Source organism: Temnothorax nylanderi, unplaced genomic scaffold, assembly GCF_030848795.1.
Source record: "Temnothorax nylanderi isolate EJ_2023f unplaced genomic scaffold, tnyl_v1.0 TNYL_tig0505_pilon, whole genome shotgun sequence".
NCBI lineage: Eukaryota > Metazoa > Arthropoda > Insecta > Hymenoptera > Formicidae > Temnothorax > Temnothorax nylanderi.
Window position 1 is genome coordinate 1 of NW_027249567.1, and position 54,446 is coordinate 54,446.

General features: G+C 37.6%; 2 pseudogenes; one reads left to right on the plus strand and one right to left on the minus strand.

Annotated features, from left to right (window-relative positions):
• Positions 1-4,831: 4,831 nt before the first annotated feature.
• Positions 4,832-6,177, minus strand: LOC139783487 (uncharacterized; annotated as a pseudogene).
• Positions 6,178-9,854: 3,677 nt separating this feature from the next.
• Positions 9,855-15,694, plus strand: LOC139783484 (general vesicular transport factor p115-like; annotated as a pseudogene).
• The last annotated feature ends 38,752 nt before the right edge of the window (positions 15,695-54,446 follow it).

Below are 54,446 nucleotides of genomic sequence, written 5' to 3' on the forward strand. Positions count from 1 at the left end.
GGGCGAAGCCCGGGTAACCAGCTAGTTATTTAATATTTTGCAAATATAAATGGTACAAATTCCGGTGTTTTATTGTTATTTAAAGATCGTCTCTCAATTTGGTAAGAATGCTATGTATGTAAATGTATTTATTGTTCCCACAGATATTTGTATCATTTATATTTTATCTTTTCCATTTATTTACAAAACTATAATTATTTTCTAAAAAGGTAGAACAAGTCAATTTTTTAATTAAAAAAAAAACATTTTATATGGATTGTTATAACGAACTTAAAGCTTGTAATTCCCAACACGTGTGTGCACACGTGTATATACAATCCTCTATTTTTAGAATCTAACTTAAAAAATTCGATATTCCAAATCTGATAATTTTCATCACGATAACGCGACCGCTGCATACAGTTTTTACATAAGACATTCAGAAAAACAGTATACACTCATTGAATATCGCGCGTCACATTATTGCATATGTTAAGCCTTGTGTACACGATACTAGAAATCGGTCCGAGTTTCGGTTTAAGCCAATCAACTTGCAGCTCTTACAGAAAAGCAGCAGTTTCATTGGCTTAAACCGAAACTCGGGCCGATTTCTAGTATCGTGTACACAAGGCTTAAAGGCCATTGCACGTAACAAAGTTTTAGTCATCAATCAACGTGTTGTTTTTCCGTAAGAACCAAAAGTTGATTGGCTACCGCGTCGCTTCTTACCGCGCGGCAAGCGTTTCCGCGTCCTGTGTGCAGAAGCCATTAAGCCTTGTGTACACGATACTAGAAATCGGTCCAAGTTTCGGTTTAAGCCAATCAACTTGCAGCTCTTACAGAAAAGCAGCAGTTTCATTGGCTTAAACCGAAACTCGGACCGATTTCTAGTATCGTGTACACAAGGCTTTAAGGCCATTGCACGTAACAAAGTTTTAGTCATAATCGTAAGGCCGTAAGAAAATAGACCAATCACAGTCGATTATTCTCCTTGAGCTCGAAGAATAATCGAGTGTAATCAATACTATGAAATTTTAATATTATATAAATATAATATTGATATTATTCTGGTATTTTATATTGGAATTTGTCAGTTTACTATTGAATGCACTATGTTACACTTAAAGTACTTAAAAATTTTTATATATTTGAAAGATGAAAAAGAAAAAGTAGGAAAAGGTAAAATTCAGAAATAAAAAAGGTACAAATACTGTTTGTATTTAAAGTACATGTGTTTTAACACTTCTTGCAAGAGATAAATAAAGAAAACGATTAAATGAGAAAGAGTAACTATAAAAATAGTACAGACCGCAAATATAGACATATACCGCAGATAGGTATGATGGATTTTTTAAATTAAAGAAATCACACTTCTTAAACATTTCTTCTCATACAAAGTATTAAAGATATAAAGTCAAAAACTTATTCAAAATAATTTTATTCAAAATAATCTTATACAAATATTCAAAATAATCTAATACAAAAAATATTCCATTCGTCTGCGTGTATGTGTGTGTGTGTGTGGGTGTGTGTGTGTGCGTGTGTATGTATGTACGTATGTGTGTGTGTGCGTGTGTGTGTGGGCCAGTTGTTCCAACCTATTGATAAGCTAACTAATAGTTAAATCATATGTATATCTTTGTCTAATGTGAAAGATAAACAAAGACATATATATGATTTAACTATTAGTTAGTTTACCAACAAGTTGGACACCTGGCTCTGTGTGTGCGCGCGTGTGTGCTAACATTTTATTATATAAATATAATTTGAAAAGTTAAGGTTGTTTGACATGTGTTAAGTAGACTGATTATATCATACAATACGAGAACGAAATATCTATCCGTACAATAAAATTTATATAATAAAACACAATATAATATTTAATACAATGTAATTGAATTAAATTTATATGACCAGTAATTGAAAATACTATGTGGAAATACTATGTACTAATTCCTTATTGTATAATTCAAAAAATTAACTTGTACTGTATATGTTTGTACTTCCAATAACGTAATTCATAAAAAAAAATAATTCTATGCATGCGATATAATTCTAACTGTAGTATCACTTTGCCAATGCAATGTTGGATCATTGCTAACACTTTCTATAGTAAATGTCTTTCAAGTCCGTTCGTGAATCCCTTGACCGTCTGTTTGAGTCGATCAACCAGATCGTACTTCTTCAGCGACTCGAGCAGCATCGCGGGAATGACTTTGCGCGGCTCGTGATAAACCAAACTTCACCGTCCGCGGCGTTTTCCTCAGTTACTGGATTAATCAGAATTGTGTAATGCTGAAAAAAATTAAAAGATTTAAAGACACAAACTATCAAAAGGCAAAACATTTTATGTATCCTTTAAATATTGTAACCTTAACACATTTGTTTTGGGAGACGAGATATATTTGTCTATATCTTCTTATTTGTATTTGTATATATTTGTATATAAGTTCTGTCAGACTTTTTATTTTAATTGAAAAATGTTCAAATTTTAGTATTTTTTGAGTGATAATCATCCAAAGCGAATATATTAAAGAAAAAATTAATTTTAAAAGTTTTGTAACTATTAACATATATGTATATCTAAAATATATTTGTAATATTAACAGAAATAAATACCTACTTAATTTTCGTACAGCTTTTTGTTTGTTATGGAGCCATGTCTTAATTTGTGGCGATGAACGTTTACTTAAACATTTATATTTTTCTCTTATTTCTTCTATATCTCTCAGTGATGGTAATTTTCCTTCTTCCATATATTCGGCAAATCCCTGAAGTACTGCTTCTTGCTCTTCCTTAGTCCAGCGGATTGGCGGATCTACAAAGAAAGCAATGTGTTATTAATATGGAGGTTTAAGGTGATCCTAAAGCCGTGATCCTAACCGGTTTTTTTCTTAGCACTAATCTTTTAATTGGCTTTATAGAAATGCAAAATTCTTGTCTAGAATTAAAGTACGCATCAAAATCTAGGTCATGGTGATCGAATTTATATCGAAAACGAAAAAAAATTAATATTTTTTGTCGAGCAAAATCCTTTTCTTCAACCAAACTGGCAGTCTTTATTTAAAAAGCATGTGCTTTTTAAATAAAGACTGCCAGTTTGGTTGAAGAAAAGGATTTTGCTCGATTTATTACTCACTGGCGAAGAAAAAGTATCCTATCTGTTTTAATATTTTTTGTTATACGTGACGACAATATTTGCTTTGTACAAAAATTTCACAATAAATATCCACAAAATTAGACCGGCATGATCTAGGGACAACATGTAAGAACAATATCGTGCAATTGGAACTAAGAATATAAGCTTACAAAAAAAGATTAATTGTAATGAATGCAATATAACCTATAACCATGTCTATCCTTGTCTATCATCATTGTCTATACAAGGACAGATATAGAATTCGGTCAGACGGCTTTAGGATCCCCTTAAAGTATCTCAATCAGAAATGATTAGTCGAGTACTCATGCTTATGGCGGACAAAGACTGCAGACTGCAGCTAATGGTCAGGCTTCTTCTTCTTCTTCTTAAGAGTATGACCTTAATTCGAGCAGTACCGCTCCCCAAATATGGCCAGGACGATCCTTTTGTCGTAAGTAAATGAACAGGCGCGAGCTGCGTGAACGTTACAATAGGAACCCTAACGTTACATGGACTGCGTGAAGAAAGAAGAAAGGGAAGCGGTTTCACTATTGTTTCTTGACATTTGCGCGAAATTCTCGCCGCGCAGCAAGAAGCGACGTGGTAGCCAATCAGTATGACACTTTTCGTAAGACGAAGAGTTTATTGGCTACCGCGTCGCTTCTTGCTGCGCGGCAAGCATTTGCTTGGGAGAAAAACATTTTAATAAAGGTCAACGGTGTTTATTTGCTATGAAATTAATCATTTACTTTGATAGAAGCAGGAGTTTAATTTCAGGATAGATAATTATCAGTTTCTGTTACCAATCAATTCGAACTCATATTTTATAATACATTAAGGCTGCGTTCACTTTGAACACTTTCGTATTAAAAATATTATTCTATTTTTCTTCAACATATAATGAGCAATAAAGATAAATTAATGCTTTCAGCACGAAAGCGTCCAAAGTGAACGCAACCTAAAAAATGAAAAATAAATTTATAGAAAAACTTCTTAAACAATAAATTAAGTTATAAGCCTACATCAAACTTCATAAATATTTTAATACTTATCAATTTCTTATTAACATTTTCAATAAGATGCATCTTATATTCGTATCGAACATTAAGGGGGGATCCTGGTGTAGACCACTGAAAATAAAGGTATTTTCGGGAATTTTTTTAAAAGAAACTATTTAATAAATCGCTTTGACAACTTTTGGGCTATTTTATTACATAATTAAAGTATATAAAAAAATTTTTTTTAGTTAAAAAAAATATAATAAATTAGGTTTATAAGAGCGTAAGTACGAGCGTCAATTTTAAAACATGGAAAACGGTGGGCGTTCTAGCTCCTTTTGTACTCGTCTGAAACAAAAAAACAAAAAGATTTCTTATTGTTTATAAACATGGTTTGGAGATGAACCTAAGAAAATGCAAAAAAGTTGAAAATTGACAAAATGGCGGCACTTAAAAAAAATGCAATTTTTACTCAAAAATTTGAACTTTATTTATGCAATAAAAATTGTTTAAATTAATTATTTTATTAATTTGAGAGGTTCATCTCCTAGTAAATGTAATAAACTATATGTACGTACAAGAGCCAACTTGATTGGTCAAATAGTTTTTGAGTTATCGTGCCCACCAATTTCAAAAACGTGGTTTCGAGAAAAACGCGTTTAAAGTTTTCGGTACAGAGAAACAAATATTTTTAGAAACTTACCGCTCTCTGACGTTAATCTGCTATTCCAGGTCCGTATAATATACCTTCTGCCTCCTCGAAGAGCTCGTTTTGCTCGATTTGTCGTTGTTTTCGAGCCAATCGAGCTTCTCTGCTGCTACTGAAACTGCGGCGTTCTTGCCTCTTCGTCCGCTCGACCTTGTAATTGTCCGCGAATAATTTACATTGAGGCCCGATCTTTATTTGTAAGATTTCCATAATCTTGAGAACAGCAAAATATCCTTCATTAAATATGCCTGCGGTTATATAGGCGGCGATTTCAATAATTTTTACGCCAGAGTGCAGGTGTTTCGGAGCTAGCCGCCAAATGGTGGAATTGAAACTTTCATTGGCATTTGCGTGTGCCCGCCTAAGCACCTTTCTAACAGATCTTTCTTAGAAAGGTTTTCATAAATAGGCAGTATATTCTTCGCAATATCTGGATGAAGCGGAGGCGGATGGTTGAAATGTGTACCTAAGGCTTGAGCGACACGATACTTGCACCAGCTGTCTGCGCCTTCTGGACAATTTTCGTGCCTTGGATTTTCATTTGTTGAACACAAGTGCAAATATGTGGCCATTATAGCTTTCTCCATTCCATCGACGGATTCAATATTTCTTCTAATTGCTAATCCGTAATATTTTGTAAGCTTTTTTATAAGAACGTCAGTCAACTTCCCTTTTCCGCCAAGCTTTTTTTCTTTTTTGATGTTTCGAAGCCGACTGCCTATTCGTTTCTCAACGTGTCCAATGCATTCATTTTTTGATACTGGAAAATCATCTCCGTACGGGTTTAAATCTAAAATAGCTTTGAACGTCTTAGAGTCACCGTCTCCGATATAGTTTCCGTACTTCACTCCATATTTATTTTCAGATGTAGAAAACATTTCTTTAACGGCATCGACTTCCATTTTGCCCGCAGAACCATCATGATTTGATGCGCACTCTTCTTGGTGATTTTCGTACCAATTAGCATACTCTTCAGTACCTTCTCTTTTGCGCCAAACCGTACACGCTTGACAGTAACTACTTTTTATGACAAGATCTATTACTTTTCCGCTATAATAAGCAATCAGAGTTGTCACACCAAATAACGAAGTGAAGCCGCGTTTCTTCCATGACCCATCGCCGGATACTTTCAAATTTGTAGATGGTCTTCCTCTTTTTTCATTTTCTTCTTTTTCCTCTTTTACGGCTTTTTGGCACAAAACATCGAACACTGCTTTCGCGGCATTACGAATATGCCCCACTATAAGGTCGTACGTACTTTTACTTAGGCCTTGCCCGATGTCCATAAGGCCACAAAATAAGTTTATGCCATCTCTACCGACGCCTAAAAGCCGCATTACGAGAACTATTCGTCGGTTAATTTCATAACCATTGCTTATGAAAGGCCCTGAATTAATTTCTCGACGATTACAGCGGCACAAAACAACAAGTTTAAATCCGAGGCCCCGATGTCCACTTTCTTGGAATTCCACTTTTTGCTTGCAATCTTTACAAATAAGTATTTCTGAAAGTGCGCCAAAAACACTAACAAATTCAATAAGTCTATAAAATAGAGTAAGAGTATAAGTCACATTTTCATTACTAGCAGTTGCTAATTTTCTCGCGGTCGCACTTTGTCCTACAGCTTCACTTTGTTCAGAAAACTGGTTGCCGTTAAACTTTCGCTTCCGAGGCCTCGCGCTACGAGCATTATCGGCTCTACTTCTTTTCCGAGAGGGCATCGTTTTGCCGTTAGATACGTTCAGGAAATTCAGAGCAGAACTGACGTTCCAAAATAAATGCTCCAAAACAAACGTTCCAAAACAACAGCGCATCTTAGCTGATAGTAGATAGCGCACGAGAAAGGTCATAATAGCCGTCGCGCCGATCGCGGCTCGCGCGCTCATGTCGCGCGCTCGTATACCTGCGCGCAAGAAATGGCTGTAAGGCCTTTAAAATTTCGAATTTCTTACTGTAACTTTAGGAATACATTCCACGAATAGTGTACTATTGATTTAAAAAAAAAAATTCGATTTTTTTGACCCTCTACACCAGGATCCCCCCTTAAATATTAGTTGCTTTCCATTTCCATCAAAACTCAGATAATTATTCTCACTTATGTGATGTCATTCTGTCTTTATTATTCATTAATTGCCAAAAAGGATAGAACGACGTCACAAGTGAGAATTATTTGAGTTTTGATGTAAATGGAAAGTACCTATTATCGTCAAAAATTTATTCAAAATAACTAATTCTAAATTTTTCCTCTATATTTATTATGTAACACTTTTCAGTATATAAAAATATTACTTGAAAAGTTGAGAAGGTCGTCCAGCATATTGAAAAGCGTGATTATATATGGACTACGTTTTTACACAGCTGCTTATAACCCGGTTGAATAATTACTGTTAAAATACTATTTAATCCAAAATTTGTCTTCTTTTGATTATAACGATCATTTAAATATGAACCTATTTTGATATTCTAAACATTTGAATAAATTTTTGATTAAATTTATATACTATACTAAAAATTAAAGTTGTAGTTTAAGTATCAAAAAAGGCTCACATCTAAATGATCATTATGATCAAAAAAGAAAAATTTTGGATCGGATATGATATACGATAGTTATTAAACTGGGCTATAAGCCACCGTGTAAACGTAGTCATATTATAAACTTTACAAGGTAGAAATCAGTCAAGCTCTGCTTTGCAAGAATATCAGGATGTATCATTTATATATAATATGTAATCACTCTTTATGTAACATAATGTTAGACGACCCATCTCAACTTTTTAAATCATATTTCTGACCTGAAAAATGTCACATAATTATATAAAAAATGTTTAGAATTAGTTATTTTAAATAAGCTTTTGATGACACTTTATGCTCATCTTTTACACTTTGATATGAGAAATTTTTTTAAATTATCAATTTTTAATATAAATTTTATTTTTACAGGAGCTCAGAGCAAACTATCTTGTGCATCCATGGTAATTGACAAAGGATTTTAGATATCTTTATCTGTCGTCAAGTATCCAGAGAAAATCCATTTACGAAGCATGAGATTCGTTAAGCGAGAGTTTACTATTATTGTCTCCGCTTTTAAAATCTTGTGAAATGTTATGGTATCATCATCAGTGCTGTGACTAATCTAGTTGCTTTGTGTATTGAAAAATCAATGTACGTCTAAGTCTCAATACATGTTTGCAGAATGCATAAAACATTTATATTTCTAGCTAGCTAATTTGTGTATGTATTTTAAAATAATCTTTGTAAATTTACTACAGAATGCATCGTAATATATTATTTACATCGCGTTATGTAAATAATGTATGTGTAATTTAAACCAAAAATCCATAGTCTGCTTTATATACAAATTAATATATTTGTAAAGATGATACAGATGATAGGAATTTTATACATATATTATTAAACTGAATAGCAACATATAGATTTAATCAATTTTCTAACATACACGTTGACAGTACACAATCATTGTTTTTTCAATAAAAACAAAAATTTATTAAATAAACGTTGATAATTATATCACATCATAGATTTCAATAACGGAGAACATTATAGATTTCAATAACGTTGAACATTATGTGATGGATCTATCAACGCTTATTTATTAAATTTTTGTTTAATGAGAAAACAACAATACTATACTGTCAACGTATATGTTAGAAAATTGAATAAATATTTACGTTACTATTCAGTTAATGTATGTATAGAAAATAATACGTTAACATTAATAAGAAAAAAAAAAAGTGGGTAAAGGAAAAATTTACATTGAGATAAAAAAAGTAACATTGTTTGTATTTAAAGTATATATGTATTTTAACACTTGACACAAGAAAATTGAGAAAAAATTTGATAAGAAACATAGCAAATAATAAAGAAGGTGCAGTTAGAAAGAATACACAGATATACGGCAAGTACGATAGATTTTCAAAACCAAAGTCACACTAATCTCTATACAATCAAATAAATACCGACTATTGTATGCAGACGTCCTAATAAAAATATAAGTTATGTATGTTGAATCATCTAATCTAAAAAGTGTGAAACAAAACTATTGCATTTTTTGTAGCAAATTGCAAACTCAATTAGTACAACATTTGAAAATGGTACATAAAAATGAACCGGAGGTAAAAAAAATTTGCTATCTTATCCAAGAAAAATCAAGAAAGAAGGAAAATTATCGATATTTTGCGGAAAAATGGCAATTTCAAATTTAATACAAACTCTGAAGTAAAAAACGGACAACTTATTGTGTGCAGACGTCTTAATGAAAAATATAACAGGTTCGCTACAGATTATACTGCTTGTGCAAAATGCAAAGCTCACTTTGCAAAATCAACAATACAATTTAGATTAGATGATTCAAATTCATTTTGTATTAATATCCGTATTAATATCTGACATAAGTAAAAAGTATATATTATTATTTCATACATACGATAAAATAACTATTAGGGTTCGTTTATAATAGCCGTAACCGTTGATTTAAGCTGTAATCTATAAGAAATTGACCAATCACAGTCGATTATTCTTCTCACATTCGACTGTGATTGGTCAATTTCTTAAAGATTACGGCTTAAATCAACGGTTACGGCCTCTATGAATCAGCCTTAAAGGTGAAATTTCATGGGTAGTGAAAAGTAACAGCAGATCGTACTGATTGGCTATAAAATAGAGAGAAGTTCTAGAAACTCGAGATTGGCTATAAAATAGAGAGAAGTTCTAGAAACTCGAGAACTTCTCTATTTTATAGCCAATCGGTACGATCTGCTGCTGCTTTTCACTGCCCATGAAATTTCATCTTGAGGAACAAACTTATGGCTTCTGCACACAGGACGCGGAAACGCTTGGCGCGCGGCAAGAAGCGACGCGGTAGCCAATCAACGTGTTGTTTTTCCGTAAGAACCAAAAGTTGATTGGCTACCGCGTCGCTTTTTGCCGCGCGACAAGCGTTTCCGCGTCCTGTGTGCAGAAGCCATTATCGACGGCCAATCACACACTTCGTTCGAGACGTCGAGTCAACATGGCGAAGCCAATCAGGTTCATCGCTTCGTTCTTTCCGCTTCAGCTACATCGTGCCTTTTTCCTCGTCACCCCGCAACCGGGTCCAACGTGTACCGAGGTGTTTGGTTTGAGAGGAAGCGCGGAAGCGACATCGAGAGTCGAGACCACCGACAGGCGGTGGGAAGAAATCTCGCCGAGAAAGAAATGGAGTTTTAAAAACAGCCTGAAATCCGTCTTGGAAACCGCTCCCGCCGGTACGCAGCCGACGGGTGCCGATACGGTGAGTGGAAACCGATAAATATTTCATGTTTTCACGCGCCGGAAGAAGGTTACTACTCTATGTTTTGGACGAACGTCGTGAGCGCCTTCGCTGCTAATTATCCGATAAAGCTTCCTGGCCGACGGACTTAATTACAGGTAGCTCACGCTGCCGTTTCTCTTACAATATTTTTGTAACACAGGTGGAGAGACTAGTGGACAGACTGCAGTCTTCTACTCTGCTGTACGACGGAAGAGATGCCTGCCGTGCGCTCAAGGCGTTATCATGCACGTATCGCGTGGAGTTGGGTGCTCAGGAAATAGACGCGCTCAGGCAGGTGCTGGAGATAAACAGGACAGATTGCGAGATAATCGGCCTGGCTTTGGATACTCTGTGCAATATAACGAATCCTGAAACATTCGACGAAGAAGGTATAAGACTGCGTTATTTCTTTGGCGCAATCAATTTTATGTCTGATCACCTCGCGTTATTTCAGTCGATAAACACGGCTCCAAGAACCAAATAGGAGAACAGTTTACAGAAATATTCATTAAGCACTCGGACAGTGTTGGTTTGTTGCTGACATTTCTCGAGGAGTTTGACTTCCGTGTCAGGTGGCTAGTTCTGAAGCTACTGACGCATTTGCTGGCGAATAGATCTAAGGATATTCAGGAAATAATTATGGTCAGCCCTATGGGTGTCTCTAAACTGATGGATTTGCTGAGTGACAGCAGAGAAGTTACACGCAATGATGTATGTTAAATTTATTATTTTTGAACAAACGCTCCTGGAATAGTAAGAGCTTTGCTTGTAATATGTTATTTATATTTGCTATATAGGTCTTGTTGCTGCTCATTCCATTGACAAAAGGCAATGCTAACATACAAAAGATAGTGGCGTTTGAAAGTGCGTTTGATCGCATATTTGATGTTACTGAGCAAGAGGGCAACGCGGATGGTGGTATTGTTGAGGAAGTTGCCTGCTGATATTAAATCTTCTCAGGGGAAACGTCAGTGACCAAGACTTTTTTAAGGAAGGTAATATACTTGTCATTGGATTTCTCTACCAACTTGTATAATTTTTGCCGTTCTGTAATAATTTTTATATTTCAACGGTACAGGTAGCTATATTCAGAAATTGACGTCGATATTCCAAATTCTCAATGAAACGGAGGATAACAATCTTGGTGGATGGAGCCCACAGAAGGTGCCCAATGTTCACTGCATGGTGCGAGTTGTACGAGCGCTAGTAGCACCGAGTCCTGCTCAGGTAGCTCAAAAATATTAGCGCTGTATGGAATTTACATTATTTGTCTGTTGTTACCTTTAGTTAATAACAATTGTTTCGTGTGAAGGTAGTCGCAGCTTGTCAACGAACTATGAGAACGTGCGGATTATTGCAAGCACTGTGCGATATATTGATGGCTAGCGGAGTTGTAAACTGCCAACTCCCGATTTTACCCCCTCCATGGCAAAAACATGAAGAATACTTGGTCTATTTATATATGTCGTTGCTATTTCCGATATAATTTATAACGTTAGCTAAACTTACCACAAGATGTATTTAATGTCGTTAGTCGTCTTCTCATTATTACAGTCTTTGGTTTGCATCACGGATTCTGTGTCGTTCTCATTGTTGTTCGTATCTATAGTTTAGCGTATTAATATTTGGTATAAGGAAAGATTCTTGGATGATTGGATGAGACTGATTGGATGAAAATCTTCGATAAGAATGCGTTCAATTTCTCCTGCCCGTCGTCTGTTAAACATTTGTATAGAGATCAGTGTTACTTTTGCCAAAGAAAGCCAAGTGCAATACGAAAAAGATTGTTGTAATGCATTAAAAGCTTTAACCCGTTTTCTTTAAATAACTATATAATTTTTTTATGTCTTCCACTGAATTGACTTTTTTGTGTCTCCTTTGAATTGATTGCGTTTCAATGACGGTTCTATTAACACTTGTTGTTATATCAACAGTTAATAATTTTAAGAAATCTTTACCTTGTTTCTTTTTTTCCATGTCTTCCTTCTTTATACACTTGTCACTTAAACACAAGTGTTTAACAGACGACGGGCAGGAGAAATTGAACGCATTCTTATCGACAATTTTCATCCAATCATTCAAGAGTTTTTCCTTATACCAGATATTAATACGCTAAACTATAGATACGAACAACAACGAGAAGTAATAAGCAGATTTCCGATATATTTAATTAAAATTGATAAGTTTGCCGCAACTGCATTGGATGATAGATCGATGTAAAGTTTTTTACATTTTTGTTTATTTCTCTTAATGCCAAGAAAGGATACGTAATTTGGCACAAATCATGTCGTGTTGGTGTTGCGATTTGTATTTCATGCACAGTTTATTTGCATACAAAATGAGTAGTTCGTCAAATCTGATAGCACGTGTAACATCGTCTTCCCTCATAACAGGAAATACTACTGTTCTTAATACATCATTTGCCTCATTATTAGAGTCTTTGGTTAGCATCACAGATTCACTGTTCTCGTTGTTCTTATCTATATACCTTATCGTATTAATATCTGTCATAAGTAAAAAGTATATTATTACCTTTGCATTTTGCACAAGCAGTATAATCTGTACCGATCCTGTTATATTTTTATTAGGACGTCCGCCGATGGGTGTAATCGACACGTAACTCGTCTATCCATAATCATAACGCAACGATTCTTTGTAAATTTTTTTTTTCAAAACGTCGAGAGTGGTGACGTTGATTTTCAAAACTTAAGAAGTCACACTAATCTCTATACAATCAAATAAAATACCGACTATTGTATGCGGACGTCCTAATAAAAATATAACAGGATCGCTACAGATTATACTGCTTGTGCAAAATGCAAAGCTAATAATATACTTTTTACTTATGACAGATATTAATACGATAAACTATATAGATAAGAACAACGAGAACAACAGTAAATCTGTGATGCTAACCAAAGACTCTAATAATGAGGAGACGACTGATGACGCATTAAATACATGTTATGATAAGTTTAGCTAATATTATGAACCATATCTGTAATAGTTATTTTATCGTATGTATGAAATAATAATATACTTTTTACTTACGTCAGATATTAATACGGATATTATAGAAAATGAATTTGAATCATCTAATCTAAATTTATTGTTGATTTTGCAAAGTGAGCTTTGATAATCTGTAGCGAATCTGTTATATTTTTCATTAAGACGTCTGCACACAATAAGTTGTCCGTTATTTACTTCAGAGTTCGTATTAAATTTGAAATTGCCATTTTTCTGCAAAATATCGATAATTTTCCTTCTTTCTTGATTCTTCTTGGGTAAGATAGCAAATTTTTTTACATCCGGTTCATTTTTATGTACCATTTCCAAATGTCGTACTAATTGAGTTTGCAATTTGCTACAGAAAATGCAATAGTTTCGTTTCACACTTTTTAGATTAGATAATTCAATATACATAACTTCGTCGTTGCATACTGGTACATTGTTGTTAATTTGCGAGGCATCTAAACTTGATGCTGACGATGCAGTTATATTTAACGCTGATTTGTGTTTTATTCGCAATTTATTATTCAATACATTTTGTTCATCTTTTGATCCACTTTCTTCATGTGGTAATTCATTATCTGATATACTCTGTTCATCTTCTGAAGGAAGATATTCTGAATCGCTACTGTCTTTAGCGTTGTCAACGTCTAAAAAGACGGTAGAATATAAAATTACAGGAATTAGGACGTCTGCATAGTCGGTATTTATTTGATTGTATAGAGATTAGTGTGACTTCTTAAGTTTTGAAAATCTATCGTACTGGCCGTATATCTGTGTATTCTTTCTAACTGCACCTTCTTTATTATTTGCTATGTTTCTTATCAAATTTTTTCTCAACTTTTCTTGTGTCAAGTGTTAAAATACATATATACTTTAAATCCTTTAAACGCAAACAATGTTACTTTCTTTATCTCAATGTAAATTTTTCCTTTACCCACTTTTTCTTTTTGTCTTATTAATGTTAAAGTATTATTTTCTATACATACATTAACTGAATAGCAACGTAAATATTTATTCAATTTTCTAACATACACGTTGACAGTATAGTATTGTTGTTTAATCGTTAAACAAAAATTTAATAAATGAGCGTTGATAGATCCATCACATAATGTTCAACGTTATTGAAATCTATAATGTTCTCCGTTATTGAAATCTATGATGTGATATAATTATCAACGTTTATTTAATTAATCTTCGTTTTTATTGAAAAAACAATGATTGTGTACTGTCAACGTGTATGTTAGAAGATTGATTAAATCTGTAACGTTACCGTGCTCAAGCATTCTCACTTGCGAATCCGTTGTATAAGAAACGCAGACTCAATTGAGATTTGCTGTCATTTTTTCCTCGACATTTCTGCGTTGTAGATTGTAGAGTACATCTCGAGTGCATCTCTACAGCCTCCGGCGGCGGCGGCGGTTCGGCTGGAATTCTACATGTATGCTACAAATCTTCCCGAGTTGACAAAATGTTTTCGAAGATGTTGCGAAAGTCGAAACGTGTACAAATGTTATCGCAGTCACCTTTTTTTAATCGTTACGATTAAGAAAAGGTGACTGCGATAACTTGTATAACTTTCATCTTATTTCTTCTAAAGGAGGAGAAAGGAAAGGAATTTAATACATTTTACACGTCGTTGTTTTTTTAATCTTTCAGTTCCCGCTTGCAATGTTTCAATACCTGGAAAAAGTGTAACCTCCCAGAGGATACCCCCTGTTTTGAAGGAGAATCAGAAGAAGACCGTTACATCATTTCCACCGCTGTCAGAACCCATTCCGAATTTGCTGAAAGTTGTTTATTCGACTGCGAAAGAGGAGCATGAAACGACGCAGATCACAGTCTTACCAAATGGCTTGAAAGTCGCGTCTGAAAATAGCTTACGCAGACACTGGTTTATTTTGTATTCACGCCTCATGCACACCATCCCATGTTAAGGAAATGGTAGAAGTAATTGTGCACGAGATGGTCGCCATGACGAGCGGATTTTCGGATAACGAATTAGCGGTATGATTTTTACCTTTCTGAACCAGTTATTACAGAGTGTTTATATATATATATATACAATTATTATATACAATTTAAAATCTGATTTTTACTAAATCATTGTCTTAATTGATGATTACATCTTGGAAAATCTTATTTTTTGTATAGAGAGCAAAGAAGCAATTGCTGTCGATGCTGCTTATGAATCTGGAACAACGACTCGTTGTATTCGAAGACATTGGTAGACAGGTCCTGGCGACTGGCACCAGAAAACGGCCTGAATACTTCATGCAAGCTATTAGTAAGCTGCAAAGCTCTTTGCAATTTAATAACACAAAAATTCGGTTCTTCCGTAACATTCATAAAAAAACACAATGCTTGCAGATGGAATATCTAAAGATGACATCAACCAAGTAGCGCAACGTTTATTAAAATCACCACCTTGCTTGGCAGCACGTAGGCGAAGTAACACCGAACGTTCGATCTCAAATTCAGTTGAACCTCGAAAATATGATACGAGATGCATCGTGTTTCCGCTGTCGAACAAAAATTCTGATCACTAAAATAACTGAATTTTCTAACATAATGGGGCTATTAAAAATTGTAATATTAGAAGGAATAGTATTAATGTCGAAGATTTGAGACTATAACATACAATATGCAAAATGCTCTTTATGTATGTATTATCTAGATTTTGATAATGTACATTAATTTGAATTATATTATTTTGGTTACTATACAGGCAGCGTTCCAATATTCACTGCCAGTTTTGAAAATCTATAGTGTACGTGGCATAAACTATAGATTTTCAGTACTGATAGTGAATATCGGAACGCAGCCTGTATAGTAAACAAAATAACACAATACAGATATATTACTACGTTACAATCTAAAATTAACGGACAATCTTTTTGCAGGTTGAGAGTGTTCGATATTGGATCCCCGATGTTAACCAAAGAGTAATATTATTATAAGGCTTCTGATCTTTCACCACGTCTTTGGTTTATAACGTCATAAGCGACAAAACGTCAAGATCCGACACCTCGATAAAATGTAGTTGTGTACAATATGTTGCAACATGCTAATAATCGAAGTATAGGCTTCATCGGAAATGCACGAATATAAGAAAAACAGGCTAATTAAGAGCCAGGCGCGGTAAATGTTTCGCGAATGTTATTTTTAAATTTTTACACATTTTCAACCTTAGTAAACTGCGCTCCGACTAAATTGTCAGACTTGCAACACAGCTCCGGTTAGAGTAATAAGGAGGGAGGGGATTTTACTGCTTCAACTGGAGCTGTGTTGCAAGTCTGATAATTTAGTCGGCGTACAGTTTACTAAGGTAGGAAATATGTAAAGAGTTAAAAATAACATTTACCGCGTCTGGCTCTTAATTAGCCTATTTTTTTATATTCGAGAATCTAATATATTTGTCAGCAATCCTTTTGTGCTCTTTTGATAATGACTTGTAAAGATCGTTGTATGTGTGTACATGTTTTTATTAACTCTTATAATTTTAAAAATCTTTGATAAGAATGCGTTCAATTTCTCCTGCCCGTCGTTTGTTAAACACTTGTACAGAGATCAGTGCTCCTGCCAAAGAAAGCACAGCGTAATACAAAAAGATTGTTGTAGTGTATTAAAAGTTTTAATATTATTATATTTAATATTGCAATATATCTCTGGTTGCTAACGGCCGTCGATAATGATCCTTGTGAGTCTTTTCGGAATGCCCCATGAGTGTGGCAAGATCCGATACTTCCATATCATTAAGATTTAGTTGTATACAGTATATTGCAATATGTTTTCGCAACACTGTACCACGTAAAGTATTAGACTGAATTGCATTACATTCGCTTGAGAATTTACGCATTAAAATGCAACCTCTGAGATATTTGTACCTTTGTTTGTTATACCCAGGCAATCCGAAAACATAAGGATTTTTTTCGGGTACGTTAGATTCCTTTCGATATTTTAAAATCAAATTAATGGATTCAAATAAATCGTTTGATAACAAAACGGGCACCGTACGTCCTAATTTACCTCTTATACAGAATCTGATATATTTGTTAGCAATCTTTTTGTGTTCTTTTGATAATGACTTGTAAAGATCGTGTACATGTTTTTATTAACTCTTTTATAATTTTTTAAATTTGATAAGAATGCGTTCAATATCTCCTGCCCGTCGTCTGTTAAACAGTTGTACAGAGATCAGTGCTCCTGCCAAAGAAAGCACAGCGTAATACGAAAAAGATTGTTGTAGTGCATTAAAAGTTTCAACCCGCTTTTCTTCTAAGGCACAATTTCACCAACGTCGATTAACTGTAACCTTCGATTAAACTCACTCTTTGTCTCTTTCTAAGAGGGACAATTATAAAGAGACGAAGAGTAAGTTTAATCAAAGGTTACAGTTAATCGACGTTTGTGAAACTGCGCCATAGCGTACATATTTATAATATGAATGATAACTACGTGAATGCTTGTTCTCATGAGTGTTCTATATAGTTGCGCTTTTTCTGTTCTATTGTTTTATCTCTTTCGTTTCTTTTTTTTACCAAATTTTAGAATACATATGTAACTTTAAATACAAACAGTGTCACTTTTCACCTCCATGAAATCTTTTCCTTTTCCCATTTTTTCTCTTTGCCTTGTTAATGTTAAAATATTATTTCCTTCTACATACATTAACTGAATAGCAACGTGAATATTAAATCTTCTAACATGCATGTTAATAGTACAGTATTATTGTTTCCTTAATAGACAAATTTAATAAATGGGCGTTGATGATTCCATCACATAATCTTCAATGTTATTGTGTCCGCTATTAAAATCTATGCTGTGACAAAATCATCAATGTTCATTTATTGTAGATTGATTAAATCTTTATGTTGCTATTCAGTTAACGTAAATAATATTTTTACATTAATACTCAAAATGCTGCATTACCTAAATTGCAAATCATTTACTTAAAAAGTCTAATAATGTATAATTAAATTCGTATTTGCTGTATTATTTTTATTTATACATTTGTATGTAAAGCAGACTATGGGTTTTGGTTTAAGTTACACATATTTAAGTAACGTGATGTAAATAATATATTACAATACGTTCCGTGGTTGCTTTACAAAAATTATTTTAAAATAAACAGATATGTATATATATATATACACACACACACACACACACACACACTAGCAGGGTAGGAATATAAATGTTTAATGTATTCTGCAAATATGTGTTAAGACTAGAAGCACATTAATTTTCTAATACACAAAGTAACTAAACTAATCACAGCAATGATGATGATTCCATAACATTTCACAAGATTCTGAAAGCGGAGACACTAATATTGAACTCTCGCTCAACAGAATATCATGTTTTGTAAATGGATTTTTTCTTGATATATGATAACAGCTAAAGAAATTTAATATCTTTGCTATCATGGATGAACAGGATATTTCGCTCTCAGCTCTTGTAAAAGTAAAAGTGACATTTAATAATCTAAATTAAAAGCATTATAAATTAGAATTTCACACACAGGAAAATTATAGTAGAAATGTTATCAGCACTACGTACCACTAATAAGCATGCTTCATTAAAGTTTAGTAAACAACAAATAACGTTGAAATTAAAATTTAGAGTCTTACTGTATAATTTCATGTCTTTTACTGTATTGATGTGTATTGCGTAGACTCAGTGATATACCATTTGTCAGAGTATTATAATAATCGTTATACTACTAAAAGCAAAAAAGGATAACTATATAATTATTGGAACATTGTTAAGAACATTACTATCTGCAATATTAGATTATTAATAATATTAAATGCAGTAAGCACACTTGCAAATAAAAACAGTAATGTATAATATGTATATTAATGTATATTATTACGTAAAAAGAGAAAAAATTTTGCTTCAAATTATTAATATATGTATATGTAATTTACCTCATAATTTGACGAAAGTACGCATTCAATACCACTTTATCTAAAAAACACTTTGCGTAAAAGCAATAATAAGGCTTTGAAGTGAGACGACAGCGTGAGATTAGGAAATATGTCATATCAATTAATTTTATACTAGAGGTTATTGAAATATAATGTTTTTTAATACAATTAAAGTAACCTATTTCCTAGATTAGAAATTTGTCATTATATTATGTAACTATTAATTATTAACAGATCAAACACTAGTTAATAATTATACATAATACTATGACAGATTTTCCAACCTTACGCTTTTACCCTCTTGAATTGTAAATTTTCCGACTAATGCTTTCTCATATTACTTTGACGACAGTACATAATTTTGTACTGTCGTCAAAGTAATCGACCTATAGTGAATTGCTTATACATACTTATTGGTGCGCTTAAATGAAAAATTTTTGGTTATGCATACGTCAGAGAGTTAATGTACTCTAATGTATGCAGTAATATCGGGTATTCGTCGGTGTCGTCAAAATAGCCAATTGACATATATATATATATATATGGGACGATCCACGTCACTTTTACCCCCCATCTGTCCAAAATTGGTATGGACGGATTTTAATGACCAAGGGCGGAAAATGTTTGTCTTGAAAAGAGCTTTCGAAAGGCGTGTGGCATATATGCGCAATTCAACATGGCGTCATAGTTATGGCTGCTTAAAGGGATAAATTCAAAATTTCAGATCCAACATGGGCAGATAAAACGGTGAAAAGTAACTAAATTCACGTGAAACTCAGTATTTGGGAAATTTTGGGGTCGCTGATTACGAATCTGAACGTAAAATTGTGAAATTCAAAATGGCGGATCCAATATTGCGGATGAAAATATGAGAAACGGACGAAAATTCCAGTAAATGATCTGAAAACTCTTACTGGAAGGTTTTTTGGGTCGCTAATCACGAATTTGTAGCTAATTTGTTAAAAAACAACAGACAAACCGTGTTAATTGAAATTCTACTCTTAGCGTTACCCAGAGATGACGGCGTGGACGTGGTAGAAATTCATCTCCTTTGGAGTGCTTTATTTTCGTGAGTTCCCCTGGCCTCTCACGCTTCGGGGTGCTTTATTTTCGTGAGTTCCCTTGGCCTCTCACGCTTCGGGGTGCTTTATTTTCGTGAGTTCACCTGTACTGTAGAATATTCAGTGGTTGCTCACTAGCAGAGTATTTCATGTACTGTAATTTCTTATCAGTACTCTGCTAGTGAGCAACCACTGAACATTCTACAGTACAGGTGAACTCACGAAAATAAAGCACCCCGAAGCGTGAGAGGCCAGGGGAACTCACGAAAATAAAGCACCCCAAAGCGTGAGAGGCCAGGGGAACTCACGAAAATAAAGCACTCCAAAGGAGATGAATTTCTACCACGTCCATGCCGTCATCTCTGGGTAACGCTAAGAGTAGAATTTCAATTAACACGGTTTGTCTGTTGTTTTTTAACAAATTAGCTACAAATTCGTGATCAGCGACCCAAAAAACCTTCCAATAAGAGTTTTCAGATCATTTACTGGAATTTTCGTCCGTTTCTCATATTTGCATCCGCAATATTGGATCCGCCATTTTAAATTTCACAATTTTACGTTCAGATTCGTAATTATCGACCCCAAAATTTCCCAAATACTGAGTTTCACATGAATTTAGTTACTTTTCACCGTTTTATCTGCCCATGTTGGATCTGAAATTTTGAATTTATCCCTTTAAGCAGCCATAACTATGACGCCATGTTGAATTGCGCATATATGCCACACGCCTTTCGAAAGCTCTTTTCAAGACAAACATTTTCCGCCCTTGGTCATTAAAATCCGTCCATACCAATTTTGGACAGATGGGGGGTAAAAGTGACGTGGATCGTCCCATATATGTATATATAAAATATTTATTATATTAGATATAATCATATATGATTATATCTTTTCTTCATATATACATACATATAACTTGGCGCTGGTTGGCGTGAGATACTGCCGTGTCTCTTGATACCATTCTTATACCACTGTTTGTCAAATTTTAAATACGAGAAATAAATCCTATCGGATGCCATCTATATCGGATGCCGGAACGTGAAGAAATTCAAGCAAGCGCGGGTAAACGGCGGGAGTAACTATGACTCTATTAAGCGTGCAATCGCACGGCTAAGGGACACGCTCCCAAGTATTAAAAGGGTACCCCTGAAGCCTCACCAAAAAGTCGAACTTTTAGCGCGGTATGTATTGCCGCACTTTCTGTACGCCTTCACCGCGGGCACTATAAGTGCCGCAGTGCTAAGCGATATGGACCAAGCACTGAGGACGGCGGTGAAAGACTATCTGCACCTCCCACAGTCTACGGCAGATGGTCTGCTATACGCATCCAAACGCGATGGCGGCATGGGCTTTCCGAAACTCGGAATTGTTGTAACGTCCGCAACTCTAAAAGCTGGATTTCGCTTTCTAACTAATAGCGACCCGGCAATACAGGCCCTAGTAGTAGCGTCAGGACTGGAGAACAAACTAAAGCGCCTTGCGCATGTAGCCAAACTTGGCTGGCCACTACAGTCGACCAAACAGATCGACGGCTACAAGCTCAAAGCCAAAGCAGACGAATGGAAGAGATGGGCGGATTTGCCCTTCCAAGGCAAAAGAGTGCAAGCCTATAGAAACGACAAAATAGGCAACGAGTGGCTATACCGTCCTAACCTGTTGAAATCGTCCAGGTATATTACGGCGCTCAAGCTGAGAGCCAATGTAGCGGCGAACAAGGTGTCGCTCAATAGAGTCGCTAAAACCGGCAACGTCATGTGCCGTAAATGCAAGGCGCAGCCTGAGACGCTAGGCCACATACTGGGGCAGTGTACTTATACCAAGTCCGGTAGAATTAAACGACACAACGATATTCGAGACTGCATTGAACGACACGTCTTGGGGAATGGCAGTAACGAAGTAGGCAAGACTGCAGGACCCTCATCTGAGGAATCTCCAACCAGACCTGATCATACAGTATCGGGAAAGGGTCTTTGTGGTTGACATCACAGTCTGCCATGAGGATGGTGATCTCCTTGACAGAGGTAGAAGGGACAAGCTCGCTAAATATGCGTCCCTCGTAGCCCCGCTTAAAGCTCAATTAGGGGCGAAAGACTGTACGATCCTCCCGATAGTTATCGGGACAAGAGGAGCAATGCCCAGAAACACTGTTACCTGTCTACATGAACTGCAAATTAGAGACAGAGGCTCGCTGAGAACGCTAACACTGCAAGCGCTCAGGAGCTCAGTGGAACTTTTCCATATGTTTATGGACTATAATGCGCCGTTGCGCCTTAACAACAGCGATGCTGCTGATTAAAAACTCTTGGCACTAGCTCACTGATGTAATTTTTATACACTAACGATGGTCTGGGATCTGATCCACCCATGCAATATTTATTTATTTATTTATTTATTTGGGAGCCTTCTACACTCCCAATTTTAAGCTATGCCGGCACTTTTGCCGTTGACATCAGTGATGCGAGTCGTTCGGATGGGCAATGCTCATGGGCACCGAACGGCGGCAGAGCCGTGCGACCGACCGCCACGGCGTACGGACGGACGCCTCCACGTGGCTCCCCGCGGTAACGGCAACACTAAGCCGGCCAAGTTCCGCTTCCCCATGTTGGGGACTCTGCTTCACAATTTTTCCAGCCCGTGCGCAGGAATCCCGCGGCAGATCAGTCAGATGGGTTTTCCTCCTGCGGGAGGACTTGCCAAGAGTGCTAGATAGGCCCAGTCAATATAGATAGGATGGAATTAGAACGAAAGTTACACTGTATCTCATATCCTTACTGTTTGGGCAACCTGTTGCGAAGATGAGCGATCCAATCGTTAACCTGCAGGATCGCTCAGCCAGGTCCCGTTGTTAGCAGGAACCGCACTGTCCCGAAGCGGTAAGACGCGCCGATGGCGTGATATAAATAGCCAAATGCCTCGTCATCTAATTAGTTACGCGCATGAATGGATTAACGAGATTCCCACTGTTCCTATCTACTATCTAGCGAAACCACTGCCAAGGGAACGGGCTTGGAAAAATTAGCGGGGAAAGAAGACCCTGTTGAGCTTGACTCTAGTCTGGCACTGTAGATCCGGGATAATCCGAATTTAAGTTTATATATGATTATATATAATTATATATAATCTACATAGATAAATGCTTAATTCTTATATATATACTTTATATATAAATTATATGAACTTATATATAATCATGTCAAAATGTATGTGAAACTTTATATATATATTATATATATATATAATATTTGGACAGTAATTACGTCAATTAAGCTGGCACAGCCATTTCAGTACAATCAAATGCGACTTATATAAAAATTAATTGCTACCTTTTTGCTATTTAATACTTATTTCGAATTTTTTGCTTTAGCCAATTTGGTAACAATGGCTGTGCTAGCTTAAGATTAAATTTAGCACAACTTTAAAAAAAAGAACAAGAAATTAAAAAAGAAATGCATATTCTTTTAGTGCTATTTAATGGACGTACCAGCTTAATAGGCGTACAGTAATTTAACATCAAGATCTCAACATCTCGAGTACTCGCAAATTGTCGCGTCGCGTAAAAGAGTCACGGTCGGTCTCGCTCCGCGTGTACTTGGCGCGAGACACTACTGCGTCTTTTGATATAATTCTTCAATTCTATGTCAATTTTTAAATATGTGTAGGAATTGTTAACAATAGCCATGCTGAAGCTGGTACAGCTGCTGATTTCTGTAATGTGGTAATAGATGAACAAGTATCTAATGAAGGAAATAAAAAAATACAAGACGTACATAATAACGGTGAGCAAAACCAGCCTGAAAATGGAGAGGATGTAAACGAAGAAAGAGAAAGCTTTGATGGTGATAAATCCGAAAATTCCGTAACTTCGAAAATCCATTCCGAAACAGACGACGACAAAACAGAGGATACGTCGAAAAACAGCTTAGAAGAATCAAATACCCCGTAAAGTTTTTAGATGTAAAAATATTTTATGTATTTTATCGCATTAGTAGTAAGTACCATTTTTAAGATATTATGTTTTTTCAAAAACTTTACTTTCATTTTTATGTTACACAAAAGTTCATGCTATAATGTTCAAAAAAAAATTTGTTTTGTTTATAATCTGCGAAAATTGTTTTTTAGTTTTTTTTATACATTTTATATCTTCGTAAGATACGATTTTCTCGTGTAAAGTGTCTAGGTGAAAAAAATTGTAGCAAAATTGTAATGTCTAAAAATGCGTTTCAAAAAGGTAAGACGGATTTAAAAATCTATTTTTCAAACACCATCCTTCCTTTTTAAAATGCAATTTTGGAAACTTGCGATTTTTTCATCGATATACTTCTTACTTACTTTTAGAAAATCGAAAGCGTTCTCGAATTTATAATATTATTTATTGGATTTCGACAGCATTCGGAAGAGTACAGACTGTTGTGCCGTAAACGGGAGTGTTCCGGCACAGGGTTCTTTGGATCCGCCGGGTTGGAGGAGAGAACAACACTTGCGAGTTTTGTGATTTCAAAGGCGTTTAATAAAACAGATCTCTCGTGGTTACACTTGAATCAATTACTTCACTACCCTGACTTGCGGGTTACCATACTTTACTGACACGTTGACTCGCGGCACGCGCTCGGTTCTTAGACTGCCCGCCGTTCCTTGGAAGGGCGGGCTTTTTATCGCCTCGGCATTGCTGACTTAGCAGTCAGCGATTTTGACTTCGCGATCAACGTCCTAGCGGGCTGGTGATATCCCGAATGACCATATATGGTCATTACCGCGACGCGTGCTGGCTTTCGCGTCATCGGTCCTCGTCGCTAGGGTCGGATTACCAAGTAATCCGGCCCTCGGTGTTTCAGGTGCCATACTTTATCGCGAATACGTTGTGCGCTCACAACATCCCTTCCCCCGTGGAAAAAGAAAAACTGAGGTATGAAGTTTTTCGTTTCATTTGTTTTACATATAGGATATTGTTTTCTTTTCCCATTACATTATTCGTTATTTTATTTTTCCTGTAATAGTAATTCCGATTCCTATTATTATAATTTATGTCGCATACAAATTTTGTGTCGAGTTACGGTTTTCTTTATCTATCGCTAGGAGGGTAGGTGTGGTTTTCGATATTATGAATATGTTTTTATTATCGTACACCGGAAGGGGTGTTCTGCATACAATTTCGTGGTTAGGATACGTTAGGATTATCATGTAGTATGTATTTATTTTCACCTAGTTTTGAACAGTGTTCCAATTGTCGGTTTGTATTTCGAAAGGAAAATGTGCTCTTTGGGATAGGTGAGTCGTCGCTTCTGTCATTTCGGTTATAATGTTTTCGAGGGGAAGTAGTCGCCCAAGTGCTATTCCGATCTTAGAGTACGTGAGATACGCTAAAACGTCTTCTACATCGTTTGTTAATTTGTTGATTATCGCAGTTATTGCTAACAGGTGTTCGTCTATTTCCTCGCGATGCGCTAGATTCGATACTCGTTGTTCTACTCGTTTCGTGATGTTCGCTAATAATGATTATCCTATTAATATTATAATATTCGCGTTTAAAATAGGCTTTTCCTTGTTTTATTTATTAATATGTATCTATATTTTGCTTTTACTCCTTTATAACTGCTTTTAAACGGTTGGCGTGGACGCGTAACGTCTTTCGTTTTGTTTTAATAGTATAGTTCACGTCGCTATGCTTTTCGAGGATCACGTACGGTCCGATCCATTGGGACTCGAGTTTTTTCGATCGTCCGTGTCGTACTGTCTCGTCATGTAATAGTACCTTGTCACCTACTTTAAACGTGTCTTTGTTACTCTTTTTGTCGCATGGTGGTTTTGCCTTGCTTAATTTTCTGCTGGCGTAGATGTTCGGTCGAACTTGGCCTACTGGCCCCTGAGAACGCACGGCTCCGGTGGCGAAATCTGATGCGTCCGTCGCCGCGCTCAGCTTATCTTCTTTTAAATAAAATACATTGCAAATTTTTCCTAGTGCTTTTCGCTCTTTGCTATTTAATTGATCAGTTTGCAATTGCGCGTATAATTTTTTGAATTGCGCTGAAATGGATTCGCGTTTTTTGGTCGCGTGTAACGTGAGTACGTTAGTTGTGTCACTTACCGGCTTCTCTTTTAGAGTTACGCGCGGTATGGGTGTCTCTACTAATTTTTCCACGCCGTTGGACATGCTTATCGGGCATTCGAAATCTGTCGGCTCCATCAAACAGTGTCCGATAAATACTCTTGGTGTAGGTTCTTTACCTTTTACGATACCTACTCTGCTGCGGGGTGGTGAGTTCACCTTCTTATATGGTCGGAGTTTAAATGTAACTCTTCCGATGTGTACCTGCTTTGTGGCGTGTGAGATAACGGCTTTGCGCTTTGTGAGGAAATCATTCCCCAGTATTCCCTCATGATCGATCGGGAATTCATCCTCTACCACGTACATGGTATGGCGTATTTTCTGGCTTCCGAGGTCTACGGTTGCTTTTATTTTTCCGAGAGTGTGGATCTTGTGTCCCGTCACTCCGGTCAAAGTTAGGCGTTTTTCTCGCACCATAGTGTCGCCTTTTAAATTTCCTACTTTGATTAGCGTTAGGATCGCTCCTGAGTCTAATAAGAAATTTGTTTTGCCTTTCTTGGCCTCTTGAATAGGCAGTGTTATCAGGTTTAGGGTATGTATGTTACGTTTCCCCGTTATCTGCGACACTTGATACTCCTCGGCGGCTCGTGCCTTATTCTTCTTTGGTCTCTCGTCTTCTTCGCTGCCGCTACTGGAGGAAGATTCATCGCTCGTTTCTCGCGATTTCTTTTTTCTTACCCTTAAACCATTTACTGGCGCCTTTTTGGGGGCGTCCGTTTTCGATCGGCTTGATCGTTCCGTGTTGGGTCGTCCGTTCAGCGACCAACACTCTTCTCGCTTATGTCCGGTCTTTCTGCAATAGGTGCACTCGATCGTATTTATCCCGCCGGGCTTGTCCGCTTTCGGCAACGAGAATCTATTTGCATGTCGGCTCGTACGGCAATCTCGCCCGTAATGGCCTGTTTCTCCACATTTGTGGCACTGTATCGCCTCATTCCCCGGATATCGCGCGTTTTCCGTGTTAAAGTTAGTTTTGTTTGGCGTCTGTCCGTTCCGCGGGGAGGGGCCCTTTACCTTTTCCTCCGCACTGGCGCCGGTTATTGCTTCCTGCAAAGTTCGGTATCGTTGCGCTCTGACTATCATTTTTATGTCGTCATGCAGGCCGATCTGGAAGTTATGCAAGGCTTGCATCTTAATACTGTCCAGTATCGCTTTCTGCTGCTCTTGCGAGTGCCCTTGGCCTTCTTCCATGGCCTCGTACAGTTCTCTCGCGAGCTTCTCGACTCGACGCCCAAATTCCTGCGCTCCTTCTCCCGGTTTCTGTTTCAGGGAATTAAATTCCAGCTGCAGGTGGGTCATACCGCGCTTTCCGAGGTATTCCGTTTCAAGCTCTCGTTTCAGCTGCTCGAAATCACGAATATCGCGTGTGTCGAAGTCGGTCATGGCTCTGCCTTTAAATTTCGTGCATAAAATTGCTTCTAGGAGCACGGCTTCGTCCGCGGGCTGTATATTTTTCATCGCGTAGTTACTTACGCTGATAAATTCGCGGACGCGCTCTCTCGATTCTCCGTTTATCTCGGGAATCATATTTCGAGCCTCCTTCAGGCTGAGAAATCCGATATTGTGCCCTGGCTGGTTACGAACGTCGCTATTCGTCCGCCCGTACGTAACATCTAGTGGGCCCTGGCTGCGCCCGCGGCGCTCTATTTCTGCGGGGCGCTCATAAGCACCGGATTCTACCCGGCGCATTCGGTCCTGTAATTCGCGAATCGCGCGGAGCATTTCCACGGAGCGGTCGAATTCCGCAGCCTCGGCGCGTTCTATTCGGGTCTGCGTGTCGCGCATCATCCGCTGGATGTCGGTAATCATGGTGCCTAGCGCTCCTAGGTCTGTTTGTGATTGTTGTGCCGCTCCTTGGCCTGCTCGTGCCGGCTCAGGGGCTCGGCTTTGGTCCCTTCCGGACGATCGCTGGGCTTCCGATCGTAACCGATTGGTTTCCTCGCTCTCTTGAGCGGGCGTTATGTCTACTCGTGGCGCAGGGGCCGCATTAGCTCTCTGTTGGCTCATTTTATTTGTTCGCGGGGTGTAATCCTCTTCCGTCGGGTCAAACAAGTCGCTCTCGTATGACGTCAGGGAGAATTCTCCTCTCCCTGCGTTCTCGCTTTGAGTATCGGCCGAGGTGTCCGATCGTGCGTCACCTTCGGTCGGGGGCTGTCTGTGCGCGTCACTGTGTTCGTCGCTGCTTGTATTGTCTGCGCTATCACGCGGGTTTTCGTTTGCGTCACAAAGGCTGGTGTCTAAAAATTCGAACTCGCGTTCAACGACGACGTTGGGGTGTAACTCGAGCACCGGGGTACTCGCGTCGTCGAGTTGCGCGCCTAAGTTTCGCCGCACGCGATCTAGTTCGTCGTTCGCGAGTCGCGTGGCGCGAAAACGATTCCGGATGCTGTTCTCGATTGCTCGTTGCGCGCGCTCGCTCAACACGAATGACGCGTTGCTGACGGGGGGATGCCGGGACAAGTCGTCCGACATCAATCGACGCTTACGCTCTTAGATCCTGCAATCGCGGAAAGTGATTCTGCGCTTGCGGTTGTGGGGGACGCTCGCGGAGATACAATCCTTTTTTGCAGCGCGTGCCGGTATCGGCTTACAATGGGAATGCAGACTTACATTACCGCCGAATAACGCATCGTCACCGCTTCTGCCGCGTCGACGCCTGACAGGGCCGCTCCTCTGCTCGTGCGTTGTCTCCGCTTAGCTGCGTCCCTCCTGCGCTGCTTCGCTGGCTCGCTGCGTCCCTGCGTCGCTGCTCCGGGCTGGCGAGTCCGTGCGGTAGGTCGGGGCCTCTCCGGTGTCGCTGATAACACGCGGGGCTGCTACCGTTGCTTCACTCTGCCGGGATCTGGCTGGCTTTTCCTCTCCGGGATATTTACCGCCTTTTGATGATCCGCTCCTTTTTGCAGGCGTAAGTCTGGCAGGATGTCCTCTCGGCCGGTTAGCAGATCCCACCGCTGCCACCAATTGTTGTGCCGTAAACGGGAGTGTTCCGGCACAGGGTTCTTTGGATCCGCCGGGTTGGAGGAGAGAACAACACTTGCGAGTTTTGTGATTTCAAAGGCGTTTAATAAAACAGATCTCTCGTGGTTACACTTGAATCAATTACTTCACTACCCTGACTTGCGGGTTACCATACTTTACTGACACGTTGACTCGCGGCACGCGCTCGGTTCTTAGACTGCCCGCCGTTCCTTGGAAGGGCGGGCTTTTTATCGCCTCGGCATTGCTGACTTAGCAGTCAGCGATTTTGACTTCGCGATCAACGTCCTAGCGGGCTGGTGATATCCCGAATGACCATATATGGTCATTACCGCGACGCGTGCTGGCTTTCGCGTCATCGGTCCTCGTCGCTAGAATCGGATTACCAAGTAATCCGGCCCTCGGTGTTTCAGGTGCCATACTTTATCGCGAATACGTTGTGCGCTCACAACAAGACATATGCATTATTGATGACATCTACGTAAACTATTTTACATTTAATACTGTTTAGAGGTACAACCTTTAAGTTTCGTTGTGAATTCCTATTATTTTGCACGCGCATAATATGATTGAAGTTAAATATCAGCTGTACGCTATATTCATTGACTGTTATGTAACATTCATCTTTGAAATATATGAAATTCGATATTTCAACTATAGTAGACGATTGAAGTTGAACGACAGTATCATTACTTCTTTTGAGCCGTTCATACATTGTGCTGTGAAAAATTGTACCTTTGTATATACATCTATTATATTTTCGAACGATATCTTGATCATTTTCGAAACCAAGTGTTTCTTTCACCAAACTTTTAATGTCTTCAAAACCTGTTATTTCTCCTATTAGAACAGCACCGCATACAGTGATTGTATTTTGCATTACTAATTTTCGGGGGTTAAATAAGCCTTGGCAATAAATGGTGCATATGTCCGTTTTGTTTTCATTTATTATGCATTTACCGCATTTTTTAATCTACTTCTTTGCAATGTTTTAGTTGCAATTTGGTGGAGTACTCTCACTGTATGCGCTATTGTTCTAATAGGAGAAATAACAGGTTTTGAAGACATTAAAAGTTTGGTGAAAGAAACACTTGGTTGCACTGACATTTTGTTTTACATAAAAATTGTCATTTTCATATGGAAATGTCGACGTTGCCCACAATGGACCACTCATCCAAAAGCTGTCAATTACATGTAATAAAGAGTGCATGTTGAAAGTCATAACGCTTTTACCATATAAGATCTTACTTTCGCCAACAAATTGTATTAAATCATTTTCACATTTGAAATTTTCCTCTGAAATATTTTGAGAAAGTAGAATATAAACACTTCGTACTAAACGTGTAAACGAAGCTAAGGCTTTATCATTTAGGATTTCTGTAAGACATGGCACACTATAGTTTTTTAGTTTTTTTCATACATTTTATATCTTCGTAAGATGCGATTTTCTCGTGTAAAATGTCTGCGATATTCTTATACAAAAGACTCATATACATCTGACATACTTGTTTTCTGTAACGTACGTAGTATTTGTGCCAATTTATTCATTAAAGTATTTTTTAAATTAAATACCGTCTGTACGTCGTAATCTTTGAATGTTATTTTTTAAAGTCCTACATATCTGGCAACATATTTGCAATGTATAAAAAATTTTTACAAAATTTTTCTTAAAATAATTCTGTAGTAATCACAAATGTTTCACAAATTTTCTTTTATTAATTATAAAATCTTTCAGGAAATATTTTAAAATATTTTTTTGTTTTACAGATATTTTAAAAATTACAAATGTAGGATTTACAAATATTTTAGAAAGAACTTTATTTTAGGTGGTTTGAGAAGCACGCAGAGATCGTACTTAAGTATTTTTTCTTAGACACTTTTAATTAATTCGCACACACGTTTGTTCAGGCAGTAATGGAACGGTAACACATTTCGCATAGAAAACGATAGAATAAGCACAGGGTAGTGTTTGATTGATTCGTATACACGTTCATTCAGTGAGTATCCGTAGTGGAAAGGAAATATATTTCACATAGAGAACGATAGGATTACTTTTGAAGACTAAATAGAAAACTATAATATTGTAGGCATATAATAGAGTAGTGTCCGATTGATTCGCATACACGTTTGTTTAGCGAGTATCCGTAGTACGATAACCCATTTTGCATAGAGAACGATAGGATTATGTTAATGGTTCGATAGAAAAATATAGAATAAGCATTAGGTAGTGTTTGATTGATTCGCATATACGTTCGAGCAGCGAGTATCAGTAATGGAAAGAAAAGATATTTCACATAGAGAACGATAGGATTACTTTTGAAGACTAGATAGAAAAAGATAGTGTAGACATAGTAGTATCTGATTCACATATAAATTCGTGCTGTGAGTAACCGTAATGGAACAAACACCCATTTCGCATAGAGAACGATAGGATGTTAACGGCTCGATAGAAAACGATAGAACAAGCATTAAGTAGTGCCTGATTGATTCGCATACACGTTCAAGCAACGAGTATCCGTAATGGATATTTCACATAGAGAACGATAGAATTTTGTTGAAGACTGGATAGAAAACGATAAAATAAGCATAGAGTAGTCTCTGATTGATTTGCATACACGTTCAATCAGCGAGTATCCGTAATGGATATTTCACATAGAGAACGATAGGATTGTGTTGAAGGCTCGATAGAAAACAATAAAATAAGCATAGAGTAGTCTCTGATTGATTCGCATACACATTCGATCAGCGAGTATCCGTAATGGATATTTCACATAGAGAACGATAGGATTTTGTTGAAGACTGGATAGAAAACGATAGTGGGGGCATAGGGTAGTGTCTGATTGATTCGCATACACGTTCGATCAGCGAGTATCCGTAATGGAATTGAAAGATATTTACATAGAGCACGATAGGATTACTTTTGAAAACTAGATAGAAAACGATAGTATAGGCATAAGGTAATATCTGATTGATGCTCATACACGTTCATTCAGTGAATATCCGTATTGAAACAAAAAGAAATTTCATATAAAGAACAATAATATCCGAAACATTGTCATAGGAAACGATATGTTCTTATTCGTGACATTTTCATAACATTCAATACACATTGCTTTGTAAAACGCTGTTTGGTTTTCATTTTCAAGGTATGTGGAATATATCAAAAAGTCTATATTAATATTCCATCGGTAATATATTAAGTCACTTGTGAAAAGCACGGACCAAAAACACGATTAGTTTTAATAGAATTTTTTTTTATTGTTTTCTATATGCCTTTTTAAGCAGGGAAGTCACAGCACCGCGACGGAGCAATGACTGTCGCGTTCTTTGGAATATTTTAGGCATGTGTCGGATGGTTTCAGATGCTTTAACGATGTGACCAAATCCTTCTCGGATTTGACTTGTTGTGAATAAATTATACTTTTCATTGCACCCCAGAAGGTAACTTTAAACATTTATTGAAATAACACGTAACTGTGTTCTTGCCTTATTGAGAAATATTTAAATACGGGATATTTACAGAAATAATGACAAATATAATAAATTTAACATACTCTTATGTTTCACTTTCTGATTACAGTGTTCTATACCTTTTATGACACTTTGTCAAGAAAAATAGATTTGGACAATTTGCAGTCAAGTTTGAATGTGTAAAAACTATAACTATAACTTATTATGTATGTACAACCACTGAGATATAAGTAATATCTCAGTATTTATACAATACAATGATTTTACGAAAGGTTAGGAAATCTGTCATAACAACTTCGTGGAAAAAAATGTATGTTAACTGCTATCAAGGAAGTATATCTCTACTTTTTGTTGGTACTTTGCTGCTCAATAATAATTAATAATTATTATATTATTCTGCATCTTTACCTCGCACATCATTGTTATGACAGATTTCCTAACATCTCGCAATATCACGTTGTATGTACATACATAATAAGTAAATAAGTTATTATAGTTTCAAACTTGACTGCAAATTCTCCAAATTCATTTTTTCAGACAAAGTGTCATTCCATATATAAAAGATATAGAGTACTGTAATCGGAAGGTAATGAATGTCAGAGAAAGTTTAATTGATTACATTTGTCATTATTTATGTAAGTATCCTGTATTTAAACTTTTTACGAATGCACACAATTACGTGTCATTCCTAGCAATATATACTAATAAATAATAGCTCTTTCTTATTTACAGTGATACATCCGATTTCTATATCTTTATTAAAAGTAGTATGGTGATTTGTGCAATCTATTTCTATTAATGCTGAAATGAAAGAAATCATTAACAAAACAAGTTGCTGATGTTGAAACCTTAAAATTATTAGCTGTCTCATAAACTGTGATAAGGTATATATATATATATAGATATATTCATGAGATTTAATAACATTTTTATTATAATTACTCTGCACAAGAAATTCTGAATATTATGCTATTGATTAACTTTACTAAATGTCCATTTTTCAGATGGAAAAAAAACTGAGAACAATATATAACATGCATCTGTAGCACTTTTTTCAGAAGAGGCTTGTCATCAACCATCAAGAAAGAATTCATCAACAAAGCACGAGATTCTTTTAAGCAGAAGTTTATTATTACTATCTCCGCTATTAGAATCCTGTGAAATGTTATGAAAACATCAACATCCATTTGTTTATTTCTTGGACTTTTGGAAGATCTGTCTTTCGTTATCAAAGCATGTCTATACACTGCCATGATTATTATAAGCACTGACTATGAAATATCATCTAACAAGTTACGTACAAAAGGCAACAGTATATTATATATGTATATGTCATATAGAATTAAAAAGTTTAACTGCATAATATTTTTACTTGTGTATATGTATATGTGTATATGTATATGTATATGTTGTATATGTATATGTTGTGTATGTGTATATGTTTTTTTTAAATAAAAATATTCTAATAGTAAATGTCAGATATTAATTGTCACAATATTATTAAGATTTTATTTAGATATACTTTCATATACATAACAATGATGTGCGGACTTGGTTAGGTGGCGTGAGTGCGTGCGTACGCGAGCGTGAGTGACTGCGTGCATTTTAGACTAGTTTTAGAGAGATAAGTAGCGAAAGTAAGGTAAGGAAGAGTAGATTAACAAGGTTGGAGGTTTATGTAAGCGGGAGAGTGGAGGCGACAAAGGGCGAGTAATAATAGGGTAAGAATTCGTTGTGGAAAGACGAGCGAGCGCGAGAGGTTATGGCGGGCAGAGAAGCGGGAAGCGCGGGAAAGGCAGTTAAGACAAGGCAGGATAGTAAGCAGAGGAAATTAGTTACGGAGGAAAAGGATAATGGTAAGAAAGTAACGTTTAGGTTAGAAGAGGGTAAAGGAAAAGGGGATGAATGGCAGAAAATAGGGAAAGATTTATGTGAACAGCTCAGCAAAGAACTAAAGGTGCTAAAAGAGGATAGGAAGATGTATAGAGAATATATGGAGGATATAAGAATAAAAAAGAGGGTGTGGGAGAAAAGTATAAGGGAGATTAAAGAGAAAATAGAGGATTTGGAGAAATGTGTAATGGAAAGGTTAGAAGATATAGAAAAGAAGGTATGCATGTACGAAGAGAGAAGCGAAGGGGGAGGAACGAGCGTAATTAGTGATAAGGAAAGCAGAGATAATTATAGTAGAAGAGGGAGTATTTACGCGGGATCCTTCTCGGAGTGCAGCGAAGATAGGTTAAGTAATTGGGAAGTAGGCAAGATTAAGAAGTGGGTGGCGGATAAAGATAGAGAGAGGAAAAGGTGCAATATAGTGATGAAAGGTATAGCATTACCGAAGGAAGTGGAATGGGACATAAGGGGAGGTAGACAATGGATACAGGATTTTATAAAAAAAAAGTTAGAAGTAGAATGCAAGGTGGTAAGTAATAGGAACAGTGGGACGGTGTTAGTAGTAGAAATTGAGAGTGAAGAAGAGAAGAAAGAAATAATGAGAAATAAGAGTAAGTTAAAAGGAGGTAAGGTCTTTATAGAAAATGATTTAAGCTGGGAGGAAAGGAAAATACACGAAAAATTGAATAGATGGGCCAAAGAGCAAAGAAATAGAGGTAAAGAGATAAAGGTAGGTTTTGGAAGGGTCAGAGTGGAGGGAGTCTGGAAAGTATGGACGGAGTTGGAAAAGGAGATAGGCAGAGAAAATAGAATGGAAGGTGAGGAGAGAGAGAGAGGAAGTTGGGGCAGAAATAAGTAAGGGTAATGAGAAGGAACAAAATTTCGTTTAAGCCAGGAAGGTGGCACAGGGGAGAGGAGCAAGGAAAGAGATAGAGGGAAAAGGAAAACCAAAAAGGGAAGGAAGGACATAAAAGGGGGGAAAAGATTGTTTCCTAACGCGAGCGTGAAATGGGCCGCTTTTCGCACTTGTTTTGAGTGAGCAAAACGATCCATTTCGCAATCGATGACGTAAGCGTTGAGAAATGGAGCTATTTCTTAACTAGTGGAGAAATGAAATTGTAAACATTAAGAAATGGCTTCATTTGCTCACTCAAAACAAACGCGAAAAGCGGCGTATTTCACGCTCTTGTTAGGAAAAATAGTATGAACAACTCGTGGGAAGAGTGGTCGAGCCCAAATGAGTGTGATGGTCGCACGAGCGAAGCGAGTGCGACCAACTTCACACTCATTCGGAGTCGACCACTTTTCCCACTAGTTGTACAATATACTATTATTTTGGAACACAGCGGGTTTAGTAAATAAAGATAAAGAGTTTTGGAAATACATAGGAAAGTTTGATTTCATTAGTTTATGTGAAACATGGCTAGAAAAAGAGGGATGGGAAAAGATTAAAGACAAGCTGCCAAAGACGCACGAATGTACATGCAGCTATGCTAGGAAAGTAAAAAGAAGAGGAAGAGCAAAGGGAGGTTTTGTAATAGGCAAAAAGAGGGATTGGGGGAAAGCAGGTAGTAGGTTAATTAAGGAGGAAGAGGGGGATGTAGTGGTATCAGAAATAGGAGGAGAGAAAGAAAGTTGTAGGATTTTTTCGGTGTACAACTCGAAGGGATGGAGAGTTGGAGGAAAGAATGAATAGGTTATTGGAGGACGAGGAGGGGGGAAGTATATATTATAATAGGTGGTGATTTTAATATAAGGATAGGAGAGTTAGGAGGTTTAAACATAGAGGAGATGGAGTTGGAAAGGAGAAGTAAAGATAAGATAATCAGTAACGAAGGAAGGAATTTTGTAGAATGGGTACAAGAGAAAGGATGGTATATATTAAATGGAATGACAGAGGGAGATTGGGAAGGCGAATACACCTATGTAGGAGCTAGAGGTAGTACGGTAATAGATTATGCGGTAGTAAGTGAAAATGTGCACGAGAAGATTGTAAAATTTAGGATAGATGACAGAGTGGACTCAGATCATATGCCGTTAATTCTGGAAGTGGAAATAGAGGAAGGAAGGGAACAAGAAGAAAAAGAGGAAGGAGAAGCAAGAAAAGAAGAGGAAAAACTAGTTGTCCAGTGAGTTAAGGATGCTATACAGAAGTATAAAGAGACGACGGAGGAGTTATGCAAAGAAGATGGACAAGTATGTAGATCGGTGGAGGAGAAATGGCAAAGGATTAAGCAAATTGTACATGGAGCAATGGTTAAAAGAAGGGTAAGAATCAAGAAAAAGGAACTAGGACATAAGGACTGGTGGGACAGGAGCTGTACTAGAAAGAAGAGGGAGGTGCATAGGATGTATAGGAGGTGGAGAAACGGCAAAATAGGCAGGGAAAGGTACATAGAAGAGAAAGGAAAGTTGAGGGATCTGCAGTTAAAGAAACAAGAGGAGAAGAGACGGAAGGAAGAAGAGGAGTTAAGGAAATTAAGGAAGGAAGCAGAAGTTTGGAAATACATAAATAAGAAAAGGAACAAAAAGGTATGGATGGAAAATAATATAGACAAGGATAAATGGAGAGGGCACTTCATGGAGTTACTAGGAGGGACGGAAGTGGACAAGGAGGATGAGAGCAAGAAGAGCACAAGGCATCAAGAAGAAAAGGGGGAAGAGGAGGACGAAATTACAGAAATGGAGATCAAATTGGCGTTGAAGAATTTGAAGCTAAAAAAGGCTGCGGGAGTAGACGAGATCCTAATGGAGGCGTGGAAATATGCGAGTGGGATTTTATGGAATAGGCTGGTGGATTTGATGAGACAAATATGGAGAGAAGGAAGGATTCCCTCGAATTGGAAGAAAAGCATAATAGTGCCACTATACAAGAGAGAAGATCAAGAGAGGACGGGTAATTATAGAGGTATCTCGCTATTATGTACGGCGTACAAGGTTTATGCGGAGGTACTAAGGAGCAGGCTAGAGATGGAGGCTGAAGAGAAGGGGATGGTTCCGGAGAGTCAGGCGGGTTTTAGAAGAGGAAGGTCAACGATAGATAACATATTCGTGCTAAACCATCTGATTCAAAAGGAAAGAAGAAAAGGAGGTAAAGCGGAAAAGGTGTACGCGATATTTGCAGATTTCAAGGCTGCATTTGATAATGTGGATAGGGAAATCCTGTGGAGGATTCTAAGAGGTAAGGGAATAAAAGAACAACTGATAAGAAGATTGGAAATGATTTACGAGGAAACGGAAGTTGTGGTGAGGACCAGTTATGGATATACGGAGGAGTTCCAGACATCAAAAGGAGTAAGACAGCGTAATGAGTAAGATGTGTAATGAGTCCACTTCTGTTCAATCTGTATATAGCGGATTTAGCTGAGATAATGGAAAAGAGAGGAATAGGAGGAATAGAGGTAGATAAGATTAGGGTTTGGAATTTAGAGTATGCGGATGATATTGTGATGGTAGCGAGAAATAGGGATGCATTAATAGATATGATGAGCACACTGAAAAGATTCCTAAAGGAAAGAAAATTAGAGCTATGTACAGAGAAGACAAAGATTTTAGTATTTAATAGGAAAAGAAAAAAAGGCAAGGAGGTATGGAAATGGGGTGAAAAATATATAGAAGAGGTACAGACTTTTAAATATTTAGGATTTACGTTTAATAAGAATGGTAACTATAAGGATCACATTAGAGAATTGATGAAAAAAGGATGGCGATCAGAAAAGTCTGGGGACTAGAAGAAAGAATATGTAGGGAAGATTTCTTAAGAAGGTGGATGATGTTTAAATATTTGGTGCAGAGTGTTATGGCTTATGGGGTAGAAATTTGGGGGTGGGAAGAGAAGGTAGAGTTGGAGAAAATAATGATGGACTATATTCGTTGGATATTTGCTATAGAATTTTGTATACCAAGGTATGTGATATCAAGGGAAATAGGCATGGATAAATTAAGGGTGGGATGGGGCATAAGGGCAATGAGATATGAAGAAAGAATTTTAAAAGGTATGGGAGGAGATATTGTAAGGCACTGTTGGAAGTTAAAGGAAGCTTATGGGTGGAAGGATATGTATAGTATTGAGAGAGAAAGATATTACAACAGGAATGGATGGGGAATAGGCATACTGAAGGAACTGAGAAGAGAGGGAGCGAATTTAGAGAAAAAAATAATAAGTAGAGAAAGGGATAATCAGAGACAATGGGAAGGAAATAAAATCTTAGAGGCAAGGTATAATAAAAGATATAGAGTGTTAGATAAGTTAGATGGAGGTCCGGAATATTTAAAGAAGGATAATTTAAAAAGGGTAAGGATAGGTGATGATGTGAGAGTTTTAGTAAAACTTTGGAAGAAGCTTTAGTAAAAATTTGGAAGAAGCAAACAAATATTGGTTAGAAAAAGATTATAAAAAATGTATTTTGTGCGGCGATGGCAATGACTGTATGGAACATTATGTAGAGGAATGTCAGAGAGCAAGTGTATGGTTTAAGAATTTAGGTAATGACGGGACGGAGAAGTGGAAAAGGCTGTCGAATGATGAACTAGATTTAGATAAGGGTAAGATGTTGCGAAAATTATGGAAGGAGAGAGAGAAGGAATTAAAAAAGAGAAAGGAAATAAATTAAGCCAAAGATAAGGTTGTGATAGATTAGGTTTAAGTAGTTAGGTTGTGACCGAACATTTGATCTTGGATGTGTAGGACTTACTTGGATATAAGTAATTATGGTCGCCACTGTGTTTTAAGCGATCACACAGAACGCTAATATTCTCGATCGCCTTGACGAGAAGCTTCCTTCCTTCCTTCCTTATATATTATCTTCCTGCTGCGTGGCTCGTTACGTTTTTGGGCACGATGTCATCTGACAAGGGCACGTACTCGCACTCGGTTCGCGTTTCAGATATTGGAATTATCGGATAGGAAATGTAAATGAATGTTAAGATTTGTATTGCAATAACAAGAATAAAATATATATTTGCTTCGGCACAAAGTACACGAAATAAAGAGATAAGTGATCTCTGAAACTGGTGACGGATGTTAACCGGGCTCAATCCCGAATCTTAAACTCTACTCGCTTTGTAAGTACGCTACACGAAAAACTATCTTTCCTCTGAACGTATCGCAAGATATTTCTGAGTGATTCTATATGGAATAACCGACGTTTGCTCTTCGACGATTTCCCAGGGAAAGACCTCGAGCGGTTGCTCGGGCTAGCTTATATACCCTCGCTGGGCTGGCATTCCCACCCACAGGCTTCCAACCAATCAGAATCGGTTGCGAAGCTTGCATTCGCTTTCTCTCTCTATCATGTAGTCGACTGGTCTGAGCATGTTCAACGGAAACTCTCTCACGACGTAAACAAAGCCTCGCCGGCTAAAAGCTTGCGGCTACATCAAAGCAATGGAATTTAATTAATCTTTCGAAGAGACATGCGACTACATGAACAACATAACTTATTCCTTCAATAAACAAATATATGCAATAAAATGATGAATCCTGCGAATATCATTCCTGATATTAATTCCTGTCCTTTCCTTGATATATACATTCTTGCATTCAATACAATAAGTACGGATGTCCCTGCTCATTACATAAGAATCTAATCCCGTATGTACATTCGTTCATGCATACATCAATCAATTCTCCTTTTATTTTCAGATTCATCACACTGGCTGTAAGATTCTTCAGGATTCACCTGGTAAGTATCGGTAAGTATATAATACGTTAATAACGCGAAATAATCGCTTTTCCCCTTTTCAGGTAAAATATCATAAAACGCTTCTAGCGCTTGTAAAAGGCATCCAACGCATTTATATATGTTCACACTACATGATTCTATCATTAATATTTATTTAACACGCTTAATTCGAAATATCACGTAACTGACCTACGGTAATACAATAATTATATACGTATCCAAATGCAATTCTGACTTTAGAAATGTCTTTCCTTTATCACAATAATATCTTCTATGCAATAAAACACGCATATATATCAATAATCAATTATTTCATGAAAATAATAAAAATCTTTAATACTGGCTCGAATTGAGTAAACGATGGTTCGTTGGATTCGTTTTACCTTCAAGAACTTAGATCTATAGATAAAATATTAAAATTACGCCAATTACGGATTTTGACCCTGATAGGTACATTTCTTAATCAATGAATTAAATTGAATTTAAATAGCATAGGAGGGTTTCTTACATCCCTCTGAACATAAATCTATCGCAATATTATGAAAATATTCGATAATTAACAATTTTATGAAAAATAATAAAAATCCGTAATTTTGAGAAACTTCACGTTTTTTTCTCATGGGTGACTTTAGTTAGTCCCTCTGAACATGAATATGAAGTAAAAGCATAAAAAAGTTAATTAATACGAGTTTTGACCCCGAATGTGGTCATTTTTTGAATTATGATGAAAATTGCATAAGTCACGTCAGATTCTCTTTCCATGTGTCCCCACGAACACGTACATATCGTCGAATCATCATAATTAGGCTTAATAACAATTTTCACCACTTTACGGAAAATCTTTAAATAATTGAAAATTTCAGAATTAAACTACATGGATCGCTTCTAAGGATCATTAGAAATCGTTTAAGACGATTCGCAACTCAATCGGTCGCTAATTGGCAAAGTACCCCCAAATGGGTAAAAACTCGTAAAATTGAAAAATATTGAAATTAAACTATATGGGCAGTCTCTCTGGGACTAAACAAATCATTTAAGCCCTTAAAAATCAAAATCGCATCGTAAATGGCGAAGTTGCCCCTGAGGGGTGAAATCTTTAAATAAAGTGAAAAATCACGAATAAACTATATAGACGGTCTCTCTAGGATCTAACAAAGCGTTTGAGACCTCGTTTAACAAAATCGCCTCATTATTGGCAAAGTAGGCCTAAAAGTGTCAAAACTTAAAATATCGCGATTTCTTTCAAATAAACCATATAGGCTTGTTCTTTGAAACGATACGAATGTGTCCATAGCCTTTTCCAATCATAATTATCCAAACTAAAGAATTTCATTCAAAAGTGTCAATTTTGTAAATATCGATCTAAAATCGATAACTGACATATATTTGATGTCTGGTAATCGCAAGTAATCAAGATCTATCGTTATCCGTGCGAATTTATCTTTCTTTCTATTAATCAGCTGATCGCATTTAGTTTAATTCCGATAATAAAGTTATCACATATGGGGCACATTTGGACTCGTCTCGATTCACACAACGCGAATCTATCAAAATATGTCCTAAATAGACGTTGCTTATACGCTGTTGGCCCATTTCGCTTTAAATCTACTTTTTGGCTAAATAAAATCAAAATAATCATTTCTGACTCTATGTGTCAAATAAAATAAAATATAATCCTCTAATGACTAGGGCACTCTTATGAGCTATCGTGCTCTAACAGTCTCGTTACGATTACAAAATAATTATCGACATGCATCACAATTATATGATACGTCTCGTCCTCTATATGTGACGTTATTCTTATCATTACAAAGCTATATCTAATCATTATTATAGTATTTAGCTCGTTTGGAAGAGCTTTTGATTAGTAAAACAATAAACTAAATGAATATTGAAATATATGACATTTGTCATAGTAAGATAAGTCAATAGTGACACGAGTCACTCGCAAGGTATGTATATCGTTATCAAAAAGGTAACTTTTACTTTTATTATACTTTTATATTTTATTCACGTTCCTTTCCATATTTCAACTCTCTGACCAACCTTTATTGCTGTGACTCTGCTGTTGTGACGTCATCAGGCTGCATCAGCTGGCTGCTCTGCATCAGCTGCTCGACTTCTGGTGCCTCGCCGTCGCTGCTATCCAACGGAATCGTGATGTCTAGGCTCGTATCATTATCGTTAGGATCATTTTCGGGAATAGGAGTCGAGGAACGGATCTGGGTATCGATTGATTTGATCGCCGCCTTCGTTTTGACGGGTTCCCGTACCGGTGTCACCTCTCGTCCCGCTGTCCCTTGGCTCGATCTCTGGGATGTCATCGTTTGACCGGATGAAGTCGATGAAACACCGTCTGAGTTTTTACAGGCGGTTTCAAGGTTAGCTTAAGAGAGTAGTTAGTGTACGCATGGTATGGATGGATGAGTGTGGATAAGATCTTTTAATTGTAAACCAAGTCCCTTCCTGGCAAATTTTTGTAAAGCTGAAGTAAATAAATTCTATCTATCATAACAATTATGTGCATGTCAAAGATGCTGAATGGTATAATATAATTATTAATTATTGAGCGGTAACAAAGTACCAACAAAAAACAGAAATATACTTGTTTGCAGAATTGTTTTCTGTGAAAATGTTACTGTCATGAGATTTTTATAAGAAACGTATATGCATGTAAGTAAGAATATTATGTATAGTGTAGCTTTTAATTCTGATATGTACATTGTTACGTCCTGTGGACTTCGCGATTTCGTTCTTTCATAAGATGTTTTTCCGACAAATTATTTTTGGACGACGAGAATCGAATAATATTTGTCGATCGACGGGTAGATTACTGATAATTGTGAAATCTGGGCCGCCGGTCGTCAGCCTGTCAATAACCGATCACCAGCGAAAATTCGTGAAAAACACTTGACGCTAGACGATAACAGATAAAGACGAGACCATGAAAATACCGAAATCTAGCGTCTTGACCCGCGAGAGATTGTGAAACCCGCGCCGCCGAAAATTCTAGACAATAACAGATAAGGACGAGACAATAGAAATTCGAAATCTAGCGTCTCGATCGGCGAGGAAAGCATGTTTTTCAAATAATGACTAATTAGGGTCATCATCGGAAAAACAAGTTGCCCACCAAAAACAATTGAGACATACTCCCTGATAAACCTTTCCTAAAATCTTCCTATATAAGCCCGACACGGCGGCACTCCCCCTCAGTAATTTTTCAGACTGTTCATGAATTTCGGTCTCCAGAACTTCGGCATTTTCAAGTGTGAGGTTAATCTCTGCATTTCTGGCGCCCTAAAAATTACGAGTGCTCACCGAGAACCCGAAAATCACCAGCTACTCTACTTCAATTTGATCAGCGCCAAATAGTAAGTCCTATACACATGTACATTGAGATCGCTTCCCCTTTATTTTATTATTCACTGGTATGTACATTCACGTGTTCGGGAAGTCTCTCAGTTATAACCCTTCCATCCCTCTAACTTCTTCTGATCATTTTACCTCTATTACTTCCAAGTTAACCGATTTATCGGTGGACTCGGAATAACCTCTTTTTTCTATTAATTCGGGTTAGCTGACTCGTCGGTGGACTCAGAGTAATCTCTTATCTCATGCCCTCAGTAAAATCCAACATAATAGTTATTTTTCCAATAATGTTCTATTAAACGTCAATTAAGTCGACGGAATGGACGGAACAAGCTGGTTATGGAGTCAGGAAAATCAAACGTCTTAAAACCTTAAATAACCTTAACTTTATTCCAATGGCGGCCCTGAACTATTTTCCATACATAAATTCTTGTTTCTTTGTTTTCACCCCGCGAATATTTCTTTATATTTTATTTTTAATTGCGACTTAATTTAGTTTCAAATACACATATACACCACACGTACACTTAGTTAAAGAATTATGTAATTTAATTCCGATCTCGATTGTAATAATAGCGGGCAGGATGTCCATTTTCAAATAGGTTTTCCCTTAAAAATCCTGTCCAATCACCCCCGCACTTATGTAACACCCGCGATGAATACACACACACATACACCTTACACATACATTTTTCACTTTAAGATGCTTTCAATCCCGTGTTTAATTCGACTAGTTCTTATCTATTGTAATATCAACAGTTTACCTAACTTAAACTTATAATATAGATTAGAAGAGGCTATAAGGGTCACACGCGGATCAAGGTGCGTTTAAATATTATAGTGATTTATTAATCAAATTCCAACAATCCAAACGTTTCGGCTCCTGTCCGAGCCATCCTCAGTGGTATAATGTTAACAATAATAATATGTTCTCCTTCAACATGGTGAGTTTACTGTTTCAATTTTACCTTGAGACTACAAGAAACCTAGTGAGACTACAAGGTCCAAATCTGTAAAGTAATTAAGGAGTTACATCCTTGTCTTAAATTAGAATTCTAGAATAACTCACCAGGTAGTCTGGAGAAACGAATACATCGCAGAGTCAAATCAAAAGATGTGAACATATGGCAAAAGCAATGATCAGTACAAAGAGATCTGTACGAGGAGATCCCGTCGACACGACGCACAACACAAAAATGATTCGGTGACACAGGCAGGGACACGTCTTATGACAAACTTTGGCAGATATAAATTGAAAAACGTGTAGGTCAAACATAGCAAATAATAAATAATATGAAGTGAACGATGATAAATACAAAAATTTTTCGCTGGTCGGGAATGTCTTAGTCAAACATTGGTAAAAATAAATTTAAACGTATAGATCACAACTTAAATAAAAAAAAAATACAAAAATTCCACACATTAATCAACGGTAAAAAACATATGATCTTGCGGACGAACAAAAGTGTCATGGACATGGTTTTTACAATTTCTCTAAGATAGAAACGTATGCGTGGTGCAAAAACTCTGTATCGGACTGAGAGTTCAAACTGTTCTTTTGTAGTTTAATATGTAACATTTCCGATACAAGTCGCTTCGATAAAAACTTTTCCTTGTCCAATATTTCCACATTTTCCCAATCAAATTCGTGGTTAAAATTTAATCTATGTTCCGTAATGACGGACTGAGTTCCGGTGTTTCTACGGATATGATTCCGGTGTTCCGTAATTCTCGTTTTGAGATGCCTCAACGTCTGGCCAACATAAGTCCCGTCGCAATTTTTACATGAAATTCTATACACGACATTACTGTTTGATTGGGTAGGAAGGATATCTTTCTGTACTTTGATGAAATTCCTTAGTTTATTAAGACTATAGAATGACAGGTTGACATTCAGATCCGTGAACACATTTTTGAATTTCTCCGATATATTGGAAACATATGGTACAGTAAACCACTTGCCTCGACTTTCTTCGTTCGTAGGTGGAGGTTCATTCTGTTTACGGGTGCGTCTATTAAGTAGAGACTTGATCCTCGTATTAATTGTGTCGAATATGAATGTCAACGGGTAGTCATTCAGTAACAGAGTGTCTACAATGAATTTTATATTTTTTTGATGGTTTCTGGGATGAGATAATAAAAAGGCCCTATCAACCATGCCCATGACCGTGCCTCTTTTTTGGGAAACAGGGTGTTGCGACATAAAATTAAGATAACGGCCTAAAAACGTCGGCTTGTGGAACCAATCAAATTCCAAACCGTTATTACTTTTAATCAACGTTACATCTAAAAAATTTAATTTGTCTCCTCCTACTTCGACAGTAAACTGTAACCTCGGATGATAAGAATTAAATGCTTGTAAAACTGTGTCAATTGAATTGCGAGGCACAGCCATCGCAATGTCATCAACGTATCTACAGTAAAAAGGCAACATAAAGGTAAGTAATTGCAACACTCCGTTTTCCAAATCCTGCATAACCAAGTCAGCAACGATGGGTGACAGCGGGGAGCCCATAGGAGAACCAAATTTTTGTTTATATATGATATTGTCGAATGTAAAGAAAGTTGAATTCAAGATTAATTCTATAGCTCGCACGAGTTTTTATCGAAGCGACTTGTATCGGAAATGTTACATATTAAACTACAAAAGAACAGTTTGAACTCTCAGTCCGATACAGAGTTTTTGCACCACGCATACGTTTCTATCTTAGAGAAATTGTAAAAACCATGTCCATGACACTTTTGTTCGTCCGCAAGATCATATGTTTTTTACCGTTGATTAATGTGTGGAATTTTTGTATTTTTTTTTTATTTAAGTTGTGATCTATACGTTTAAATTTATTTTTACCAATGTTTGACTAAGACATTCCCGACCAGCGAAAAATTTTTGTATTTATCATCGTTCACTTCATATTATTTATTATTTGCTATGTTTGACCTACACGTTTTTCAATTTATATCTGCCAAAGTTTGTCATAAGACGTGTCCCTGCCTGTGTCACCGAATCATTTTTGTGTTGTGCGTCGTGTCGACGGGATCTCCTCGTACAGATCTCTTTGTACTGATCATTGCTTTTGCCATATGTTCACATCTTTTGATTTGACTCTGCGATGTATTCGTTTCTCCAGACTACCTGGTGAGTTATTCTAGAATTCTAATTTAAGACAAGGATGTAACTCCTTAATTACTTTACAGATTTGGACCTTGTAGTCTCACTAGGTTTCTGTAAAATTGAAACAGTAAACTCACCATGTTGAAGGAGAACATATTATTATTGTTAACATTATACCACTGAGGATGGCTCGGACAGGAGCCGAAACGTTTGGATTGTTGGAATTTGATTAATAAATCACTATAATATTTAAACGCACCTTGATCCGCGCGTGACCCTTATAGCCTCTTCTAATCTATATTTGAATTTCGAGGGTCTTTCACACTTTATTAAACTTATAATAAATGTTTTTATGTTAAATATAAATTACCATCTCATTTGTTTTTCTTAAGACCTCACCCACTACAAGTCCCCTTCTCGAAATCGCACGAGATCCGATCCTAAGTTATAGAGATTAAATTCCCTGACTTAAAAGAGGACCGACGATCGCACCGCTCACGGAAGGCGTCCTAGCGTCCCTACGGACGTTGACCCTTCCTGAGCCATCGAAAATGCGTTCGGCTCGCGCCACCCGCCTAAACCGCGTGAGCAACATTTGCAAGTATCTAGTTGCATCCTTCCTTACCCCGACCCCTCTGGTTAGCCATTCCTTTGCTTCCCAGTTTTTCTTATCCTAATTCTGGGGTTGGACGTAACAACATAATAATATGCTGCTGCTTCTTGTGCGTGACGGTACGTACTACATTTCATTTACCGTCAAGCATAAAAAGGCAGCATATTATATATGTAGGGGAGACCGGGGCTAAAAGGTCAACGGGGTTGAAGCGTCAAATGAAATATCTCGGAACCTGTATATTGTGCGAACTCGCTATTAACATTGTAAACGCTGCTTATGGTACCCATGTGACCAACGGAGTTTCGGCAGGTTACCTGCCGTGTTATGATTTTTACGAGGGCAAACGTGTTTTCGGAAGGTGAAAATGAAATTTTCTGCGCGTGGAAATTTTGTAATATCTGCAATAATATTTGCTCTCCAAATCTCGAGGTACTTGATTATAAAGAGTAATGCATGCTGAACACAAATCCAGTGTAGTTTTTTCATTATCGTTGATGTCTAATATTTCGTGGGCGATCAAACCTGAAACTTGTGTTTGGGGCTAATCAGTCAGTAAGCACCCGGGACTGGTCAGTCACTGTGGCGCGCCGGGCGCACGACTTCAGCTCACGGCGATTTCAGGTTAGGTTGTAACCAAACGGTACGTATTTGGGTCACGGAACGCTCTATTTGTCCTATAAATCATCGGCCGCCACTCGGTTTATCCTCAATCTACCGAGAAGGTAAGTTTCTACGATATCATGGTTTGCCAATTTGTTTAAACAATCGCCTTTTCAGATTCTTGACCGGGGTGCCCGTCCTCCATCGCCTTCTCTCGGATCATCACCGCCAATCACCAGCCTCGGTCAACGCAGCATCGAGATGGCTTACCACCAGGCTAAGTCCCGATACCGTGGTAAACTAAGTCAATTAATCCCTTTTATTTTCAGGTTTTAGAGACGGATGCCTCATCTGTGTCACCGACCCATGGATCATCGCTGCTGAACACCCACCAGGATCCCCACGTACACCAGATGGCTGACCACCGCTCCAACGGGGTAAGTACGAGTACCGTGGTTAACTAACTCAATAATTACTACTTTTTTTCAGGATTTCGCCGCTGCTGCCTCATCTCCGGTGCCCGCCGATGTAGCACCGATGATAACCTCCAACCCGGATCAACGATTGTGGAAGATGGCTGACACCCACGCAGGTAAGTATCGGGTAAGTAATTGTTAACACCGTTGTTTTCACAATATTTCCATTTATTCGTAATCTTCCTTTTACACAAACAAGTTTTCGCTGTTACAAGTTCCGCACAAGATGGCGGTCGTACGTCTCGCAAAGTGCGAAGTTTCACTTTTCGGTACACTCGGACCGTTCGCCTTTCGTATCGGCGACAATTTACGCGTTATGCGGGCGTTCCCGTTGGTTTCGGACGCTGTGGTAAACTTATATTCGTAATCCGGTTCACGATCGCGAACTTTTCGCGACACACCGAGATATACACGCGAGAAAGATGTTACCTATACGAGCGCACACGAGAGACTGCCACGAGGAATATTCCGCTCTCTGGCTCCCCACCTATGGGATTTTTCCCCCTCCACGGCGTCACGGCCGCTTTCTCTTTGAGGAATGCGCGTTACTACGCAGTAACAACGATGTTTACCTGCCCCGGGCGCGCCAGATGTTTGCGGTGGAAAATTCCACTTGCGTACCCTTATTAATAACATGCTTTATTACGTCCCGGGTAGTGGTTTTCCACCACTTACAATTTTCGCATTTCGCTGGCGCCGACCCGCGCGCACGACTTCTCTGACGCCACTATACGGGAATCCGGATCAACTTCCTGGCGGAGGTGTCCGGGTTCCTTTCGCGGTGTCTGCCGTTGACGGCGACCCCCGGTGCTCGCTCCTACGAGCCCCCTGGACGATGTTCCGGCCTCAGTTCCCGTAGCCGATGTCCGGGAATCGTTTTCGCGGACCGTGTCCCCGTAACTTCCGTCTGGGTGGTCGGATTACGACGGCGCCTGGTTCCTCGTGTGTACCAGGTCTCCCTGATACGGCAGCGCCGGTTTTTTCTCGCGGATGGTGCTTGTCCCGCTATTTCGCCTCCTAGTGATCGGATCGCGACGCGGTTCGGTCCTGCCTGTCCCTTACGATGCCCTGACGTGGCACCGACGTTTACTTCGCCCCTCAGTCCGCTCGATCTGGTGGCTATTAACCGTGGTCCCGGATTTCGCCTCCCGGTGATCGGATCGCGGCGCGGTTCGGATTTACTTGCTTTTGGCTGCGTCCTGACGCGGCACCGCAGTTTATTTCGTCGCGGTCTACGCCCGTTCAACTTCGCGTTGCTTCGCGAGGTCGCGTACGCATGTTCCCGGGCGGAAGATTGTGTGTGGCTCGGTGCCTTATATTTTGCGCTGTTTTGCGATCCACGCGCAACAAACTTAACGGGGCTTTACGGTCGAGCCGGGCACTTTTGTGCCAAACTGAAATCCTTTCTTTGTGGATTGCCACGGTAAAGGAAAGAAAACTTACGCACTAAGTGAGCCGCAGCTCAGCGATCGCTGTCGCACAACTTAAGCCTAACTTACTTACTAATGCGCCGGACGGATCATTGCCTACGCTAAACTAAAAAATTTTATTTTATAATATGGGCTTCCGTCCTCGGAGCGCTTCGCGCTGCTTACAGCCTAAGGGAGGGCCTTCCCCTCGTCATCTTGGGATTCCTCCTCGGAAGAGGGGCTTTGGAAGTCTTCCGAGTCGTCCCCTTCGTTCAGCGCCGCTACTCCTCCCCCCGCGGAGGAACCTTCGGGGTACCCCTTATGGAGAGGTTGCGACTGGGAAGCATGCGGTTGCAAGGTTTCCTTCGAGCGTGATTCTGTCTTCCCTTGCACGTGCGTCAGTTTGTATAGGAGGGAAATGGTACGCACGTATCGTCGCAAAACGGGTGTTTTGGCCGACCGAAAAGATGGCGGATCGTTGTTTTTGAGATCGCTCGCGCTCACGGCACGTCGGCGAGGTACGGCGAGGCACGGCACGGCTCTGAGATCCCGCGATTTCCGCGCGAGAGTTGACATGCCGCGCGCGCGGTAGATCGTCGTTATTGGTCGTTGTATCAGTGACAGTCGCGCGTGCGACCGCATCGTCCAGCGTTCGCCGCATCGTCTCGGCGTCATTGTCGCCGGCGTTGTAGTGGTGGTGGTGTCGGTGGTGGTCATCGTCGTTGTCGTCGTCGTCGTCGTCGTCGTCGTCGTCGTCGTGGTGGTCGTCGTCGTCGTCGTCGTCGTCGTCGTCGTGGTGGTCATCGTCGTCGTCGTCGTCGTGGTGGTGGTCGTGGCCGTCGTTGTCGTCGTCGTCGTCGGCGCGTCGAGGAATCGGCGCGAGGACGCCGTCGAGTCGGTAAAATGGTCGCGCTCCACCGCGAGCTTTTCTAACCTCCCTGTCGCTATTTATCGCTCCCCCGCGAGAAACGCGGTTTGGTTAGGTTGCTCGAGGGTCCGCGTTGATCCTATGGCACCGGAACGCCGTCAAGCGTGTTCCCCGTGGTTGCCCGCGTTGACAATATGACGTGCCGTTGGGGAGTTTACGATTTGGTTAACCTCTGTATTCACGTGCCTAAATTGTTTTATGGAATAGGTAAAACAATTATTTTTTAATAATGTTTCGCATAAAAATTTTAAATAAATTTTTATATTTTTCTCTTAAAAAACAATTATTAAAATGTATCCTATTATTTTTCCGGATTAGATGTACGTATATGTATTGAAAATGCAGTGTGACTGATTAGCCCCGGGGGGGTGACGCTTAAACCCCGGCATTTTTGAGATTTCAATTTTTCCACCGTTGTCGTTTTTGCTCTATACCGGTTAAACAAAGCGACGTAGATAAAAATTTCCTATATAAATTTTGTAGCTAAAGGTTCACTCTTTACAGTGGTATACCACATTTAACTAAAATTATTTATTTTCTTGTTAAAAATCGGCACCGAAAAAAAACTGACCTTTTAGCCGGTCTCCCCTACTGTCCTATATTATCAATTACATTTAATTGCCATATTAACGTCGAAATAGTTTCCAGTATTAAATCGGTTAAATATCTGTATAAATATATTTATAAAAATCATGATGCTGCGGCTATAACAATTGAACCAATAACAGAAAATGTAATTATAGATCATGATGAAATACGTGATTATATCGAAGCACGTTATGTTGGACCTGTAGAAGCTAGCTGGCGTATACTCGGTAAGAAATTACAAGATAAAAGTCACGCTATAATACGTTTACCAGTTCATCTACCTAATGAACAAAATGTTATCATCGAAAATGAATCTATTGAAGATGCAATGACTTCTGCTTTAAATCAAGTCACTATGTTAATAGATTATTTTGCATTAAATTTACGCGATGTTGAAGCAAGAAAGTATTTGTATGTAGATATTCCACACTATTATACTTTTAAAAAAGAAAAAATTAATGGTAAAAATATATCGCATTGGGTTAAACGTAATAATTATTATAATTGCATAGGCCGAATGTATTCTGTTAGTCCAACACAAACAGAATTATTTCACTTACGATTATTGTTACTTACTGTTAAAGGAGCTACAAGTTTTAACGATTTAAAAACTATAAATGGAGAAGTTTATCAATCATTTTCAGAAACATGTTTGGCTTTAGGCCTAATTGAAGATGATGATGAATGGATACGAGCTATGAATGAAGCTGCTGGATGGATGATGCCACGACAGCTTCGTAAATTATTCGTACGCATTTTATTACATTGTCAACCGTTACATCCTGAAGAACTCTGGGAAAGTTTTAAAGTAGCAATGTCAGAAGATTATGCACGATATTTTGGTATATTACAAGGACAAAAAAAAGCTTATGAACAAATCGGCGCTATGCTTTCTGCAGAAGGTAAAGGTTTCGCTGACTTTCCACAAATAGAACAAATGACAGAAGATCACGAAGAAGAAGGTTATGTAATACTTGAACAAAGTATAGAAGTTGAAACTAGGCAATATAATCAATTAAATGAGGAGCAAAAAGAAATAGTTGATGTAATATTAAACAAATTAGATAACAATAGTCATAATAGCAATTGTTTTTATATTAATGGTCTAGGTGGATCAGGTAAAACGTTTATATACACAACTATTTATCACTTAGCCAAAATTCGAAATAAATGTGTATGTACAATGGCTTTCACAGGCATCGCAGCAACGTTACTTCCTGCTGGAAAGACAGTTCATAAAACTTTCGGATTACCAGTTCCATTATTTGCTGATTCATCATCTGCCATTAAAATTCAGTCTAAGGAAGCTCAATATTAAAAAAAAATAGACATCTTTATTTGGGACGAAGCACCGATGGCACCACGATATGCTCTAGATATTATGGATCGAACGTTACGTGATATTATGAGTAATGATTTACCATTTGGGGGAAAAATTGTCATATTAGGTGGTGACTTTAGACAACTTCTTCCAATTAAAGTACGAGGTACTCGAAGTGAAATTATAAATCTTTCCATTAAGTTTAGTTCCACCTGGAAATATTTTACAAATTTTTCTCTAACACAAAACATGCGAGTTCTTCCAGAAGAAATTGAATTTGCAAAATTTTTAATAGATATGGGAGATGGGAAGTTAAATGATTCTAATGATAATATACAAATTCCTGAATGTTGTATAGCATCATTTGACACAGATATTGTCACAGATATATATGGCGATTTAATACAAAAAAAAGATTTTGATAAAGTAGCTAAATGTGCAATACTTTCTGCAAGGAATATCGATGTAGATGAAATTAATAAACAAGTTGTTGAATTATTAAATATAACCAATGAACAAATTTATACAAGTGTAGATAGCGCTGTAAATTGCGGTGATAATGGTGACATTGGTGAATCTTTATTACCAGAATATTTAAATAGTTTATCTCCATCATCTCTACCTCCTCATGAATTGCGTTTAAGACCAAATTGTATCATTATGTTAATTAGAAATCTTAGTATCAATGAAGGATTGTGCAATGGTACTAGATTAATGATTATAGAACTTGCAGATTATTTACTAAAATGTAAAATTTTAACGGGTGACAAAACGGGAGATATTGTTTTTTTTAAATCGTATAACATTGTATTGCGAAAATGTATATCCTTTTACGTTTAAAAGAAGACAATTTCCAATTAAGATAGCTTTTGCTATGACGATTAATAAGTCACAAGGACAGACGTTTGACAGAATAGGAATAGATCTTCGCAAAGATGTCTTTAACCACGGACAACTTTATGTTGCTTTTTCGCGAGTTCTTTCTTGGCAAGCATTAAAAGTTTATCTAGGTAATCAACGAGATAATAGAAATGTTAAAAACTATGTATATAAAGAAATATATATTTAATGTACCTACATAAGAAAAAAAGGCATATGGGGGAATTAAATTAAACAAAAAAAATTTTGATAATGTCATTTTTGCTTCCTCATAGAGAAAGCTTTGTTTTCGTTTAAAAAAAATTTTTTTTTGTTTTTCTGAATGTGTTCAGAATGTTCCAAAACGTCGAAAAATTGCAATTTTAAAAAATGTCTGTATGTATGTATGTGTGTGTGTATGTGCCAAATTTACCGAAATTTCTATAACTCCAGAACTAATCAACCAAATCTTAACGAATTATATATGAAATAGAGGTAGAAAAAACTGAAGAATATAATAGAATTAATAAAAATTGCTAATAATCAAGGGGTTCTTTTTTAAAAAAATTTTGAATTTTTTTAAAAATGTCCATGGGTGCTCTAATTTCCGCAAATATTGAAATATTGGGCTGTTTTTTTTTAATCGATAGAGTATCATTTAAGGAAGGTTGGTATTGAATTTGGCGATGATTGGTAAAGGGGTTCTTTTTAAAAAAATTTTTGAATTTTTTTAGAAATGTCTGTGGTTGCTTTAACTTCTGCAAATATTGAGATATAGGGCTGAATTTTGAAATATTGGACTATTTTTAATTTAATTATATTTTCCACAGTCTTTCTGCCCCTATTTTATATATAATTCTTTAAGATTTGGTTGATCAGTTTTTGAGTTATATATAAACG